The sequence below is a fragment of the Miscanthus floridulus genome, chromosome 1, assembly GCF_019320115.1.
Source record: "Miscanthus floridulus cultivar M001 chromosome 1, ASM1932011v1, whole genome shotgun sequence".
In the NCBI taxonomy this organism is placed as follows: domain Eukaryota; kingdom Viridiplantae; phylum Streptophyta; class Magnoliopsida; order Poales; family Poaceae; genus Miscanthus; species Miscanthus floridulus.
Genome location: NC_089580.1, coordinates 124,562,836 through 124,634,617, shown reverse-complemented (window position 1 = coordinate 124,634,617; position 71,782 = coordinate 124,562,836). Strand labels below are relative to the sequence as shown.

The 71,782-nt window shown below is 47.5% G+C and overlaps 4 protein-coding genes across 4 annotated transcripts in view; 3 read left to right on the top strand and 1 right to left on the bottom strand.

The window, feature by feature from the left end:
• Positions 1–10,448, top strand: part of LOC136492845 (protein ROLLING AND ERECT LEAF 2-like) — a 10,816-nt gene extending 368 nt beyond the window's left edge. The window contains exons 1-4 of the mRNA XM_066488900.1: positions 1–896; positions 1,033–1,220; positions 8,990–9,213; positions 9,304–10,448. The exon at positions 1–896 is cut by the window's left edge and continues 368 nt beyond it. Coding sequence (XP_066344997.1) covers positions 1–896; positions 1,033–1,220; positions 8,990–9,213; positions 9,304–10,102 — 2,107 coding nt within the window. The 3' untranslated portion in view covers positions 10,103–10,448. The remainder of the gene's footprint in view (positions 897–1,032; positions 1,221–8,989; positions 9,214–9,303) is intronic.
• A 29,500-nt stretch (positions 10,449–39,948) lies between these two features.
• LOC136540310 (protein BRANCHLESS TRICHOME-like) lies at positions 39,949–41,004 on the top strand. Its single transcript, XM_066532313.1, has one exon. It carries the CDS (start codon positions 40,098–40,100, stop codon positions 40,860–40,862), a length of 765 nt encoding a protein of 254 aa, XP_066388410.1. The 5' UTR covers positions 39,949–40,097; the 3' UTR covers positions 40,863–41,004.
• A 57-nt stretch (positions 41,005–41,061) lies between these two features.
• LOC136540290 (serine/threonine-protein kinase D6PK-like) lies at positions 41,062–44,544 on the bottom strand. Its single transcript, XM_066532293.1, has 2 exons — positions 43,291–44,544; positions 41,062–42,195 (listed from the first exon to the last, which is right to left on the bottom strand). The coding sequence occupies exons 1-2, from the start codon at positions 44,346–44,348 to the stop codon at positions 41,286–41,288; spliced, it is 1,968 nt and encodes a 655-aa protein (XP_066388390.1). The 5' UTR covers positions 44,349–44,544; the 3' UTR covers positions 41,062–41,285.
• Positions 44,545–45,819: 1,275 nt separating this feature from the next.
• Positions 45,820–47,361, top strand: LOC136540300 (uncharacterized). The gene is made up of 2 exons (XM_066532305.1): positions 45,820–46,833; positions 46,902–47,361. Exons 1-2 carry the CDS (start codon positions 45,873–45,875, stop codon positions 46,943–46,945), a joined length of 1,005 nt encoding a protein of 334 aa, XP_066388402.1. The 5' UTR covers positions 45,820–45,872; the 3' UTR covers positions 46,946–47,361.
• Positions 47,362–71,782: the final 24,421 nt, after the last annotated feature.

The following is a 71,782-nucleotide window of genomic DNA, read 5'->3' as shown; positions in this document are numbered from 1 at the left end:
CGCGCCGCCGCCGCCTGCTCCAAGCGCCGCCCACGCGCTCCCCACACCGGCGCCCTCCACCGCCACGTCGTCATCGCTCCCGCCTCCGACGCCGCTCGCCCAGCACCGGCACCCGCCCCCGCCGCCCCAGCCCCAGGTGCAGCCGGCGCCGGCGAGGGCACCACGCCCACGGCGGCTCAGGGTTCCCCACATCCTGTCGGATTCCAGCGTGGCCAGCCCCGCGCAGTCGTCATTCCGCAAGCAACCGCCGGTGGGCACGCCGTCCTCCTCGTCCGCGTGGGACTGGGAGAACTTCTACCCGCCGTCGCCGCCAGACTCCGAGTTCTTTGTCCGCCGCAAGGCCGAGGTCGAGCAGGCCAGCCGCCTCCGGGAGCTCGACGAGGAGGAGAAGGCCCGGGCCTACCTCCGCCACCACACTCACTACAACCTCAAGGAAGAAGACGAGGCCGCCGAAGACGACGACGGTGAGGTGGACCATGAACCAGAGGGGATGCATTGCGGCGGATGGGAGGACGACGAGCACTACGCGTCCACGACCACGTCGGAGACCAGATCGGAGGACGAGGGCGAGATGGGGGACAGATCGGAATGCGGGTTCGCGGCCAGATCGGAGTGCGGGTTCGTGGTCAGATCGGAGTACGGCGGGACGGCGCCGTCAGAGTACGCCGCCGTACCATTGCCCCTGAGGAGAGATGAGAGGTCGGAGGCTGGCGACTCCTCCTCCACGGTCACGGCGGCGACAGAGATGCGGATGGTGGTGCGCCATCGCACTCTCGCAGAAATCGTGGCGGCCATTGAGGAGTACTTTGTCAAGGCAGCCGACTCCGGCAACGATGTGTCGGAGCTCCTGGAGGCCAGCCGCGCACAGCTCGACCGCAACTTCCGGCAGCTCAAAAGTATGAGAACACAAACTATGGCTCAAAAATGAAAATGTGATTCAGATTGTTGTTCTGCTTTGTGTTTAACTGAATATGCAATGGCTTGTGATTTATGGTTTAGCTGTTTTACTTACTTTGATTTCTTCTTTTGCAGAGACGGTGTACCACTCCAACAGCGTGCTATCAGCATTGTCGTCGACTTGGACGTCAAAACCGCCATTGGCTGTACGATACAAGCTGGACACTAATGCACTGGAGATGGAGTCAACGGAAGGGAAGAGCCATGGATCCACTCTAGAGCGGCTTTTGGCTTGGGAGAAGAAGCTCTACGATGAGGTCAAGGTAATTTTGCTCCTCTGTTGATGGTTACTTGGATATTGATGATTCTCATATTCAGCATTCGAGTACTGGAACAGCACCCAAATTGAGATGTTGTTTGCTATGAAAATTGCCGGTTATCACCATCATTACTTTGTCAGTGAAACATCTTGGGACTATCAGCTTGGCTCCTCTTGATAATGATCCAACTTCATTACCTGGAGCAAGTGAGGTCAGCCGTCACATTCTGCATCCACGTTTATTGTGCATGGAAACAATGCGTATGCACATATAATGCTTGAATAATGGGCAAGGTCTGCATCTTTGCTCTTGAAAAGACCCATGACCCTGGCAGCCATTGGACTCTCAAATGGTATTGTAGGGCTATCAATCCATCAAAGACCATGGGCATGGCTGAAGCGTTTTAATCCTTTTGCTAAGAGATATCTCCATCGCTTTATTAGGGCTGTGCTAATGAACCTTGCGAAAAGGGTACTTAGAAATTGTAACTATTGGATTGAGCTAACCTGTTCCATATTTGATCCTTTTATTCAGAAAATGTGAAAGGAGAATCTGATTCTGTTGCATAAAGTGTCTTTGGAGAGGTGCATTTTCTGACTTTGGAACTGCCAGAGTCTTTGCACAATAGTTTTAACTACTTTTAGGAAAGGCAGCAAGCACGATACATTGCAATTGACTTCTTAACCACCACCTTCATATTCTCTTCCCTTTTTTGCTCTATTTGTTTCTACAATACTCTTGTCCTTCAAATTTTTTATCTACTCTTGTCCTTCAAATTTTTTATCTACTCTTGTCCTTCAAATTTTTTATCTATGAAGGTACAGATGCTCAAGAAATTGTCTTTTTCTAGACATAATATATCCCTGTAAGAGCATAGGATGATGGCCTCTCCCACCCCTCCCCTCCCCAGCGCCCTCTCGTCCACCAGCCCCACGCCGGAGCCTGTCCTGGGCCCGGCGGCCACCCTCTCAACTGAGCCTCCACGATCCTCCTCCCAGGCGAGGGATCCCTCCTCTTCCCTGTTTCCCCAGGTAGGTCGCTCCAAGGGAGAGAGGTGGCGCGACGCCAGTCCGTCTTCGTCCGCAGGCGGCTCCTCCCCTGTTCCTTCGTTCAAAGAAGTGCTTCTTTCTGGCGGCGCCTCGTCTTCGGTCTCGCCACAGCCGGCAGTGGCGGAGACTCGCCCGCCTCCGAGAGTCGTTCTCCGCTCGCGGCCCCGTCAGGCGTCTGTCGGAGAGGGCCCTGACACGGACGGATGGCAGCGGTATGAAGGCCGCCGTGCTCGCAAGCGGCGCCTGCAGGAGCTACGCGATCCTCATCGGCCGGTGCCGTTGGACCTTAGAGGCAGGTGCTTCAATTGTTTTTCTCCTTCCCACCGCGCCGCCTTTTGCCGGAAGGGACCTCGCTGCTTCAAGTGCCGGGAGATAGGCCACCGTGCGTCCGACTGCGTTGGCCGCCGCCGGGCCCTGCACGCGGCTGCTCCTCGAGCCCTGCTTGTGTGGCGCCCAAAGGCCACGCTGGGAGGGTCGACCTCTGAGAAGATGGTGGTCTCGGCAGCCGCGCCCGGAGAGGAGACCTCTGGGGCGGCGGTTGAGCAAGGCTCGCGGGCAAGGCGACGTCGCCGTGTCAGGAAGAGGCGGCGTTCGGATGCTGCTGGCCCAGGCGGACCACCTGGCCAAGATGATGAGGGGAACGACGAGCCTGCTGCCAGCATTCGTGCTCCGGCCGGCTCCGACTATGTTCCTCCCCGGCCCCGTCGTATCATCGATCGTTCAGCTAAGATGGCCAGGGCTGAAGATGGACTTTGCAAGGCGCTCTCGGTTTCGATTGTTGGAGACACTGCGACCCTTTCGGTTGACGTTCTGGTTGATGAGTTAGCTCGCCGCCATGAACTCCCGATTGAGTCGCTGGAGTTTCACAGTCTGAGCCGTCAAGACTGCCTGCTGATCCTACCCGACGAAGCTGCGGCCGTTCGGGTCTACAATGAGGGACGGCCTCTACATTTGCCTCCGTTCACCCTCTACTTCCGCCGTTGGTCTCGGTTCATGAGTGCTACTGCGGTGGTTTTGCCCTCACTCGTCGACATTGAGTTGAGCGGCATACCGGCGCACGCTTGGGAGTTGGAGACAGCAGAACACTTGCTGGACAAGTGGTGCTGGGTGCGCGAGCTCCATCCTGCTACGATCGATCGCAGGGATTATTCGTCCTTCCGTCTCAAGGCTTGGTGTTCCCAGCCGGAGAGTATCCCTGCGGTCATGGACTTGGACATTGTTGAGCCTCCGGTGCAAGTTGAGGAATCCCCCCCTGTGAAGCGTGCTTCTGTGTCGCCTACGGTTGGTGCGGATGATGATCGTCCTCCCTCGCCCCCGCCGCATCTGGACTCCGATCAGGGGAGGCGTCGACGCCGGCAGCCAGCGGCTGACGCGCCGGCTTCCGCCGCCCTTGGTTCTGGCGCCCGTGGTGATGCTCCACGGGGTTCTGTGCATCAGCGACTGGGCGCTGGTCCGGTAGCAGTCGATCACGGGACGGTTCGCGAGGAACTCATTGATGGGCTGCTCTCCTCAGAACCCGAGGCGCCGCAACCGTCATCAGGTCGTTCGCCTGCCTCGTCCACGCCTGGGGATATTGAAGACATGGCGGCTCAGGTTATTAATCTTGGACCAACATTTGAAGATCTGTTCCCACGGGAGCTGGATTTTCCGTTCTGGCGGTCGGAGGTGGGTCTTGTTTCGCCGGTTCGGCTGGACTGCTCCCACACTGATGTCTTCGTGAGCAAGGAGGGTGACTTTACGGCCCAATTGCCTGGGAAACGGCCTGTTAGCCCTTCACAAGCAGGCCCACTTGCTGTATCCATGGTGGGCCATTCGACTGGAGACAACTGCGGTGCGAGCTTCTCTGTTCCCCCACCTCTAGATGAAATCCCAATCCACTGTCCGGCTATGGTGACGATGGGCCCCACACAGGAGTTGGCCATCACCGGTCCTGTGAATGCCGCAATTCAGCACATCGTGATGGACAGTGGGGTGGCTACCCCGGTGAAGACTTACTTCAGAAGGCGCCGTCGTTTGGTTGTTAGTGATGGCATGGTCGCGGCTCCACTTCCAGATCTCTTGGCAAGCGTAGAAGCCTTGGCCGGGCCTGCGGGCGTCGCAGTTCAGGTCGGGACTCCACACCAGACCCCTACTCCTGGTCTTGGTTGTGTTGCAGTCTTGGCTGAAACTCCGCCTGTGGCCGCACGCCTGTCTCCCGTCGGTGAGGATATCCATTTGTCTCCGGCGGCTGATGCATTTGGACCTGGGTGTCAAGTGGCCGGAGACTCAGTAGCAGTGCCAACTCTCCCCGGCACACCCAACTCGAACCAACTCACGAGCCAGCGAAGACGCTTCCTGGCGAAGATGACAAAGAAGACAACGAAAATCCTCCCTACTCCAAGAGCCAACAGGCTGCGTTCCCGTGCTTGTGTTCAGCGTGCTCCTCCGAGGCGCAGCCGTCGCATTGCCGGAATGCAGCCAGACTCTAATGGAGGTGGGGCCCCATCAAGAACAATGAAGACAGTGATGAGGGCTCTGGACCTTATTGATCAACAAAGCCTGGAAGAGTATTGCAAGCTTTTCACCGGTTCGGCATCGCTCCCTGATATCCATGTTCAGGCTCTGGCAGCGCTCTTCGGTTGGGTTGCTCCTGTTGATGAGGAACAGGACCTCGCGGCTGAATGCTGATGTTCCTTCGCCCAAGGTCGTTTCTTTATTATGATAAATGAATCCATCCAAGATACTTTGTTGGAATGTGCGTGGATTAAATTCTAAAGCACGCCAGGATACTATAAGAACCCTGATTGCTTCTTGTCAGGTCGAGATTATATGCTTACAGGAAACGAAAATGTCTGAAATTTCTCGTGGTTGTATTCTTTCTTTGCTCGGTTCTGATTTTCCCTACTGGGTGGAGCTGCCTTCCATTGGTGCAAGTGGGGGAATTCTGGTTGCATGGCGTCACGGGCTAGGCCCTGCCAGTGCCACCCGAGTTGATAGTTTTAGCATCTCACTTCAGTTCTCTCTGGCCAGCTCACAAAACTGGTGGCTTACTTGTGTGTATGGCCCTCAAGGTGATGACAACAAACTTCTGTTTATGCAAGAACTTCGAGATGTGAGAGCTGCCTGTATCGGGCCGTGGTTAGTACTTGGTGATTTCAATTTAATAGCAAGAACTGAAGATAAGAACAACAGTCTTGTTAACAGAGCAATGATGGGAAGATTTCGTCGCCTGATCAACGACTTAGAATTAAAAGAGTTGCCTATGCTTGGTCGTAAATTTACATGGTCAAACCACCAGGACGTGCCTACACTCGTCAGACTTGATAGAGTTCTTTGCTCAACACAATGGGAACTGTTGTTTCCAAACTGTCTCTTGCAGAGTTGTGCAACTGACGGCTCAGATCACTGCCCCCTTCTTCTTGGGCTGAATGATGTTCAGCCAGGGAAGGCTAGATTCCATTTTGAGGCTTTTTGGACCAAGTTGGAGGGATTTCAGGAGGGTGTGGCAACTGCTTGGGCTTCTGAACCAGTCTCTCATTGTCCTTTTGACACCCTGGCAAGAAAATTCGGAGCAACAGTGAGAAGTTTGCAAAGTTGGAGTCAAAAAAAAGTTGGGCATGTTAACTCACAGTTAGCTCTTGCTAGGGAGGTTCTCCATCAGCTAGAAATAGCGCAAGATAATCGAGCCCTCTCCAGGCTAGAGCTTTGGTTAAAAAATAAACTCAAGCCTCACTGTTTAGCTCTCTCCTCCCTGCAGCGCACCATTGCAAGAAGTAGATCTCGCATCAGTTGGCTCAGTGAGGGTGATGCCAATACAGCTTTGTTTCATGCACATGCTCGCCACCGAAAGAGGAAAAACTTTATTAGTAAACTTATAAGTGATGATGGGGTAGTTCTCACCAAGCACGAAGACAAAGAGCATAATATTTTTGCTTTCTACAGCAACCTTTTGGGAAGGAGCATTGACAGGGATGTGACAGTTAACTTGACAGAACTAGACATGCCAAACCTTGATCTTAGTGAATTGGAAGCTCCTTTTTCTGTTGAGGAGGTCTGGAAAACAATCAATTCCCTACCGTCAGACAAGGCCCCTGGCCCTGACGGCTTCACAGGAAAGTTCTATAAGGTTTGCTGGCCGATCATCAAATTGGATATAATGGCTGCTATTTCAGCTGTTTGGAGCAGAAAGTTTGCTAATTTTGAGTTACTCAATTCAGCCTTCATCACCCTGCTGCCAAAGAAAGAGGACGCTATAAGCATCAAGGAGTACAGACCTATCAGCTTGGTGCACTCTTTTGCCAAGCTCATAACAAAAATCCTAGCTAACAGGCTTGCTGCTTCTCTGAATCAGTTGGTCTCCACTAATCAAAGTGCATTCATCAAGGGTCGTTTCATTCTAGACAACTTCATGTTGGTTCACCATACTACAAAATTCTTGCACCAACAGAAACAAGCTCGTATCCTCTTAAAATTGGATATCAATAAGGCGTTTGATTCGGTGTCATGGCCTTTTCTATTAGAAGTTATGAGACGTTTGGGTTTTGGATCAGTTTGGTGTGATATTATCAGCGGCTTGCTTGCCACTTCATCCACTCAAGTGCTATTGAATGGTTCTCTAGGGGAAAGGATACAACACCAGCGTGGTCTAAGGCAAGGGGATCCATTGTCACCGATGCTTTTCATTTTGGTCATGGATGTGCTATACTACTTGGTGAAGAAAGCTGCAGATGAGAATTTGTTGCAGCCACTTGCCAGAAGGGCATTGGAGCATAGGATTTCCTTGTATGCAGATGATGTGGTGTTCTTCTTGAGTCCAACAACCAGTGACATTGAAATAACCTTGGATATCTTGCAACTTTTTGGAAATGCATCCGGCCTTACAACAAACCTTCAGAAAAGTAGTGTTCTCCCTATAAGGTGTAATGTGGATGACAGAGCAGTCCTGCAGGAAACCCTACCTTGTCAGCTTTCCGACTTCCCTTGTAAATACCTAGGGGTCCCCCTTTCTCCTCATAAGCTATCCAAAGAACAGGTTCAGCCCATCATCGAGAAAATTGCAGATCGACTACCAAGCTGGAAAGCTGATTTGCTTACGAAAGCTGGAAGAGTGGTCTTGGTTCAGTTTGTTCTCACCTCAATGTTGATCTACATCATCATGGCACTTGATCTACCCTCATGGGCTTTGAAGGCAATTGATAAGATAAGAAGGGGTTTCCTATGGAAAGGAAGAAGAGATGTCAGGGGGGGGCACTGTTTGCTAGCCTGGCCAAAGGTCACTAGATCTCTGAATCTGGGAGGTCTTGGTATTTCTAATCTTCAAAACTTGGGATGGGCTTTAAAACTCCGATGGTTATGGCTGCAGAAAACAGAACCTGACAAAGCCTGGGTTTTTTTCCCCATCCAAGCTCATTCTCGAGTCCAAGCCTTCTTTGCTATGGCTGTTGAGACAGTAGTAGGCAATGGAAAAAATACTTGTTTTTGGACAGATAGATGGTTGCTTGGTCAGAGCTTAGAACAGGCCATGCCACATTTGTTTAGCGCTATAGCAACCAGAGCAAGGAAAAGATCAGTTTACGATGCTATCACGGGGGGGAAATGGGTTTCTGATATAAGAGGTGCTTTAAGTGTGCCTGTTCTGATTGAATACCTTCACCTTTGGGGGCTTTTGTCAAATGTGGTACTGCATCCTGAGGTGGAAGATACACATATCTGGAAACTTTCAGCTTCCGGTATGTATTCTAATAAATCGGCTTATGAGGCCTTGTTCATTGGAGCCACTCATTTCAGTCCTTGGGAGTTGATCTGGAAGAGCTGGGCCCCAGGGAAGTGCAAGTTCTTCATGTGGACAGTAGCTCACAATAGATGTTGGACAGCTGACAGACTAGCACGTCGAGGTCTTGATCACCCAACGCAGTGTCCACTCTGTGATCAGGCTGGTGAAACAATAGACCATCTTCTGATCTCTTGTGTCTTCGCCCGGCAAACATGGTACAACATTCTGCAATCTTTTGGACTGCAAGATGTGGCTCCACAAATGGTTGATTTGATTTTTGTGGACTGGTGGGAGGGTGCTTGCAGCAGGCTTTCTGGTCAAGTGAAGAAGGGGTTCAATTCCATTATTATTTTGGGAGCTTGGTTAATTTGGAAGCATCGAAATCATTGTGTTTTTGATGGTGGAACTCCTAACCTAGCTAGGGTCCTCTCAGCTTTTAAGGAAGAAGCTCAGCAGTGGTCAGCAGCAGGGGCTCGAGGAGTTTCTTATCTCCTTGCCCTGGCTCCTACCTCCTAGCTCTTTTTGGGTCCGGTGGTTTTTTTGGTCCTGCCTTATAGTTCTCTAGAGACACAACGTAGTTTGGGTTCTTAGGGTGGGTTGCAGACCCTTTTCTCTGTAACAGTTTTTTGTTTCTGTGTTTTTGTAACAGTTTTTTGGGGCTCTTTTCCCCCTCCTTTTTTCTTCTTAATATATTGATGCGCAGTTCTCCTGCGCGTTCGAGAAAAAATATATCCCTGTAATGCCAAAATTAGATTTAGCATATCTTTGTCTTTACTTTAACAAATTGATGGTATTACCTTCTGCAGCTTTAATTAAAGCTTCTTGCATTACATTCCACTATTTTGGATGGATGAATCCAAAGTGATGGAATTGATCTTCAGTGTCAAGACTGCTACAGTCTAAGTCCTTATATTCATTAAGCTGTTTCTTGAGCCAGTATCTGACATATAGATCAATTTTAATTACTGCAGGCAAGGGAGAGTGTGAAGATTGAGCATGAGAAAAAGCTTTCTACTCTGCAGAGCCTGGAGTACAGAGGGAGGGATAGTGCAAAGCTGGACAAGACCAAGGCCTCCATTAACAAGCTGCAATCACTGATTGTAGTTACCTCACAGGCTGCCACAACTACATCCTCAGCTATTGTTAGAGTCCGTGACAATGAGCTTGCACCACAGCTTGTTCAGCTCTGTTTTGCGTAAGTCTTATGTCCATTCCAACATCCCTAATTCCAGATCATGTGGTCCTGCTCTCAAGTACTTAACTGTTTCTGAACATTAACATGCAGGCTATTGTGTATGTGGAGGTCAATGAACCATTTCCATGAGATACAAAATGAGATTGTTCAGCAAGTCCGCGGTCTGGTGGACAACTCCATGGCTGAGTCAACATCTGACCTTCACAGGCTTGCAACTCGTGATCTTGAGGCTGCTGTTGCGGCATGGCACTCGAACTTCAACCGCCTTATCAAGTACCAGCGTGACTACATCCGCTCTCTATATGGCTGGCTGAAGCTCACACTCTGCCAAGTGGATAACAGTGTGCCACAGGAAGCCCATGCCTCAATGATCTCGCGTGAACTCACCAGCTTCTGTGACGAGTGGAAGCAAGCACTAGACCGTCTTCCAGATGCTGTTGCTTCAGAGGCGATCAAGAGCTTTGTGAATGTTGTTCATGTCATTTACACTAAGCAGGCAGAGGAGATGAAGATCAAGAAGCGGACAGAGACATTTTCAAAGGAGCTAGAAAAGAAGACCAACTCACTCAGGTCCATTGAGAAGAAGTACTACCAATCCTACTCGATGGTCGGCCTTGGCCTTCCTGGCAGTGGGCGCGATGGCATTGAAAGCCACGCGTACGATGCTCGTGATCCTCTTGCAGAGAAGAAAACTGAGATTGCCCAGTGCCGTCGGAAGGTGGAGGACGAGATGACAAGGCATGCTAAGGCCGTCGAGGTAACAAGGTCAATGACGCTGAACAACATACAGACAGGCCTGCCAGGAATATTCCAAGCCATAGCTGGTTTCTCAGGGACAGTGGTTGAAGCTCTTGATGTGGTGTGCCGCCGAGCTGGGTCAGTGCGGTAGAAGCTCTTGCTCCATCAGAATTACCAAGAGACCATTTGCTGCCTCTTTTTTTCTGGGTGATTCAGTAATTTATTTATATAGGGAAACTGCAATATATAATATATATAGCTCAAAGTAGAGTGATGAAATATAGAAGGCTCATTGGATGTTTTGCCCTGTCAGGATGGTTTCAGTTGTAGATAATGTGATTTTGCTCAGGATTTATTGGTCTCGTTTCACCCTTTTCTGTGAAGTGCGAGGGGAGATATATAATGTACAGACATTAAGGTCACCTTGCACTCTAGCGTTAATCAAGCCTGTGCTTCTGTCTAACAAAAGCTCTAGTGCCCTACTTTCTTTATATGTTATGTACCTGAGTGTTCTTTGAAGTGGATTCCTGTTTCCCGTGGGTTGAAATTCTAGGGTCCAGTACTCCTAACTGGACTGCCGGCTTGTGCATCTGTGCTGCTGTCTGCCTGCCTGGACTCAGGAGTGGTTGCATATGCATTGGTCTCTTCCTGTTCCCTGTTGGACCATACCATCTGTTCTCTGCCGTCGTCGTTGCCGTGCTGCATTAGTTGTTCATGATAATCCAGGTTTGCAACAGCGCCCATTTCTCTTGTTGGCTTTACACGCCGATCCCACGGTTTGTTCCGGGCCTTCCTGGAAATCTTGAAGTCCATGACCATGAAGCATCTTGGCGTGCCTTTTGGGTGTCTTTACTCTTTAGCGCTAATGCAGCCAAGTTATATGGCTTTGATAGGCGATCAAGGGGCAGGCCGCTAGTCGCCAGCTGTTGCGGCCATGTCCCACACTGTCCGCACTCCGCCGCAGCAGGCAGCACGGCCTTTCCTTCCTTCCGAATCGCAATCACTGCTTGCCCTCTTCAGCAACACGGGCACAGTGGAGAAGAAGAGCGGCAAAGCAAGGCTGGCATTTTGGACCTATCCGGCTGCTGGGCAAAGCCAGCCGTCCCTTTTGATGCATGACTCCGTGGCACGAAAAAGTAGTTGGCATTGAGTCACCTACGGGTCCAGGACATGATACCCATCCTTGGGATCGATAGCAGGACGGAGGTCGGGACTCGGGAGGAGAAAAAAGCCAGGGTGCAGGGCATGGACCCAACATGTGTGCTTGACACCTTCCGCTCCAAGTTTGGTGACTGGAATTTAAGAATGCTCTTGTTGACACTGATTCGGATCGCATATCAATAGGGGCTGGCCGCACATAGCCTAGCATGCAGCGGAGGGAGATTCCAACGGCGAGGCCGACCAACAGGTCGACGACGCCGATCATGCGCTTGTTCTTCGGCCGATAAACGCACAAATGTCTCTCGGGAAGATCCGTCGAGGTCTCGAGGAGACGCACGGTGAGGCTATTTTACGATCGGCCACCTAGAACGCCGACTATCTCGTCGAGAGATGCGCCGGACAGTCAGGGGCTGGAAGAGCTTATAAGATATAGAAGATAGAAGATAAAAAATAAAAGATATGTTTTTTTGTCGATTATGTGTTGAATCTCTCAATTGGCCATCACCTCTATATTTATATGAGGCGGCTGGTCTTTTCTATGGAAGCACAAGAATATATTTCAGAATTACAGTCATAATAACGTTTCCTTGTGCCGTTGCCGATAAGCCAAAGCAATAAACGTCTGGCCATAGCTTCCTCGTGAACGCTTCACAGTTGCCATATCTGATTTCAACCAAATAATTTGCTTTCCTTGCTTGAGGATACTGAACGTACCACGCTTGGACTCCTTGTCAGATTGGCCTGTACAGAACCGTAGGATGTACGGCTTGGCGTATATCAGGTGCATGAAACAGCAAGTAATCCTGCCTGTATGTTTTTGCTCCTCAACGCGAACAACCAGGCACGTGCTCACATTTTTCAGCACTTAGAAAATCTTTAAAGCAATTTATACAGATCATCAACTAGCTCAAATAATCGGTCAGCAGTCCGATTAAGGCCTTGTTTAGTTGGACCCCAAAGTCCAAAAAGTTGCTACAGTACCTGTCACATCGAATGTTCGCGGCCCGTGCATGGAGCATTAAATGTAGACGAAAAGAAAAACTAATTGCATAGTTTGGTGGGAAATTGCGAGACGAACGTTTTAAGCCTAATTAGTCAATGTTTGGATACTATTTGCCAAATAAAAACGAAGGTGCTACAGTAGCCCCAAATTCCAAATTTTGCGAACTAAACAAGGGCTAATCAAACTAGTGTGTTTATTATAACCAAATAATTTAATCTGGCAAATTTGAGTGTCAACATCTCTCTATCCTTATTACCCTGCCTAGCCTTAAGGGCTGGCCGAGCAAGGGTCCAGAATGCTGGGTGCTGAGTGCTTGTTTAGTGCTATGTGCATGGAGTATTAAATGTAGACGAAAAAAAACTAATTGCACAGTTTGGTTGGAAATTACGAGACGAACGTTTTGAGCCTAATTAGTCCATGATTGAACACTAATCGCCAAATAAAAACGAAAAATGCTACAGTAGTATCGCATTCCCAATTCGTGAACTAAACACGCACGGTAGGCGGCCCGTGTCCGCAACTATAGGTTGGTTCACCTTTCACAGGGCTGCCGTAGTACCAGCAGTGCACCTAAGGAGCTTCTATTGCTAGTGGTCTAGTGGAGTACAGTAAGGGTAAGCAAAGCTAGCAACTTGGCAAGCTCTCGTCAGTCATCAGGCCTCAGCTGCTGCTACTGCTTATTCTTCTGTAACTTACCACTGTCGTTAAGCGAGTAGCACTATGTATGATGGACATAGACTCCAGAGCCACCAATAAAGAAAGTTGTGGTCCTGATGGACTGGTATCAATCTACAATAATTGCTGAGCAGCAAGGCTTATGAAGTTGTAGAGATCTGCATCTTTTATGCAACAAAACAGTTGTATACAAGGACTTGCGTGCCTTTTCTTATAATGGAAGGCATTATATTTGTGTCCTGTACTCTTTTTTTTTAGGATTGTGTCCTGTACTCTTGTGTGATCTACCAACAGCAACGTGAATGGAGGCAGCGACTAAAGATTTGTTGTAGCAGGAGCGAATTTGGGTGAGGTACTGATTAGCCCAATTCACTGTCCCATTCCTTTTTAGTGGGCCGGTGCACGTGAACTATGGACAACATGCACACCCGTGTAGAGGCCCACTTAACGTCCAAAGCCTGGGAGTGCGACTCTGGGCGACCAAATTCTTTGAATTTGCTTCAAACAGGTAAGTGCAATCCGCAAGATAGAAGATGTTAGCTAGCAGCTGGCGATGCGTAGGCATTTTTGGCCCATCATCAAGTCAAGGGGGAATAAGAAGCCTAGAGCGGTCCATTTCCAGTTCTTCTGTACTTCCGCTTGTCTCACACTCTCGAATTTGATTGGCCCTACACTGCATATGCTAACCGCGAAGGCATTTTATTGTCTTTTTTTTTTTTTTGCTTCCCACAATACTCTCAGCCCCTCTATTGCATATGTAACATAGATGTATGATCTATGTATACTCATATGAGTTAAAATTATACGTGTCCAAACAGTGATACATAGTCCGATTTCAAGATGTAGTGGAACAGATACGGTCATTGAATAAATCTCTAAGCCGCAAATTATCCAGGTAACCACATAACAAGTTGTAGGTTGTGTTGCAACGTATGTGTATGTTTGCTAGTAATAAAAAAGAATTCTCGCTTTAACTTTTCAAAATAAAAATGGCAGCCCATACTAATTACATAATGAGAGTCTGTTTGACAGATCTTAAAGGGTGAATCTAGAAGGAGTTGTAAACATATTTTTACAGAAAATTGATTTTATGGGCATTCAGTGAAGCGATTATGTGAAATAAACTAGTAGACTAGAAGCTGAAATTTAGCTTTGTCTTATTCATCTTCTGTGTGAAAATCATTTTTTACATAGAGTTTATTTTAGAGAATAACTTTCTACTATAGAATCACCTCCTGCAGAGTAGGAAAAGAACTCTATCCAATAGACCCTAAAGCTTGGGTTACCTTACCTCACACTCAACTTCACGTGCAAAACACAAGGCCTCGTTCGGCTTGCTGAATCTTGGTTGAGATTGGCTGAAAAACACTGTTTTGGCTGAAATATTGTGAGAGAAAAATACTGTTCCGGCTGAAAAAAGAAGCCAAACAAGCCGGATATGGGATAAACGGAACAGGGGATAAGGTACTAGTAGCTATTAGTCTGCTTGAGTTTCTCTTTGTAAACTACATCCGATCCAGTTTATTTTTAAAACTATATCAACACAATAACTAAGATAGGAAGAGAGATGATATGTTGATGATAGGAGAGATAAGATATATGATTTGATAATTTTTTTTTAAAAGTATGTATTGGGAACGTAATTTTTCCTGTAATTTCTATAAGACTCGGTGTAGAAAAACCATCGCATAGTATTTTGGTAGAGACCGTCCTTATCTAGAGGTAGATTGCCTAGCCACTTACTCTCTCCGTCCAGAAAAGAACGTAATTCTAGCATTTCAAAAAACCAAATGTTTTTGAAGTTTGAATTAAAAAACTAACATTTATGATATAAAATAAATATTATTAGATTAATTATAAAAAATATTTTTATAATAAACCGATTTATAGATATAAACGTGAATATTATTTTACAGTAAATTTGGTCAACTTAAACTACTTTAACAGATATATGAATATCATAGTTACATTAACTACTTTAACGGGTATGAATATCATAGTTTGATTCTTTTAGGTTGAGAGGGAGTATTTTCTCGAAACATTGAATGCAGACAGAGTGTGTGATAGGAGTGCATCGTCATTGATTGATATCACGGTGTACGACGCAAGCGGTAGAGCCTCTCGTTTCTCTTATAATCTGTATTTTTAAGCTTATTTTTTAATTAAAATAATGTTTTTTTTTCACATCAAATCCATCGCAATAATATTTGGGCTTCTTTTTTCAACGACGAAGGGCCTACACGTCCAGTGGCCGTTACATCGTCACTCGTCAGTACTGCATGCTGCCGTGTATACGCGCACGCTATTACTGCGTTGCACGAGGCCGGCGGCCGCCGGCCGTTCGATCCGGACATGATTTATGGTACGGCAGGGCTAATAGGGTCGGAAACCGCACGACGCAGGTGTAGCGTTGGCAGCGGATATCGGCCGTTGTTTACTTCGCGAAAAGTTTTCCCAAAAAGTGTTACAGTACCCATCACATCGAATCTTGCGATACGTGTATGGAGCATTAAATATAGACGAAAAAAACTAATTGCACAGTTTGATTGAAAATTACGAGACGAACGTTTTAAACCTAATTAGTTCATGATTGAACACTAATTACCAAATAAAAACGAAAAACACGGTCTCAATTCCGAGCAGTCTTCATGCTGGCCGGTGCAGACGTGCAGTGCAGGACTGGCATGCAGTTCTTCTTGTGATGTACTTCACCCGGTGATGGTCCAAGAAAAGGCATTAGGCTGTCATCAAACAAAGACAATCAATGTTGCCACCACGACTGGAGGCAGCAATGACGCTGTCCAGCACTTATCACACCGGGCACAAAAGATTAGCAAGGCCTTGTTTAGATCATCTCTAAATTCCAAGTTTTTTCACTCTCTCTCCATTACATCAATTTTTGGACGTATGCATGGAGCATTAAATGTAGGTAAAAAAATAACTAATTACATAGTTTGGTTGTAAATCACGAGACGAATCTTTTGAGCCTAGTTAGTCCATGATCGGACAAAGTTTGTCAAATACAAACGAAACATGCTACAGTGTCTAGATTGCAAAAATTTGTAATCTAAACAAGGCCCAAGATACCCTGGCCTCTGGTCCCTGGAGCTTGTTCAATGTTCATCGAGAGCAAGCACTAGACGCTATAGTAGTCACCACTAGCTTCTGCAAAGGATGCGACGCGACGCGACGGGACTGCGTGGCATGCGCGCCTCAACTGAAAAAGCAATGGCGCGCACATGATTCCTACACCCACAATGCCAGCGTCACCGCATCGGCATAGCCGACCAAAGGTGCAGAGACGGAATGATAAACAGCCTGCGGGCGTATGAAAAGCAACGACCGACGAGGATCATGAACCACCATGATGGCGGCGTCGAGATCGGGATCCATGCATGTGAGACAGTGAGAGGGAGACGTGACCATCTCCTTCCTTTTACAGCTCACAAAGACGAAGCTTGGAGGAGCTGGTGATCAGACCTTGGGGCCATGCGACATGCGTCACTTTCCCACCCCTGCTCTCGTAGAGTAGGACGGCGGACGGATAAATTATGTTTCATAAAAGATCATATAACGTAAACAATGACGAGGTACTAAGGGTCTGTTTAGTTCCCCTCTAAAACATCAAATTTTTCAAGATTTCTCGTCACATCGAATCTTTGGACGTATGCATGAAACATTAAATATAAATAAAAAATAAAACTAATTACACAGTTTAGACGAAATCCACGAGACGAATTTTTTAAGTCTAATTAGACTATGATTGGACACTAATTGCCAAATAACAACAAAAACGCTACAGTAGCGTTTTGCCAAAAATTTTGACATCCAAACTGGCCCTAAAGAGAGGTGCGGATGTGAGACGTCACCGACCATCCGAGGGCTTAGCGGAGGAGCTATAGCCGTCCATGGCGATATCAGTGTTGCTGTGAGTCCGATGGTGCGGTCCAACAGTGGCGCGGTGTCCCGGTGGTGAAGTCTAGTGACGCGGTCCGGTGGCGACGAGGCAGAGGAGCTTCCCGTCACTGGCTGTGCACCCTCTAGATCGAATTAGGGTTCTGTCTGAGGGGCGACTATGGCTGCTCACGATGAACCTCGTGAAAAGAGTCGTCGGCCCCACCTTTCTTTATAGCGCAGTGTGACGGGAGCCCACCAACCATGTAGGGTTGGACGCCCCGATCAGGGCGCAAGATCAAAGCCCAACTCGGCCGTTGGGCCAAGCTGTAGAGATCACCACTAACAATCTCCCCCTTAATATCATCTTATTACTTAAACTTAACTTACTTACTTTATCTTGTTCATATTATATCACAGATCAGTGCATAGAGCGTGCCTCATCATCACGGTCAGTTGCCGTTAGATTAAACAGCTACAATGCGTTTCTTTGTTTTGAAATAGATTCTCAACTAGGCCCTTATTGTTCAGGATTCATAGGCTTTCCTTTAAACCCATACTGGCTAGGTGTTCTCTGAACACGCTGGGTGGTAAGCCTTTTGTAAGCGGATCCACGAGCATCTTTTCTATTCTTATATGCTCAAGACTAATTATATGATTTCGGACTTTGTCTTTCACAACATAATACTTTATGTCAATGTGTTTGGCAGCACCACTTAACTTATTGTTGTGAGCATAATATACTGTTGGATTATTATCGCAGTATAACTTGAGTGGTTTATGTATGTCGTCTACCACTTTCAACCCGGGCATGAATTTCTTCAGCCAATTCACCTGTCATGTGGTCTCATAACATGCTATAAACTCAACATACATTGTGGACGATGTAGTGACAGTTTGTTTTGAGCTTTTCCATGATATAGCTCCTCCTGCGAGAGTGAATATGTATCCTGACGTGGATTTTCTGTCATCTCCCACATAATCAGAATCTGTGTATCCCTCTATGTGCAGGGAATCAGATCTTCTGTACGTTAGCATGAGACCCTTCGTACCTTGCAGGTAACGTAAAACTTTCTTTGCTAATTTCCAATGTTCTATTCCTAGATTACTCTGATATCTGCCAAGTAACCCAGTAACAAATGCTAAGTCAGGACGAGTACATAATTGAGCATACTATAAACTTCCGACAACTGAACTATATGGAACCACTTTTATTTGATCGATCTCATATTGGTTCCTGGGACATTGAAATTCTCCATATCTATCGCCCTTGACTATGAGAGCAGGTGAAGACTTGCAATTTTGCATACTGTATTTCTTTAGAACTTTTTTAAGTATGTCTTTTGTGACAATCCTAAAACCCCATTTTCTCTATCTCGGTGAATCTCTATTCCTAAGACGAACGAAGCTTCACCGAGATCCTTCATATCAAATTTCGAGGACAAGAACTTCTTTGTTTCTAGTAGTAGATTAACATCACTGCTAGCAAGCAAGATGTCATCCACATACAAGACTAGGAAAATATATTTTTCATTCTTGAACTTTGCATAAACGCAATTGTCCTCTATATTTTTTTGAAACCCAAACTTTCTTATTGTACTATCAAACTTCAAATACCACTGTCTTGAAGCTTGTTTTAATCTGTAAATGGATTTCTTCAGGCGGCATCCCATACTTTCTTTTCCTTCTACAACAAACCTTTCGGTTGTGCCATGCAAACATTTTCCTCCAGATCCCCATTTAGGAACGCCGTCTTTACATCCATATGATGTAATTTCAAATCATAATGTGCTACAAGCGCCAATATGATTCTAAAAGAATTCTTACATGAGACTGGAGAAAATGTCTCATTATAATCTATACCTTCTCTTTGCGTAAAGCCTTTCACCACAAGCCACGCCTTGAATCTTTCTATATTTCAAATCATAATGTGCTACAACCTACTGTCTTGGCTACTTTAGGAATTGTTTCTAAGTCCGAAACTCCGTTGGATTTCATTGATTTCATTTCATCTTCCATGGCTTCAAGCCTCTTGGATGAGTGAGCGCTTCTCATGGCTTCTTCAAATAAGGTGTGATCACCCTCCATTTGAAATTTCTCACATTCATAAACTTTGTAATCATTAGGAATGACTGATCTCCTAACTCTTTGAGACCTTCTAGGGGCATCATTAGATGACGCTTGTACTATATGAGGTTATTGTTGCTCTCCCTCATGTGTGACAATGGGTTCTAGGGGATCCTGAAGGACAGGTTCATCATGTTCATTCTTTGTTGCCATAGGAGAACTAACAATAGGTGTTGTTGCTACAGTGTCTTGCACTATTGGTGTAACAGCAACAAGCAGCGTGAAGAATGGCTCCTGAACCATAGGAGTGGGCACGTATGCCCGCTTCTCTTCAAAACTAATTTCTCATGCTACCATGCTCCCCTTGATCATGTCATCCTCCAAGAAGACAACATGTCTTATTTCTACAAACTTCGTTTATCTGTTAGGACAATAAAAACAATAACCTTTTGTCTTTTCTGGATAGCCAATGAAATAGCAACTAACTGTCTTAGAGTCTAGCTTCCCTATGTTTAGGTTAAAAACTTTTGCCTTAGCTGGACAACCCCACACACATAAATAATTAAGTGAGGGTTTCTTTCCTGTCCACAACTCATGTGGCGTTTTGGGCACCAACTTGCTTGGCACTCGATTAAGAATATGAATGGTGATTTTTAACGCCTCCATCTATAAATGTATCGGTAGGGTAGAGTAACTTATCATGCTTCTCACCATATCCATTAAGGTATGGTTGCGTCTTTTAGCTACTCCATTCTGCTGAGGCTCATCTAGTGTAGAATATCGGGCAACTATGCTATTTTGTTGTAAGAACCTTGCAAAAGGTCTAGGAACTTAGCCATATGGGGTGTGACGATAGTAGTACTCTCCCCCATGGTCGGACCTTACTACCTTAATCTTTAAGTTGTGTTGATTTTCTACTTCACTCTTAAATATCTTAAATTTATCCTATGCTTCCAATCTTTCCTTAATTGGATAAATATAGCCAAAACGAGAATAGTCATATGTGAATGTTATAAATGAATCATAATCATCCACACTCTTCACAAAAAAGGACCACAGATGTTAGTGTGAACTATTTCTAAAATTCTTGCGCTTCGTTTGACATCTTTCTTTATTTTCTTAACGTACTTTCCTTTTATGCAATCTATGCATTGTTCTAAATCTAAAAATCCTAGAGGCTGAAGAATTGATTTCTTAATCAATCGCTCTATTCTCCTCCTTGAAATATGGTCTAAACGACAATGCTATAATTTCGATGATACATCATGAACTCTCTTCTGTTTATTACTTGTATTCATAGACGAAGCGGCATTCTCATTCTCAGTACTTACATCATTCACATTCTCAGAAAGTGATAATAAATAAAGCTTGTCTTATCGAAAGGCAAGACTAACATATTTATTATTATAAACAATCTGACATTTGCCATTACCAAAATGGAAATCATATCCATCGTCATCTAAACATGAAACACTTATTAAGTTTCTTCGCAAAGAGGGTACAAATAGAACATCTGAAAGCTTAAGTAGAAAACCAGCAACTAATTCTAGAGAGAGATCTCCAATGGCTTCAACTTTAGTTTCAACTCCATTTGCTACTTTAATTCTTCTTTCTCCTCTTTGTAGGGTCCTCCTCGTATGGAATCTCTGTAATGAATTTACAACATGAATAGTACACCTGAGTTAATCTACCAAGTAGATTTTGAATAACTTAAATACAAGGACTCATCTATGAATGTAATAATGTCCTCACCTTTCTTTAGAAGGTTCTTTAGGAACTCTAGACAGCCCTTCTGGTAATGTCCATGCTTCTTGCACCATTTACACCGATCCTTGTCAACTTGTACATTGTTGTTCTTCTGCTGGTGATCAATCTAAGGGGCTTTCCCATGAGGTTGGGCATTAAAATTCTTCCTTTTATTGTTCTTCACAAGGTTTGCAGAGTCACCCTGTGAGCTTTTAAGCCTCTCCTCCTCTTGTACACACATTGCAATGAGCTTCTCAATGTCCCACTTATCAAGCTGCATGTTGTAGTTAACAATAAAAGTTTCATACTCTTTCGTCAAGGAAGCAAAAACCAAATGAATCAGGAACTCATCTTTGAGCTCCAAATCCATTGGCTTGAGCTTGGATGTCGTGTTGCCCATCTTCAATATGTGTTCTCTTATACCTCCACCAGGGTATTTCTTATTGAATAATTTCTTTATCAAGGTGCTGGCATAAGCCTTTAAAGAGCCGATAAACTGACTCTCCACTTTCTTAAGATACTCGGTGGCGGTATCACAATCTAGGATTGATCCCCTTATAGCATCTGAGATAGTGGACTTGGCCACCATCATGCACTTGTGGTTCGAGATGTCCCATTTCTTCTGATCAAGATCGTATTTCATTCTAACTTCTGCATGATCTCGCTTTCGAGCATTGAAATCAGGTCTCATTTTCTGCCCTCACCGGGTCCTCTGGCTTAGTAGGACACAGAGAGGTAAGTGCTAAGTCATTCTCGAACAGCGTAAGTGCAAGCTCATACTTCTCTCGCCATACTCTATAGTTGCCCCTTTAAGAGACGGAATATGCGAGATAAAAGTCATTGGGTTGAGTCCTAAAAAACAGTATCAGAGAAAGTGAGAAAGCATAACATAATGATTGCATGCCTTAATTTAACGTTGGTCAAAATTAAAACATACAACTTCTACATTAATTCTACATCACCGTTGGGCAGAAATAGAATTAACGCATAAACTCATAAATAAATATTATAATATTGCTATTATCAACGATGGTCAGAAAATAACAATATCATAATTTACTGAAAATTATAACTACTCCTCAAAATTAAATCCTCCCGTTGGTTCGAATTTAATTAGAAGATCATAAACATCATCATTTGCAGCAGAAACACGAAAGATAATATTATCTACTTTTCAGAAGCATTTTACTTTACTCATCTACTCTCTGAAAAAATTATTTCGTTGGTTCAAATTTTGACAGAGATTTAATCGTCAAAACTTAACATAATTCATAAAAAATGCTTATGAAAATCATAAAACAAAAATAAAAAATAGTACTGTGCATTGAAGCCCCGCAGCGCGGGCGGCCCAGCATAGTGCCAGCGTAGCCCAGGCCTAACTCGCGCACACGCGCACTCCCCGCGCCCAGGTCACAACCTGGGCCTGGGCTAGGATTTCGACTTCCCGCCTGGACCGTTTTTGGTCCAATAATCGGTGACTGTCGGATCTCATCCGACGGCTGCGCGCGTGGATCGGAGATAAAAAAATGGCGTGTAACACCCTCGGTGTTACACTGTACAGTCTTTTGCTAAAACACTGCATGAGCATCATATTTGTGTGTAAATGTGTGTAATATAGGTTGTAAAGCAATGTACGTAACTTAAAACGATCATCGGAATCGCGAAACAAAAGTTATATTCAATGTCGCGTTATGCCACTTAGGGTTGTAAACGAATTTTTATTAAACAAAAACACTATAGAATGCATATATGGCACTTTAATAAAGTTTATAATATAAGCTTCGTAGGTGGCGATGAAATACTTGAGGTCGTGAAAGGAATTCACTAGCTAGCGCACCGAATAGCTTGGAAATCGAATTCGACGCGAATCTGATCGAGACTTAGTCGAATTTCCTAAGTCGAAAAGCGCTTGGACGAAGCTAAGTTTGGCAATTTTTGTAGGAGAATCAGGTTAGGTAGTGGTATGGTCTTAGGGTTTGTTTTAGTAGCCTAACATGCCATCTCGAGTGTAAAATAGGTGGTTTAGCAATTAGAGCATCGAGTTGAATTTTTAGGGCGCTTTAAAAATCGTGCATAGCACGTTACCGTCGGCTTCAGCCTCTGGACACGGTCACCATGCCTTGGTTCGGCTCGGCGCCATGGCACTAGCTTGCCCAAGCGTGTACACCTGCACCGCCATTGCCATGCCCGGGCATGCGACGCATGCACGCGCACGCCACACTCGGTGGGCCTGGCCGCTCTGCCACCACCGTCGTCATGTCCGCCTGGCCGCTCTGCCACCACCGCCGTCGTGTTCGCCTGGCCGCTCTGCCACTGCCATCGCATCCGCCTGGCCACTCTGCCACCACCGCTGTCATTGCGGGACTAGTGCCCTAGTCGGTCCACTACCGTTGTCGTCGGCATGCGCACATGCCTCTGCATCGCGTTGTCACCTCGCTTGCGCTTGCATCACTTGCATCATGACGTCGCTACTGCTGTTGCACGCACCTGCTACGCCATCATGTAGCCTGGCCACCGTCGTCTTGTGAGTCAAGGCGCTGTGGTCTCACATTGTAGTGCCGGTCTTGTACGCACACGTGGGGCCATCACCAGTCGCGCTGCCGTCCTCTCCCATTTAGTGACTATGCCGCGCCATGCTCCTATCGCAATCGCCTTTAATGGTGTCGCGTCGGCCGACCTAGCCATGCCAAGGCCAACCCGCATAGCCTGGCCCCATCCATGGAATTGCGCACGCCAAGAGCTTGAATTGGCATCTAGCTTTGCGTCAAACCTGCCACTGCTGCTGTCGTATGGTGTCTGTCTTCAATTTGAGTTTTCCCCATCGTCGACCGCCTTAAGTCCGAATGGCGACATTCGCCCAATTGGCGTCGCACCGTCCACCTCCATCAAATTAATCGGGCACCCAACTAGCCCTGGTGGTTAGCTCGTGATTGGAGTTGACCCGATGAGCTTTCATCCTTCGGTGAGGTACTATGGAGCTTTTCCCTCGTGATGGTCCACCATGGCTGTCGAGGGTAGGTGCTTGGCCAGGGCATTGTTCCGTGCCCCTTTGTCTCAATTGAGCGGTGCTTTTGCATCATGTTGACTTGGTTGCCCCACCCATGTAGCAGTTTCGCCGGCAGAGCAGCAGGTCGCTGGGGACACCGTCGCCGCACTTGCCGTGAACCAAAGTAACCCCACGCTCATGGCCAACCACCTTGCCGAGCCCCATGACTTCGTCCAGGCTGTCCTACACGTCTCTGGTGAGGCCCTCCTGCTCCTTGGGTAGATGGTTGAGTCGGTTAGGGCCGAGGCTTGCCGAAGCGCGTGGCTGCCTCCGGTGGACGTGGTGTCGATGCTATGTCCATGGCTGGCTCATTTGGGAGTAGAACGGGTTTGTTTAGGACCTCTTGAATGTTATCAGTACTCTAGGCATGGAGGCTAGATAGTGATGGTAGCGCTAGGCTCGACGTGCTCCCTGGCGTCAGTGTCACCATGGCCAAACCCCACCGTGGTGCGTGGCCACGCCTCTGTGCGGCACCAATCATGGTGTTTTATACCTCTATCGACTATGCTTGTGATGAGGAGTGTCACGGTGGTGATGTTTGCTGCCGTGGAGGCCCATGCTCGTCAGCGTTTGGCTGAAGATGTCGTGGCCTCTATTAAGTTCCGCACAGGGACTTTGAAATGGAAATTCAAAGCAAGTCGAGGGGGTTTAGTGAGAGCATCAGTGAGAGTGAAATAGTAGATAAGACTGTGAGCCTATTTGGTTGAAAAGTCGAGGGCTTTTTTGCATAAATGTCGACGCACGTGGGTCTCCCCTCCGTGGGCCGAGCTACGTGGGCCGCGTCGGTGTGCCGCGCGTGCACGCATGAGGTGCCGGAGTGGGCCAAGCCGCTCACGTTGTGGGCCATGCGGGTGGATTCAGTTTCCTTTTTCCAATGAATTAACAAATGTTTATTCAATCTAGTTTTGAGCTGATCTTGGTAAAATTATAGTAAATTCTGTAGGTGCCCTAAAATAGTGAAACAAAATTGGTTAGGTTCAAAAAATGCTATCTATCTGTTAGTATAGTTAGTTTACAGTTAGCTATGATAATGATAGATCCATAAATTTAATTTAGAAAGCTTAGTATTAGTTAGCTTAATATTTGTAGGAATTTTTGTGGCAAATTGGTGATAGCTTTAGCCATGAAATTTTTATAGTAGGCTCACTAGATTATTATGTGCTCACTGTAATTTTTATAGCCCTAGAGTAGGTTGTTAAATAGAATAGCTAGTACTCCCTGTTTTATCATATATAGAGTAAATCGATATTAAGAATAGGGATTTCTATTGTTGCTAAGTTAATACATGAAATGTTGCATACCTGTTTAGTGGGAATGATAGGTAACGTAGCGTCTTAGTTGGTAGAGCTAGTTTAGTAGCTTGATAGATGTATTTTTATTTTAAGAGTTGTCATTGCCGTATTACTAAGTATTGCATCATCATTTCATGCATGTAGATCACGAGTTGGTAGAGTTCATACCTGCAGACAAATAGGACTACAAGGAGATTATTAAGGAGTACGAGGAGGAGGTTCTCATACAGGAGGGAGCCCCAAAGCCGTTCGTTGCTGACTTTGTTGACACTCCGCCTACCCAAGGCAAGCCCCGGTGCATAACCCTTATTTTGAGAGATCACTGAATATATACATGATGTGCATTTATGTACATGCATTGTATAGAAACTACATGCATAGATATATCTACCTATGAGTCCTACTAGTATAAGTCGAGTAGTTGCTATGCTCAGGATTTCGGTAGCATGAGTAACCTGCCGTTACTCACAATAGGTGATAATTATAATCACTCATGATAAAATGGTGAAAAAGAAAATGGTGACTAGGCAGGCATATGGTTTGGGTATTGGTGGGTGTAAGAGGTTGTGTCCTGTGGCCAACAGGGCATAGCTTGGTTACACTTTTTCCCTATCTGTGTTGGTTAAGGACCGGCCATTGCATTGGACGCTAGGCAAGTCACAGACTTATTATCCCGAGCACATACTTGGGTATGGGCGCAAGGAAATCTTTGTTGCTCTCTTGTTGTGGGTTTCGGCTCTTTCTGGACCGACTGATTGGAGGCGGGGATGGTGAAGGTCTAAGCACCGCACTGAGTCTGGGACTTAGGAGCAGAGGCTTGGAGTCCAAGTTTGGACGGGACCCTGGACCCTGTGATAGGAGAGTGATGGGTTGGTCCTGCTTGTGCCTAGGGTACAAGCGGGGCGTATGTTTTTGGGGTACCTAGCTGGGCACATTGATTCGCAAATCACCGAGGCAATCCGGTACAGCTTGTCTAAACTCTAGCATCGTAGTAAGAACTGAAGGATGACAGGTGATGAAATGGAACTGTTTGCTCAACCCTTGCTTGAAAATAGAACAAGTGCTTACATAGAATGGTTAAATAATAAATTAGTCATGACTACTAATATTAACTTACATAAGGATTCGCTAGTAGTATTGCTTTCTGCAAAAAGAAACCCAGCAAACCATAAAGCTTATCATGTCCCTTGGAGTCGAGCAATTATTCCCACTAGTTGGATAAGTCTTATGAGTACATTGTGTACTTAGGGTTTATTTACCCCCGTTGCAGGTACTACTTGAGGAGTAGCCGTTGTGTGAATGATTCTTCTGGTGGGCACAGACGGATCCTTGCTTCTTATTGATAGATGTTATTTGAGTTTTATTTTTATTCCGCTGTTTAATATTCCGCACTCTGAATTTGGTACTATAATAATATATTTTCAAGAACTCTGGATGTATGAAATGGATTAAGTATTGTAACTCATTCTCATTATTGGATCCTTGGGGAAAAATGTGGATCTTTCGGGCTCTCCCTTGTGGTGTGCCTGACAGAACCTGTCTGATGTAGCTCGCTCTCGGGGTTCTTAGTGTCAGTGGAAGACAAGCACCTCCGTAAGTGCGTTATTTTAGGTAGTTCTGCTATAGTTGGTACCAGAGCCAATAATGAGTTTATGAGTTTCATCACTCTTTTCCAAAACTTAAAATTTGACCAACAAAAGTTTTGCGAAAAGTAGGATGCGATAATTTATGTAAATAAGTATAAGCCCTAGCAATATGGTCTATCTAAGATAGCAGCACTGGTTTTATCTAATTAGTTTTCTGTAGGTACACTGACTTACGTTGCATAAGAAATCACTTAGCATACGGAAAGTGAGTGTGTGTTGTGCCAAAATTTTGCGAATGCCACTATATTCTGGCTTGAGTGAGCGTACAGGGCGATGCATGCATCATGATAATAGAATCTTGCTTAAACTAAATGTCCCCCCTACACATATAAATTGGATTAGTAAATTGATAGGATAAACTAAAAGAATGCTTTAATAAATGTCTTGTCATTTCTCTAATCTCTTGTTTCTGATCTGGAGGGTTGTTCTAAATGGATGGTTCCTATCTGTTACAGATGAGCCTGAGGTCCGGTCATGGGAGCACCAGTGCCGGGGTGGGCCACGGTCTTGGCGAAGGCCAAGGTGAAAGTGGCCGGGGCAATGAGCACGACAATGGGGAGATCCATGAGGCTCCACGTCTGGCCCCTCCTCCTTCGCCACCACCACCTCCGATGACTCATGCGGAGATGATGGCGAAGATGTTGGCTGCTCGTCGTGAGTCAGCCCGTGCCATGGAGCTGTTGGCATAGCCTATTGGTGGCTTCGCCCGTGGAGGCCACGGGGGAAATGGTGGGAATGGGGGTGGTGCCCGTGGTCCTGAGGGACCCTGCTCTTATCAGGATTTCTTAAAGACGCACCCACCCACATTCACACCGATGGCTGAGCCCCTGAATGCAGAGCATTGGCTTCACATTCTAGAGCAAAAGTTTCTGCTGCTCACCGTCACTGATGAGCAGAAGGTGTGCTTTGCAGCGCAACAACTATTGGGGTCTATGAGTGCATGGTGGGATACATTCAATGCCATGCAGCAGGTGGATCATCAGGTGATCTAGCAGGAGTTCACTGTGGCCTTTAGAGAGTATTATATTTCTGCTGGTGTTCTCAACAGAAAGTTGACCGAGTTTCTGGACCTTCAACAAGGGAGTATGTCCGTGATGGACTATGTCAACAAGTTCAACCACTTGTCATAGTTTGCTGGGACTCATGTTGATACAGATGAGAAGAAGAGAGACCGCTTCTATCATGGTCTCTCTTGTAACCTATAGAAGGAGTTATATACTAGGAACTATCTGACCTTTGGGGCGGTGATGAATGCTGCTATTGCCATGGAGGGCTTGTAGCGTGACTCGCAGGCAGAATGGAAGCGCAAGCGAGTGGCTACTAGGTCATCTAGTCACCCCATGCCCAAAAAGTATAGGTTGTCAGGCAAGTGCCCTATCAATCTTCGTGCAGGCATTTGTTTCGATAGCCTCAGCAGAGTTTTCAGGCTCCTTCCACTCAGTATCATGCACCCACTCAGTAGGTGCAACATCAGCAGCCTTAGGGACAGCATGTCCCACCTTGTTAAGGACTAGGGAACAAGCCTAGTGCTTGTTTCAAATGTGGCAAGGAAGGCCACTATGCCCGAGAGTGTCCACAAAACCAGCCAACCTAGTCTGCTCAGCCATTAGCTTACTCTAGGCTAATCAAGCGGACAGTTATCAAGAAGAAGGTGCCAGTTAGCCGATCTAGATAGGTTAATTTCACGGAGGCTGAGGAAATATTGCAAAATGAACCGGTGATGGCTGGAATGTTCACCATTAATTCTCATCCAGCTTATGTGTTGTTTGATTTTGGTGCATCACATTCATTCATGAGCATGGGATTTGCACACTGGCACAATATACCTCTTATGGCTATACCTTTGCCTATAGAATCAGTACTCTGAGTGCATAGATGTGCGTTAATACTCAGACGGACACAGTGAGCTTGGATTTAGCCACTCACACTTACCATCTCTAGTTCATGGTGCTGCATGGGCAAGGCATTGATGCGATTCTAGGAATGAACTAGTTGCATGTATATGGGGTAGTCTTGGATCTGAAGCAGAGAGTTGTCGAGTTATGACTTCCTTCTTCTGAGGATAGGATGTCCCTTCTTGTGCCCTCAGATCTAGTCTTACCTGTTGCCGCTCATGCTGAAGCCTCTCCTGATCTTACCTCTATTCCTATGGTATGTGAGTTCCTAGATGTTTTTCCTGAAGATCTACCTGGGTTGCCACCAGAGAGAGATGTGGAATTCTCCATTGAGTTAGAGCCTAGCACTGGTCCTATCTCCCGACGTCCGTACCGCATGGCTCCGAAGGAATTGGCTGAAATGAAGAAATAGTTAGAAGAGTTATTGAAAAAGGGATTCATCCATCCTAGCTCTTCACCATGGGGTTGTCCAGCCATTTTTGTGAAGAAGAAGGATGGCACACTTTGGATGTTTGTGGATTATCGCCCTCTCAATGCCGTAACCATTAAGAACAGGTATCCTTTACCTCGTATAGATACTTTATTCGATCAACTAGCTGGTGCCAAAGTGTTCTCTAAGATTGATCTCTGTTTAGGCTATCATCAAATCAAGATTAGACCACAAGATATACCAAAGACAACTTTTTCTACTAGGTATGGGCTATATGAATACCTAGTCATGTCTTTTGGTCTCACCAACGCTCCTGCATTTTTCATGTACCTGATGAATTTAGTCTTTATGCCGAAGTTGGACAGATTTGTGGTGGTATTCATTGATGATATCTTGATATATTCCAAGAACAAGGAAGAGCTTGCCCAACACATTCGGATAGTACTAACTCGATTGAGGGAACACAAGTTGTATGCTAAATTCAACAAGTGTGAATTCTAGTTAGATCGAGTATAGTTTTTGGGGCATGTCTTGACACCTAATGGTATCTCTGTTGACCCCAGCAAGGTTCAAGATGTGCTAAATTAGAATTATCCTAAGTCAGTGCATCAGATTTGTCAGTTCCTTGGTCTTGCTGGGTATTATCGGCGCATCATTCTGGATTTCTCTAAGATAGCTCAACCAATGACCAAGCTGCTCTAGAAAGATGCCAAGTTTCATTGGAGCCCGGCTTGTGAAGAAGCCTTCAAAGCTTTGAAGAAACTTCTGACCATTGCTCCTATTTTGGCCTAGCCAGATATCGACAGACCTTTTGATGTATATTGTGATGCCTCGAAGATGGGGTTGGGATGTGCGCTTATGCAGGATGGACGCGTTATAGCTTATGCTTCTCGCCAACTGAAAAAGCATGAAGTGAATTACCTCACCCATGATTTAGAGCTGGCTGCTGTGGTCCATGCTCTAAAAATTTGGAGGCATTATTTGTTGGGCAACAAAGTACACAATTTTATAGATCATAAGAGCCTCAAAGATTTTTTTACTCAGTCTGAGTGAAATATGAGGCAAAGGAGATGGTTGGAATTGATTAAGAATTATAACTTGGAGGTACATTACCACCCAGGCAAGGCCAATGTGGTAGCTGATGCCTTGAGCCGAAAGTCTTATCAGGTCGAATAAACACCTCTGTCTCTCAACCATGCTGAGTTGCTAGCTCACATTGCCCTAGTCTCATAATTGTTTGAGCAGATTATTACGGGGCAAAGGCAAGACCCTTTAGAAATTCCCCACATCAAGAAGTTAATTGCCGAAGGGCATGGTCCTCAGTTTAGTATTGATGAGTAAGGTGTAGTGAGGTACAAGGACAGATGGGTGGTTCCATCAAATGAGGAGCTAAGAAGGAAGATTTTGAATGAAGCTCATTATTCAAAGTTGTCTATCCATTCTAGCAGCAACAAGATGTACCATGATTTGCGCCACTTGTATTGGTGGCCCAACATGAAGCAGGACATCACCCAGTACATCATGAAGTGTGACACTTGTGGGAGAGTTAAGGCAGACCACATGCGTACCCCTAGGATATTTGCAGCCCTTGCCCATTCCTATTTGGAAATGGAAAGATATTTCCATGGATTTTATTGTGGGTTTACACCGCACATCCAAGGGCTATGACTCTATTTGGGTCATTGTGGACTGTCTCACTAAGTCTGCTCATTTCCTTTTGGTGGACACTAAATATACAGCCAAGAAGTATGCCCAGATATATTTTGATTGGGTTGTGACCCTATACGGAGTTCCCCTTACTATCATCTCGGATAGAGGGTCAGTTTTTTCTCTTGTTTTTGGGAGCAACTTCAGCAATGTCTTGGTACTCATCTCCTCAGAAGCTCAGCATATCATTCACAAACTGATGGCCAAACAGAAAGGGTGAACCAGGTACTCGAGGACATGTTGAGAGCTTGTGCCATTTCTTTTCCTGGGAAGTGGGATGAATGCCTAAAGTTAGCCGATTTCTCTTACAATAATAGCTATCAAGAGAGCATTCGCATGGCACCATTTGAAGCTCTGTATGGAAAGAAATATATGACACCACTTAACTGGGTTGAAGTGGGGGACTGGGGATACTTTGGGCCTGACTTCATTAAAGAAGCTCATGAGCAAGTCAGCATTATTTAGAGTCATTTGAAGGCAACTCAAAGCCGATAGAAAGCTTATGCGGACAAGTGAAGAAGACCTTTGCAATTTGAAGTTGGGGATTATGTGTACCTCAAGGTGTCTCTTATGAGAGGGGTGCATCGGTTTGGTGTCCATGGCAAGCCAGCTCCTCGATACATGGGTCCTTACTAAATTTTGAAGCAGTGTAGCCTAGTTGCTTACTGTCTCTGACTTCCAGATATTTTATCGGTGGTACACGATGTGTTTCACGTATCTCAGTTGAAGAAATGTTTATGGGTCCTTGATGAAGCTGTGGAAATTGAAGGGCTTCCCCTCGAGCCGGACTGGACGTATATTGAGCACCCTGTCAAAATCCTAGACGAAAAGGAAAGAGTGACAAGAAACGATGTGGTAAAGTTCTACAAGGTACAGTGGCAAAACCACTCAGAGGATGAAGCCACGTGGCAACAAGAGAGCTATATATTGAAGCATTACCCCCACCTTCTCTCTAGTTTAGATAGGTAGTTGTTTACATTGAAATGTAATTCTTATCTCTTTTTCCACACTAGACACATGAAATCTCGGGTCGAGATTTTGTTTTAGGGGGTAGATTTGTAACACCCTTGGTGTTACACTGTATAGTCTTTTGCTAAAACACTACATGAGCATCATATTTGTGTGTAAATGTGTGTAATATAGGTTGTAAAGCAATGTACGTAACTTGAAACGATCATCGGAATCGCGAAACAAAAGTTATATTCAATGTCGCGTTATGCCACTTAGTGTTATAAACGAATTTTTATTGAACAAAAACACTATAGAATGCATATATGGCACTTTAATAAAGTTTATAATATAAGCTTCGTAGGTGGCGATGAAATACTTGGGGTCGTGAAAGGAATTCACTAGCTAGCACACCGAATAGCTTGGAAATCGAATTCGACGCGAATCCGATCGAGACTTAGTCAAATTTCCTAAGTCGAAAAACACTTGGACGAAGCTAAGTTTGGCAATTTTTGTAGGAGAATTAGGTTAGGTAGTGGTATGGTCTTAGGGTTTGTTTTAGTAGCCTAACATGCCATCTCGAGGGTAAAATAGGTGGTTTAGCAATTAGAGCATCGAGTTGAATTTTTAGGGCGCTTTAAAAATCATGCATGGCACGTTACCGTCGGCTTCAGCATCTGGACACGGTCACCATGCCTTGGTTCGACTCAGTGCCATGGCACTAGCTTGCCTAAGCGCGTAGACCTGCACCACCGTTGCCATGCCCGGGCACGCGACGCATGCACACGCACGCCACACTCGGTGGGCCTGGCCGCTCTGCTACCACCATCGTCACGTCCGCCTGGCCGCTCTGCCACCACCGCCGTCATGTCCGCCTGGCCGCTCCGCCACCGCCATCGCGTCCGCCTAGCCACTCTGCCACCACCGCTGTCGTCATGGGCCCAGTGCCCTGGTCGGTCCACTGCCGTCGTCGCCGGCACACGCACATGCCTCTACATCACGTTGTCACCTCGCTTGCGCTCGCATCACTTGCATCACGATGTCGCTACCGTTGTTGCGCGTGCCCGCTGCGCCATCATGTAGCCTGGCCACCATCGTCTTGCGAGTCAAGGCGCTGTGGTCGCATATTGTAGTGTCGGTCTCGTACGCGCACGTGGGGCCATCACCAGTCGCGCTGCCGTCCTCTCCCATTTAGTGACTACGCCACACCATGCTCCTATCGCAATCGCCTTGAATGGCATCGCACCGGCCGGCCTAGCCGTGCCAAGGCCAACCCGCATAGCTTGGCCCCATCCATGGAATTGCGCACGCCTGGAGCTCGAATTAGCGTCTAGCTTTGCGTCAAACCTGCCACTGCTGCTGCCATATGGTGTCTATCTTCAATTTGAGTTTTCCCCATCGTCGACCACCTTAAGTCTGAACGGCAACGTTCGCCCAATTGGCGTCGCACCGTCCACCTCCATCAAATTAATCGGGCACCCAACTAGCCCTGGTGGTTAGCTCACGATTGGAGTTGACCCGATGAGCTTTCATCCTCCAGTGAGGTACTATGGAGCTTTTCCCTCGCGACAGTCCACCATGGCCGTTGGGGGTAGGTGCTTGGCCAGGGCGTTGTTTCGTGCCCCTTTGTCTCAATTGAGCGGTGTTTTTGCGTCATGTTGACTTGGTTGTCCCACCCATGTAGCAGTTTCGCCGGCGGAGCAGCAGGTCACCGGGGACACTGTTGCCGCGTTTGCCGTGAACCAGAGTAACCCCACGCTCATGGGCAACCACCTTGTCGAGCCCTATGACTTTGTCCAGGCCATCCTGCATGTCTCTAGTGAGGCCCTCCTGCTCCTTGGGTAGATGGTTGAGTCGATTAGGGCCGAGTCTTGCCAAAGCGCGTGGCCGCCTCCGGCGGATGTGGTGTCGATGCTATGTCCATGGCCGGCTCGTTTGGGAGTAGAATGGGTTTGTTTAGGACCTCTTGAATGTTATCAGTACTCTAGGCATGGAGGCTAGATAGTGATGGTAGCGCTAGGCTCGACGTGCTCGCTGGCGTCAGTGTCACCATGGCCAAATCCCACCGTGGTGCGTGGCCACGCCTCTGTGCGGCACTAATCATGGTGTTTTATACCTCTATCAACTGCGCTTGTGATGAGGAGTGTCACGGTGGTGATGTTTGCTACCGTGGAGGCCCATGCTCGTCAGCGTTTAGCCAGAGATGCCGTGGCCTCTATTAAGTTCCACACAGGGACTTTGAAATGGAAATTCAAAGCAAGTCGGGGGGGTTAGTGAGAGCGTCAGTGAGAGAGTGAAATAGTAGATAGGACTATGAGTCTATTTGGTTGAAAGTCGAGGGCTTTTTTGCATAAATGTCGGCACGCGTGGGTCTCCCCTCCATGGGCCGAGCTACGTGGGCCGCGCCGATGTGCCGCGCGTGCATGCGTGAGGCACCGGAGTGGGCCAAGCCGCTCGTGTTGTGGGCCGCGTGGGTGGATTCGGTTTCCTTTTTCCAATGAATTAACAAATGTTTATTCAATCTAGTTTTGAGCTGATCTTGGTAAAATTATAGTAAATTATGTAGGTGCCCTAAAATAGTGAAACAAAATTGGTTAGGTTGAAGTGGGGGATCGGGGATACTTTGGGCCTAACTTCATTAAAGAGCTCATGAGCAAGTCAGCATTATTTAGAGTCATTTGAAGGCAACTCAAAGCCGACAGAAAGCTTATGCGGACAAGCGAAGAAGACCTTTCCAATTTGTAGTTGGGGATTATGTGTACCGCAAGGTGTCTCTTATGAGAGAGGTGCATCGGTTTGGTGTCCATGGCAAGCTAGCTCCTCGATACATGGGTCCTTACTAAATTTTGAAGCAGTGTAGCCCAGTTGCTTACTGTCTCTGACTTCCAGATATTTTATCGGTGGTACACGATGTGTTCCACATATCTCAGTTGAAGAAATGTTTATGGGTCCTTGATGAAGCTGTGGAAATTGAAGGGCTTCCCCTCTAGCCGGACTAGACGTATATTGAGCACCCTATCAAAATCCTAGACGAAAAGGAAAGAGTGACAAGGAACGATGTGGTGAAATTCTACAAGGTGCAGTGGCAAAACCACTCAGAGGAGGAAGCCACGTGGCAACAAGAGAGCTATATATTGAAGCATTACCCCCACCTTCTCTCTGGTTTAGATAGGTAGTTGTTTACATTGAAATGTAATTCTTATATCTTTTTCCACGCTAGACACATGAAATCTCGGGTCAAGATTTTGTTTTAGGGGGTAGATTTGTAACACCCTCAGTGTTACACTGTACAGTCTTTTGCTAAAACACTGCATGAGCATCATATTTGTGTGTAAATGTGTGTAATATAGGTTGTAAAGCAATTTACGTAACTTGAAATGATCATCGGAATCGTGCAATGAAAGTTATATTCAATGTCGCGTTATGCCACCTAGGGTTATAAATGAATTTTTATTGAACGAAAATACTATAGAATGCATATATGGCACTTTAATAAAGTTTGTAGTATAAGCTTCATAGGTGGCGATGAAATACTTGGGGTCACGAAAGGAATTCACTAGCTAGCGCACAGAATAGCTTGGAAATCGAATTCAACGCGAATCCGATCAAGAGTCGAATTTCCTAAGTCAAAAAATGCTTGGATGAAGCTAAGTTTGGCAATTTTTGTAGGAGAATCGGGTTAGGTAGTGGTATGGTCTTAGGGCTTGTTTTAGTAGCCTAACATGCCATCTCAAGTGTAAAATAGGTTGTTTAGCAATTGGAGCATCGAGTTGAATTTTTGGGGCGCTTTAAAAATTGTGCATGGCACGTTACCGTTGGCTTCAGCGTTTGCATGTGGTCACCATGCCTCGGTTCGGCTTGGCGCCGCGACAATGGCTTGCCCAAGCTCTCACACGCGCACCGCCGTTGCCGCACCTAAGCACGCGACGCACGCATGCGCACGCCACGCCCGGCGAGCCTGGCCGCTCTGCCACCATCGCCGTCACATCTGCCTGGTCGCTCTACCACCATCGCCGTCACGTCTGCCTAGCCACTCTACCACCGCCGTCGTGTCTGCCTAGCCACTCTGCCACCACCGCTGTCATCGTAGGCCCGGTGCCCTAGTCGGTCCACTGCCGTTGGCGCCAGCACACGCGCGTGCCTCTGCATCGCTTTGCCACCTCGCTTGCACTCACATCACTTGCGTCGCGACATCGCTGCCGCTGCTATGCGCGCCCGCTGCGCCGTCACATGGCCTGGCCACCGTCGTCTTATGAGTCAAGGCGCTGTGGTCGCTTGTTGTAGTGCTGGTCTCGTACACACACGTGGAGCCATCACCAGTCGTGTTGTAGTCCTCTCCCATTTAGTGATTGCGCCATGCCATGCTCCTATTGTAGTCACCTTGAATGGTGTCACGCCGGTCGGCCGAGCCGCGCCAAGGCCAACCCACAGGGCCTAGCCCCATCTATGGAATTGCGCACGCTGGGAGCTTGAATTGGCGTCCAGCTTCGCATCAAGCCTGCCACTGCTGCTGCCGTACGGTGTCTGTCTTCAATTTGAGTTTTTTCCCTGCCGTCGACCGCCTTAAGTCCAAATGGTGTCGTCCACCCAATTGGCCTCGCACCGTCCACCTCCGTCCAATTAACCGTGCACCCAACTAGCCCTGGTGGTTAGTTCACGATTGAAGTCGACCCGATGAGCTTTCATTCTCCAATGAGGTACTACGGAGCTTTTCCCTTATGGCGGTCCACCATGGCCATCGGGGTGGGTGCTTGGCCAGGGCGTTGTTATGTGCCCCTTTGTCTCAATTGAGCAGTGCTTTTGCATCGTGTTGACTTGGTTGCCTCGCCTATGTAGCAGTCTCACTGGCAGAGCAGCAGGTCATCGGGGACGTTGTCGCCTCGCTTGCCATGAACCAGAGTAACTCCACGCTCGTGGCCAACCACCTTACCAACCCTGCGACTTCGTCTAGGCCATCCAACACATCTCTGGTGAGGCCTCCTGCTCCTTGGGTAGATGGTTGAGTCGGTTAGGGCCGATGCTCACTAGAGCGTGTGGCCGCCTCCGACGAATGTGGTGTTGATGCTGTGTCCATGGCCGGCTCGTTTGGGAGTAGAATTGGTATGTTTAGGACCTCTCGAATGTTATCAGTACTCTAGGCATGGAGGCTAGGTAGTGATGGTAGTGCTAGGCTCGACGTGCTCGCCGGCGTTAGTGTCACCATGGCCAAACCCCGCCGTGGCGTGTGGCCACACCTCTGTGCGGCACCAATCGTGGTGTTTCATACCTCTATCGACTGTGCTTGTGATGAGGAGTGTCACGGTAGTGATGTTTGCTGCCATGGAGGCCCGTGCTTGTCGGCGTTTGGCCGGAGATGCCATGGCCTCTATTAAGTTCTGGCCAGGGACTTTGAAATGGAAATTCGAAGCAAGTCGGGGGGGTTAGTGAGAGCATCAGTGAGAGAGTGAAATAGTAGATATGACTGTGGGTCCATTTTGTTGAAAGCCAATGGCTCTTTTGCATAAACGTCAGCGCGCGGGTCAATTTCTAGTTTTGAGCTGATCTTGGTAAAATTATAGTAAATTTCTATAGGTGCCCTAAAATAGTGAAACAAAATTGGTTAGGTTCAAAAAAATGCTATCTATCTGTTGGTGTAGTTAGTTTACAGTTAGCTATGATAATGATAGATTCATAAATTCAATTTAGAAAGCTTAGTATTAGTTAGCTTAATATTTGTTGGAATTTTTGTGGTAAATCGTTGATAGCTTTAGCCATAAAATTTTTACAGTAGGCTCATTAGATTATTATGTGCTCACTGTAATTTTTATAGCCCTAGAGTAGGTTGATAAATAAAATAGCTAGTACTCCATGTTTTATCATATATAGAGTAAATCGATTTTAAGAAAAGAGATTTCTATAGTTGCTAAGTTAATACATGAAATGTTGCATACCTGTTTAGTGGGAATGATAGGTAACGTAGCGTCTTAGTCGGTAGAGCTAGTTCAGTAGCTTGATAGATGTATTTTTATTTTAAGAGTTGCTATTGTCGTATTACTAAGTATTGCATCATCATTTCATGCATGTAGATCACGAGTTGTTAGAATTCGTACCTATAGACAAACATGACAATGAGGAGATTATTGAGGAATACGAGGAGGAGGTTCTCGTACAGGAGGGAGCCCTAGAACCGTTCGTTGCTGACTTTGTTGACACTCCATCTGCCTAAGGCAAGCCCCAGTGCATAACCCTTATTTTGAGAGATCACTGAATATATACATGATGTGCATTTACGTACAGGCATTGTATGGAAACTACATGCATAGATATATCTACCTATGAGTCCTACTAGTATAGGTCGATTTGTTGCTATGCTTAGAATTTTGGTAGCGTGAGTAACCTATCGTTACTCACAATAGGTGATAATTATGACCACTCATGATAAAATGGTGGAAAGAAAAATGGTGACAGGGTACGAATATGGTTTGGATATTGGTGAGTGTAAGAGGTTGTGTCCTACGACCAACAGGGCATAGCTTGGTTATACTTTTTCCCTGTCTGTGTTGGTTGAGGATCGGTCGTTGCATTGGACGCTAGGCAAGTCACATACTTATTATCCCGAGCACATACTTGGATATGGGCGTAGGGAAGGCTTTGTTGCTCTCTTGTTGTGGGTTTCGGCTCTTTTTAGACCGACTAATTGGAGGCTGGGATGGTGGAGGTCTAAGCACCGCACTGAGTCCGGGACTTAGGAGCGGGGGCTTAGAGTCTAAGTTTGGACATGGGCTTGGACCCCGTGATAGGAGAGTGATGGGTTGGTCCTGCTTGTGCCTGGGGTACAAGCGAGACGTGTGTTTTAGGGGTACCCAGCTGGGTATATTGATTCGCGAATCACCAAGCAATCCAGTATGGCTTGTCTAAACTCTAGCATCGTTGTAAGAATTGAAGGATGATAGGTGATGAAATGAAACTGTTTACTCAACCCTTGCTTGAAAATAGAACAGGTGCTTACATAAAATGGTTAGATAATAAATTAGTCATGACTACTAATACTAACTTACATAAGGATTCACTAGTAGTATTGCTTTCTGCAAAAAGAAACCCAACAAACCATAAAGCTTATCATGTCCCTTGGAGTCGGACAATTATTCCCACTAGTTGGATAAGTCTTGCGAGTACATTGTGTACTCAGGGTTTATTTACCCCCGTTGTAGGTACTACTTGAGGAGTAGCCGTTGTGTGAAGGATTCTTCTGGTGGGCATAGACGGATCCTTGCTTCTTATCGATAGATGTTATTCGAGATTTTATTTTTATTCCGTTGTTCAATATTTCGCACTCTGAATTTGGTACTGTAATAATATATTTTCAAGAACTCTGGATGTATGAAATGGATTAAGTATTGTAACTCGTTCTCATTATTGGATCCTTTGGGAAAAATATGGATCTTTTGGACTCTCCCTTGGGGTGTGCCCGACGGAACCTGCCTGATGTAGCTCGCTCTCGAGGTGCTTAGTGTCAGTGGAAGACAATCACCTCCGTAAGTACGTTATTTCAGGTGGTTCTGCCACACGGCGCCGTGGCCACCCTCGAAACCCTAGCCATTCTTCTCCTTCTCTCCTCTTTCCTTTCTCTTCCGCAACGCCGCATCTAGAGAAACGACGACGCGACGGCGGCCCATGGCAGCCAAAGAGGAGAAGGTGGCGGTGCAGCTGCGAGTCCCCTCACCGGCGCGCACGCTTGACCTAGGCTAAGCGCGCTGCCATCGGGCGGCCTTGTGGCTGTGCCCTGGATCTCGAAACCCGCACGTCGGCGGCGAGCGGCGGTTTGGCTTCCCGCGTAGCATGGATGCTAGCCGGCGGTTGTGCTTTGCGACGAGTAAACCAGGTAGTTTCCTCCCCATCCATCTGTTCTCCATTAGGGTTAGGGTTAGGGTTTGAAGCTCAATCAGGATTTGCTTTTCTTCCGAATAAAAATTCGTGTCATCTCCTTCTAATTGCTAACCCGGTCTAGATCTACGCCTAGACTGGCATCGATGATACCATTGATAGAAAAACAGGACCTTAGCCGTAGATCTAGCGGGTACTATGTTTTTTATTCGGGATAAAATATCCTAGAACGTAAACAATGACGAGGAACGAGAGAGAGAGAGAGGGGTGTGCGGATGTGAGACGTCACCGACCGTCGGATGGCTTGGCGGAGGAGCTGGAGCCGTCCATGGCGATGTCGGTGTTGCTGTGGAGTCTGATGGTGCGGTCTAGCAGTGGCGCGGTGTCCCGACGGTGAAGTCTAGTGACATAGTCCGGTGGCGGCGAGGCAATGGAGCTTCCCGTCACTGGCCGCGTACCCTCTAGATCAGATTAGGGTTCTGTCGGTGGGACGACTATGGCTACTCATGGTGAACCTCGTGAAGATAGGATCCACCAACCATGTAGGTTTAGACGTCCCTAATTAAGACGCGAGGTAAGGTCCAACTCACCCGTTGAGCCGACCCGAAGAGATCACCACTAACAGGTTGCGAGTGGAGGCCAATCATGGCGCCGGCTCTCCACCTTGGAAGCTTTATCACAACCCCCACTACGCCCCGTACTACACCCCCCATCTCTCATCCTGCTGCTCGCCCTCTTCTTGTCAAGCCCGCCGTAGGGATCCCGAGCCCCCTATGATCGTTGCGCCCGGCGACGACGACGAGGAGGTGGAAGAGCTCGACGACCAAGGGTACGGCTACGGCGCCATGTCGTCGGAGCTGGAGCTCTGCGTGGCGCGCATCAGGGACCTGAGGGCCGAGCTGGAGTTCGAGCGGCGCATGCGGCGCAAGGCGGAGGCGCTGAGCGAGGCGCTGGCGGCGGAGCTGGCCGACGAGCGGCGGCGGGGCGAGGCCGCGGAGGCCGAGTGCCGGGCGCTGCGGGAGGAGGCCGGCGCCGCGCGCGCGGACGCGGAGCGCGCGCTGGTGGGCCTCGAGGAGGAGCGGCGGATGCTGCGCGTCGCGGAGCTCTGGCGCGAGGAGCGGGTGCAGATGAAGCTCGCCGACGCCAGGGCGGCCGTGGAGGAGAAGCTGCGGGAGATCGACGACGCCGTGGCCCAGCTCCACGCTACTACCACCGCCGCCGCCAGCGACATCAACAAGAGCAGCAGCCCCAACGGCAGCAAGTCGACGAGTCAGCACGGGCAACAGAGCCCGAGCCGGAGTCAACCGCACCGGCGAGAGCCCGGCGGCGGCGGCGAGAACCCGCACATCCGGAGGGGGATCAAGGGGTTCGTGGAGTTCCCCAAGGCCGTGCGCCTGCGCGGCCCGCGCGAGGAGAGGGTGGATCTCGTGTCCAACCTCGAGTGCCAGCGGGCGCAGCTGCGCGTGCTCATGCGGCACCGGAGCCCCGCCGCCGCCGGCATGGGCCTCATCGGCGCACCAGAGAACCTGGTCGTGTAGTGCAGCACGTATACTAACGTATGTTTACGAGGTGGTAGTGGGGCATGGGGCTCTGTATTTTCCTCTGTTCAACACTTCATATTATGGGGCATTCACATTTTGATACAGTACAGGATACCTGGTGTATTTCGCTGCTGATCATGTAGTAATCTGCTAGTAATACAACTTTTAATGGCAACAGGCATGATGAAAATAGTTTTTTTTGGACTGCTCAAACTTCATGGCTTACTCTTTGACTAACTACTAGTGTCTAGTGACATGGTATTAGTCTCAACTCTCAACAAGCAACAGAGTGAGACACTGCAACACACTTAGAACTGGAGCCAGTCAGACATGTCACTGGCCAAACGCTAACACTCCAGTATGGAACTACACCTACAACTGGAATCGCAACGAGTATCGTCAATCAACTAATCAGACTAGCTAAAAGAACTCGAAGTCTAGGAACTTCCCTCCGGACTCCGCACCGGCGGCAGCTCCTGCCATCCTCTTGCTGCTGCTGTTGATCTCCACCCTCTCCACCGGCGCCGGTGCCGGCGCTGGCTTTGCCGGTGCAGGCAGTGCTACCGCGGCGGGCTCGACGGCCCTGGGCACGCCGGGGGGAGTGGTGCACCGGATAAGCGCCCAGTTGACGCCCTCGAAGAAGGGGTGCTGCTTTATCTCCGCTGCGCCCCTCTTCACGCCCAGCCGGCTCTGGGGCTCCTTGGCCAGCAGGCCCTTGATCAGGTCCCTGCTCGCGTTGCTCGTGCCGGGGCAGTCCGGGAACTTGAGCTGCTGCCCGACGACGTTGAACAGCGTGGCGCGGTTCGTCTGCCCCTTGAACGGCGTCTTGCCGTACATGAGCTCGTGCAGGAAGATGCCGAAGGTCCACCAGTCCACCGCGCTGCCATGGCCCTCGCCCTTGATGATCTCCGGGGCCAGGTACTCGTGCGTCCCCACGAACGACATGGACCGCGCCCCGGTCGGCTCCACGACGAGCTCGGGCAGGCCGGTGGGAGCCTGCTGCTGCCTGGGCTCGGCGCCCTTGGATTTCTTGGCGGTGCTGTTGCTGCTGCCGCTGCTCTTCTTGCTCCTCTGGCCGAAGAGCTTGGGCATGAAGCATGTGGGCTGGATGCAGGTAGGCTGGGCGCAGGCCTGCGCGTTCCTGGGGTCGGAGTTCAGGGAAGATCTCACCAGCGTCGGCGAGACCGCGCAACGAAGGGAGAGGTCGAAGTCGGAGAGCATGATGTGGCCATCTTCTCTCACGAGGACGTTCTCCGGCTTCAGGTCTCTGTAGACCACGCCAAGCATGTGCAGGTACTCCAGCGCAAGGAGCACTTCTGCGGCGTAAAACCTGGCAAAAATTGGAAAGGAGCATACGCATCAAAACAGTGCGATACTACATATTTCGTGCGATCAAACTTTATCTGGCAGAACATTAGGTTCCCTGAATCTGAATGACTACATTTGTAATCTGTTTATTCAGAGTTTCAGACTCTTGTCAATGAATGGTTGTCTGAAACTTGCATGTTGTTGTATGCATTCACGAATAGTGCAAGAAGCAATGATGGAAATGCGCAAATGTGACATTAAACATTGTTCTTATGCTAATATAGGAATCATGTTCTACAGCATGAGACATGCATTAAACATTGCGTCTATGCTAATTTAGGCATCAATTTGTTAAGCGTGATAGAAACAGTGAGGAAAGCAAAGAAGATAGCATCACTTTAACTAGCACTCCTTTTAAAAGTAGTAAATAAAAAAACAACTTTAACTAGCAGTCTATGAGTAGCATGATTTTTTATTTTTGAAAAAATCACTAGCACGACCTAGGCCTCGTTTAGTTGCATGAATCGGCGCCGCCAAATTTACTGCAGCGGTACTGTTGTGTTTTATTTGTATTTGGTAATAATTATTCAATCGTTGACTAATTAGACTCAAAACGTTCGTCTCGCAAAGTACAACCAAACTGTGCAATTAGTTTTTGATTTCGTCAACATTTAGTACTCCATGCATGTACCACAAGTTTAATGTGACAGAAAATCTTCTTTTTGCATAGTGCCAAAGTTTAGATTTTGGGTGAACTAAACACCCCCTAGGAATGAAACCACCAGACACATCAGTAGCTTAGTGTTCTATACGTACTCCTGTAGTCATTTCAGAGTATATGGGTATGGGATTTGGGAGAGATGCTAAAAAATGGGAAGACCGTTTTTTTTATAGAAACAAAATTGTTTCAAAATCCAGAGAACAATTAAGCAAAAAAATTAACCCACAGCCACAAGACCGCAAGCCTGCAACTACAACTGAAAGCAAAAAATCGCAGTGCAACAATGGATGCCTGTGTCTCTGACGATTGACTCACGTCAACACACATAATTGTTTGCAATTCCAAAACAACATTACCGGTGTGAAGCAAAGAATCAAACAGGGCTTGGATGAGTACCTTGCCGCGTGCTCTGGGAAGTGCTTGCCGGGCTGTCGCTGCCGGAGCGCGTGGAGGTCGCCGCCGGGGCAGAACTCCATGACAAGGCAGGCGAAGCGGTCGGTCTCAAAGTGCGCGTACAGAGTGGGCAGGAACGGGTGGTCCAGCAGCTGGAGGATCTCCCGCTCCGTCTGCGCGCGACTCAGCTTCCGCCGGCTCTCCAGCGACGCCTTGTCCATGACCTTCATCGCGAACCAGCAGGGCCTCGCCACGCCGCCGTTGCCGGCGCCCCCGCCGCTGAGCTCGGACAGGTACACCGTCCCGATGTCGCCGCACCCGAGCCTCCGCAGCAGGCGGAAGCTGCCCATCGCGAGGGGCCCGTCGCGCGCGCGCGCCGCGAGGATGGCCTTCCACCTGGGGTCGCCGCCCTTGTGCGGCTTCCCCGCGCTGCCGCCGGCGCCGGCGACGGAGCTGGTGCCGTTGCTCCAGCCGCTCCCGTCGCTGGCGGCGCTGCTGCTGACGCTGGTCTTGGCGCTCCGGCTGCTTGTGACGGTGCAGCTGGGCGCGAGGCTGGTCACCGTGGCCGCGCCGCCGGAGCTGTCGATGCTGCTGTGCGGGCTCGCCGCGCCGCTCGGCGGCGGGGACGCGTCCCACGAGATGACTGGCTTCGGGACCGGCTTCTCCCGGCCGTCGACAGCGACGAGTACGGTGTCCATCTCGTCCACCGGCTCCGGCGGGTGGCTCGCCCCGGAGAAGGAGCTCCTCGGCGGCGCGTCTCCGTCCGCCTCGTCGTCGCTGGACGCAATGCTGATCCTGACCTTGTCGAACTCGAAAGCAAGAACCTTCTCCGCCGTCACCTTGCCGTCTCCGTTCCTTGCCCCGCCGCCGCCGCCGACGGCGACGCCGCCCATCTGGAGCTCGAACACCTCGGGGATGAACCGGAACTGGAAGTCCTGGTACTCAGGATCGGATCCCGGATCCAGGGGCGCCTCCAGCACCTGGGTGCGGAAGCGCGTGTGCGTTCCCGTCCCTCCTAGTCCTAGGCGATGTTTAGCGTGCTGTGAGCGCGACGGCTGCATTGCTGCGTGGACGGCTTCTTGAGGGTGTGATGTAACGGACAAAAGAGGTTGGGGAAGTGACAGGAGGTGCAGTGGTGGAGAGGGAAAGGACAGGGCAGTCAGTTCGTAGCAGGGGAGAGAGAGAACGCGTGTTCTCCGGGATGGTGGCCGTCGGGGTCTGGGCCGAGGAGGAAGACACTGCGGCAGCCGGCAGCCGGCAGCAACGGCAGAGTGGCAGAGCAGAGAAGTACTAGCGCTGTCCCTCGCTAGGCTGCGCCGCGGCGTCTTCCGCTGCTAAGATTTCGCCTGTTTGATTTGCGTAACGTTATATTACCGTTAGACTAGTAGCGGGCTTGGTTTCGTTTGGTGGACCGCGCTTTTCGCAATCAATCTGTAGGCCCGCGTGCTGGTTTCAAAGAAAATTTCGTGTCCGCTGCGACACATCGAAGGTCCTTGTTTGTTCACAGCTATACGCATCAAATTTAGATTAAAAAAAATTCGGATCTCAATTATCGTATTCAAGGGCCCTACGCAAAAGAGCACGGCTATACGTAGGACATACTTCGGGAACAACCCATTGCTGCTACTGTTTCGAAAGCATTCGTACCCACTAGGTGGTTTAGTGGTTGTTCATTTAGGTCTATGAACTTTGTCTACGATCTTAGCAAAGGTCACATAGGACTCTGCTGCCTACGTGGCCACTGATGTGGTGCTACATACTCTTTTTTATTTTATAAACTGGCTGAAAACTTTGAAAAATGGTATAAAATCATAGAAAAATAAAAAAAGGGAAAATCTAGTTTTGTTAAACTCCACACATGAGTAGAGCAATGCAATAGATATATAATATGGCATGCTTTAGCTTAAAGTTTTTGGTGTTGCTGTAGATCTATGTGTTCCTGTGTTTAATTCATAACTTCAGCTCCTGTACTTCAATTTTGGTGAAAATTTTATGGTAGACTACTCACTGTATGCTTGAGCTATGGTATAAAATTTCAACTTCAATGAAGCATTATGGCTTAGTTACTGATTTACCTAGGTTGATGCCTGTTTAATAATAGTTATCTATATTCCTCGCGTCGTATGCAAACAGCACATTGCACATTTGCACATATGGTCATTATAATTTGAACGTGTATTCGGATTTTTCGACGGCGTCCTAGGCTCTGGCAAGATTAATTATTCATGACTATTATATCCTGGTTTGTGGTCTCTAGGAGCAAAGCTCAACGGCAAAGCCACGGTTTATCCAAAAATTGTGAGTTGTGACTGTTTTTTTAGAGTTTGAGTTGTGACTGTTTTGTTCGTCCACGTCACAAGACAAGATGAAGCCGCGTGGGAAAATTAATAAAATCAAAAGAAAGGTAAAGGCAGAACGTCGGTAAAGAAAAGCAAATGATGCTTCCCAGCTCTTCTTCTTCCGAAGGAAGCAACGAATCGATCTGTTAAGTGTTGCTTACCACCCCAAGGCTAGCCGGCGTGTGTTGCTCAATTCTTGCCACTCTCACTTTCCAGCTTGCATCGTGCTCGCGCAGGGGCAAGGCAATGGCACCGCCGCGTCGCTACCTGGCTGCGTTGCTCGCCCTGCTATGCGCGTGCACCACCACGGCGCCGCCGGCCTCCGTGGCGGCCGCGAACGTGCCGATCACTACGTGCCGGTCGTTCTGCGGCAACATCACGGTGGACTACCCGTTCGCGCTGCACCCCGGGTGCGGCCACGCGGGGCTGCGCGACCTCCTCTTCTGCATCAACGGCGCGCTGATGCTCCACCTCCCCTCGGGCTCCTACCGCGTCCTCGACGTGGACTACGCCTACCGGGGCCTCACCCTGCACGACCCGGCCATGTCCGACTGCCGCGCGCTCGACCTCACCCCGGCGGGGCGGGGCAACGGCTTCGTCCTCGAGCCGTGGCGGGAGCCGTACCTGTCGCCGGACCCGGACAACGTGTTCCTCCTCCTCGGCTGCCGCGCCACCTCGCCGCTCTTCCAGGGCTTCCCCGACCGCCACCTCCCCTGCCGGAACGTGTCCGGGATGGGGTGCGGCGACTACCTCGGCTGCGCCGCCTGGGACGACTACTACGCCGGCGGCGGGCGGCGCCCGTCGGGCGACGCCGCGTATGGCACTGGCACGGCCGCGGGGCAGCCGCCCGAGTGCTGCGCGGTGCCCTGGGCCGCCATCCGGGCGGTGAACGTGAGCCGGCTCGAGTGCGAGGGGTACAGCAGCGCGTACAGCCTCGCGCCCGTGCGCGCCGAGGGCGGCGCCGCGGGGTGGGCGTACGGGATCCGGGTGTCGTGGACGCTGCCCGAGTCCAACCGCGGCTTCTGCGGCGCGTGCCGCGCCACGGGCGGGGCGTGCGGCCATGACATGGAGAGCCATGCCGACCTGTGCCTCTGCGGGGACTGGAACTCCACCTCCAACTGCGACTCCTCGGCCGACGCAGCACGGTCGGACGCCGCCGACACGCCGCGCGCTGTCGCCGCGCTTCGCTGGGCCATCCTCGCCTCAGGTAACACAAAACGTTAGTCAGATTTTGACGCTCCTCGTCATTCGTCTGACTGTTCACTTGTGGTGCAGGATTGACGTCACTATGGTACTACGCGTCGAGATCAAATCTGTGATGGACGGTGGATTCATGCTTTGATCGACAACCGACAGCTACCAGCCCTTCAAGCAACCGTGCACACCACCTGGAGAAAGACCATGTGTTTCAGGAGCTTGAAACAACTGAATTTCAGAACCCACGATCATTATCACCACATGGTTGAAATTAATAACGCGTAATTGCTGCATACTGGTCTATGTTTAGAATCACTCGTAATGGACAAAAGTGCAGATAGGATCATGTTTGTTGTATAGCACGGACATTTTCCCCCCTGTGGCTGTGTCCTGTTATGTACACCGGACTCGCTCCTCAAGTCTCATGTGATGTGAGTTCTGTCGCACATTAGCAGCGGCCCGGTGATGTCCGATGGTTGTACGGGCCAGCTGGTCGTATACTGTTCGGCTAAACAACATGAAGCCCAGATGATTAGGATGGCTTTATGGTTGATGGATATGTGGTTAAACATAACGTCCGAACTGTTTATTAAAACTTGTGTTTTCATTAATAACAAATAAAGCTAATTCATTTATCGAAAATTTGGACAAGTTGCATACACGATGTCAACGTGTGTGTTGGTTTATGTACAAAATATACAACTAAACAAAAAGAAACATGTCTAATGAAAACATGTTTGACAAAAAAAAACAAATTAAGTAACACAAAGGCAATTACGAGCAGGGGCGGATCCAGCAGTGGGGCCGGGGGGGGGGGGCTCAAGCCCCCCCTACCCCAAACCGAAGCAGTACAAATTACTGTAGAGCCCCTATAAATTTTTAGGCAAAGTTCTATAGTGTAGGAGGGACTGAGACTTAAGATCGAGCAGCAGTGTTGTTCAGTCCTCCCTAAAATATTTTCTGGATCCGCCGCTGATTACGAGCTAATCAAAACTCTATGTTACGACTCCTAACAAGAACGGAAATGCTCGAGAATGCGCGTGCTCTATTCATTTGCATGCCTGAAAGGTTCTAACGGCTAGAGGGAGGTGAATTAGTCTATTTAAAATTTCTATAACAACAGTTAAGCCAAGTGGTTAGACAATTATAAAGCGAAACGAGTGTTGCGCTAGCCTACTAAAAAATCCAAGCCTCCTATTCACAATTCTAGTTGTTATGATCTTTAATTCACACAAGAGGCTAAGTCACTACTGTCTAAGCTAGTGAGCTCTCAAAGACTAACTAAAGAGCCTCACTAACTACTAGACAAGACACAAGCTAGCTCTCAAAATTAGTCAAACTAAAGAGCTTAGCTACACTAGTAAAGTAAATACAAGAGAGGTAGTGATATTTATACTGCCATGGCAAGAGATGATCACAATCACAATGAATACCAATGAAATTCTCGGAGACAAGATGACACAATGATTTTTCACCGAGGTTCACTTGCTTGCTGGCAAGCTAGTCCCCGTTGTGGTGATTCACTCACTTGGAGGTTCACGTGCTAATAGGCATCACACGCCTAATCCGCAATTAGGTGCCACACAACCAACACAAGATGAGGATCCATAAGCCACGAGCAATCCACTAGAGTACCTTTTGGCTCTCCGCCGGAGAAAGATCAAGAAACCCTCACAATCACCACGATCGGAGCCGGAGACAAGCACCACCCTCCGCTCGACGATCCTCGCTGCACCAAGCTGTCTAGGTGGCAGCAACCACCAAGAGAAATAAGCGAAATCCGCAGCGAAACACAATCACCAAGTGCCTCTAAATGCAATCACTCAAGCAATGCACTTGGATTCACTCACAATCTCACAAAGACGATGAATCAATGATGGAGATGAGTGTGAGGGCTTTGGCTTAGCTCACTAGGTTGCTATTTCAATAAAAATGACCAAGACAGTGAGCTAGAGTCGGCCATGGGGCTTAAATAGGAGCCCCCCCATGAAATAGAGCTGTTGGGCACCACGGGCAACTCACTGCGGGGCGACTGGACATGCTGGTCAGAGGTGACTGGACGCACGACCCCAGCGTCCGGTCGCCCAATGAGCGCCACATGGCCCCTACTTCAATTGTGCACCGCGGATCTCCAACGGTCAAACACGTCGCGCCAAACACTTAAGTCATGAACGGACGTAGTCGAGCAGGACCGGACGTGCCAGTGCCAACCCTGCCCGCCCGCGCGCCCGCACCACTAAGCGCTCATCGGATGCACCGTTCACTTCACCTGACGCCTCACCAACCAGAGTCAGGTCGAATCTAGAGAGGGTCCAGAGCGCCACTTTCATGATCGGACGCGTTCGCTAGACCCTGATCGGATGTAGGCCAGCGTCTGGTCCTCACAAGCCACGCGCACAGCCTTGCGTCAGCGTACGTCAGCCGTGACCTGACATAGGCCCTGCGTGTCTGGTCACGCTGTTGCTCAGAGGCCGGTCGCGAAGACCGAGGCCGCGCGCCTCTATGGCACTGACCGGACGCACCCAACGCAGAGTCCGGTCAGTGAAAAGCAGCACCTCCTCTTCACCAACTTCGCCACCCTTGATCAAATGTGGTAACCACCAAGTGTATCACCTTGTACACGTGTGTCAGTATATTTTCACAAACATTTTCAAGGATGTGTGCACTCACTAGAATCTAAATGCATATGCAATGAGTTAGAACATCTAGTGGCACTTTGATAACCGCATTTCGATACGAGTTTCACCCCTCTTAATAGTACGTCTATCTATCCTAAATGTTATCACACCCACTAGGTGTCTTGATCACCAAAAACAAAGAGCTCCTATGGATATCACATTTGCCTTGAGCTTTTTATTTTTCTCTTGCTTCTTTTCCAGGCCTGAGCATTTGATTACCATGGCCATCACTACCTTCATGATGATCATCATTTGCTCCACCACTTGGAATGTGCTACCCTATCTCATGATCACTTAGAGCAAAGGGTTAGCACTTAGGGTTTCATCAATTCACCAAAATCAAACTAGGGCTTTCAATCTTCCAATTTTTGGTAATTGATGACAACCTCCACAAAAATATGAAATAAATTCAAATTTGAATCCATATTGCTTGCCCAAGCATTTTTACCATGTGTAAAGGATTTGGACAAGTTTCATGAACCTGAATTGGTAGCATTTGCTTCCCCTACATATGTGCTAAGAGTTTGGATTTAAAGCTTGCACATATGCTAAGGTGTAAGAGATGGACCTTTGAAGCGTGATACCAATCGAAGTGCACCAAATATACCATCCTTAGCACCATGGTTAGTTAGATACCACTTGGAATTACTTGCAAAACACAAACACTAGATACCTTATGAGATCAACATTATATGTAAGGCTCTAGTACCACTTGAAAACCAAACAAGTAAGCAAGGTATATCTAACTATCATCCTATGCATGCTAGTTTTTCATTTCATCAATCAAACCTACAACTAACATACACCATACAAGCATATATATCAAATTTAAACTTGACAAATGCAAGCAAGCATATGTAAATGCACATTCAAATGCATCAATTAAGTCCATGAGCTTGCACCCCCTACTTGTGTGCTCAAATTTTAATTGACCCCCTTACTTTCAAATTTCTCCCCCTATGTCAAAGTTCTTTCATATTTCTCCCCCTATGTCAAAGTTCTCCCTCTTTGTCATATTTTATTTATCTTTGTGCATTACTTATCCCCCTTTGTCATCAATAACCACAAAGGTTTAATTTTAGATAGGTTAAGATTATCAATATCAATCAATGGGGTGAAGATCATTTTACCAAATTTGGTTCAATCTAGAATACTTGCCAAAGATATTTAACTCGGTTTGATCAAAGGACAAACTTCTTCATACCTCATTACAAGGGTTACCTTGATCATATTGAGTTAAACACTTATAGCTCATTTTCTAGATCAAACACTAGGTTCACAAGCCCACAAACATGTCATATGCTACCACTAGATCAAGTCAAGCATAGAAGCAATAGTGGTAGCATACAAGTATCAAATTCATTTGTTTTTCATGAATGAGCCTTTTGAATGTGAGGAATGACTAGATGCACTAAACATGTTCTTAGCAAAATATGTATGTATGCCAATCAACTTTTACCTTGGTTGCTCAAAGAAGAGGCATGTTATATAAGTGGGGGGTGCATCAACACATATTTGAGAAATCCAATATGTTCAAGTCATTCCTTAGCTTGCAAAACCTCTTCTCATCTAGTGGCTTGGTGAATATGTCAGCAAGTTGATCTTCGGTGCCCATACTCTCAATGCAAATGTCCTCTTTTGTTGATGATCTCTAATGAAATAGTGGCGGACATCAATGTGTTTTGTTCTTGCATGTTGAACCAGATTGTTGGTTAGCTTGATTGCACTCTCATTGTCACATAGCAATGGCACTTTCTTGAACTTGATTCTAAAGTCATTCAAGGTGGCCTTCATCCAAAGAATTTGAACACAACAACTACCGGTGGATATGTTTTCTGCTTCGGTGATTAATAATGCAATACTATTTTGCTTCTTTGATGGCCATGAAACAAGTGATCTTTCCAATAATTAACAAGTGCCCGATGTGCTCTTTCTTTCAACCTTGTATCCCGCATAATCAGAATCCAAATATCCAACTAACTCAAACTTTGCTCCTTTAGGATACCACAAACCAACATTTTGTGTATGCTTCAAGTACCTCAATATTCTCTTTGTATCCTTCAAATGACTTTCTCTTGGTGAGGCTTGAAATCTTACCCACATGCACACACTAAACATGACATCTGGTCTTGATGCGGTCACATAGAGTAGGCTTCTAATCATAGACCGATACAACTTTTGATCCACCATGTTGGCACTTGCATCACCATCCAAATTGCCATTTGTTCCCATTGGTGTGCTAATAGCTTTGCTCTCATTCATACCAAACTTCTTGAGTATATCTTTGATGTACTTGCCTTGACTCACAAATATATAATTCTTCAATTGCTTGATTTGAATACCAAGGAAGTAACTCAACTCTCCAATCATGGACATTTTAAACTCATTAGCCATCATTTTTCCAAACTCTTCATAAAAGTTTTGATTGGTTGATCCAAATATGATGTCATCCACATAGATTGGCAACAAAAACAAGTCATTTCTAATCTTCTTGGTAAAAAGTGTGGTGTCAACCTTTCTCATGATGAACCCTTTAGAGAGTAGGAAGTCCCTCAACCTCTCATACCATGCTCTAGATGCTTGCTTCAGACCATACAATGCCTTATTTAGCTTGTATATATGGTTGGGTTTTTTTTGTCATCTTCAAAACTAGGAGGTTGCTCAACATATACTTCTTTATTGATGTAGGCATTGAGAAATGCACTCTTGATATCCATTTGATAGAGCTTGATGTTGTGGGCATAAGCATAGGCTAACAAGATCCTAATTGCTTCCAATCTTGCAACCGAAACATTTCCAAAGTCAAGACCCTTCACTTGAGTGTAACCTTGTGCTACCAATATTGCTTTGTTCCTTACAACTATCCTATCTTGATCTTGCTTGTTTCTAAAGACCCATTTGGTTCCAATCACATTGTGGTTCTTTGGTCTCTCCACTAATTCCCATACTTGATTTCTTATAAAGTTGTTCAATTCTCTATGCATTGCATTCACCCAATCCACATCCATCAATGCTTCTTCTATCTTCTTTGGTTCAATGGACGACACAAATAAAAAGTGCTCACAAAATAATGCCAATCTTGATCTTGTTTGCACACCTCTAGAAATATCTCCAATTATAGTGTCCAATGGATGATCTCTTGCAATATGAGTTGGTTGAAGTATTGGAACTTGATTGCTTGCACTTGCTTGCTCATTTGATTGATTTGCATGAGATGATGAACTAGCCACTTGATCTTCCACATTATCATGAGAGCCACTAGTACTTGTTTGATTAGTGTCAACTTGCACATTTGAGTTAGAGAGCACTTGCACTTGATCATCTTTGTCATCTATCACTTGTTTAGACCTCAATTCACCAACATCCATGTTCTTCATGGCATTTAAAAGTTGGATGCCTATAACACCTTCCATGTTCTCATTCTCATCTTGAGAACCCTTGATTTCATTAAATTCGACATCATGAACTTCTTCGAGAGTGCCACTTGCCAAATTCCAAACTCTATATGCTTTGCTAGTGGTTGAGTATCCAAGCAAGAAACCTTCATCACATTTCTTGTCAAACTTGCTCAATCTAGTGTCTTTCTTCAATATATAGTATTTGCAACAAAAAACCTAAAAATATGCAATGTTGGGCGTTCTACCATTCAAGAGCTCATAAGGTGTCTTTTCCTTCAATGGATGACAATACAAGCGGTTGCTATAGTACAAGCCATATTGATAGCTTTGGCCCAAAAGGATTGACTCACATTGTACTCACTAAGCATAGACCTTGCCATATCAATAAGTATTCTATTCTTCCTTTCAACAAGGTCATTTGATTGTGGAGTATACTTGGCCGAGAATTGGTGTCTAGTTCCAAAATCATCACATAACTCATCAATTCTAGTGTTCTAAACTCACCACCATTGTAAATTCTAACTCTCTTGATGGTTGTTTCAAACTCATTGTGAATGCCCTTGCAAATGATTTGAAAGTTGCAAACACGTCACTCTTGTCCACTAGAAAGAATGCCCAAGTGTATCTAGTGTAGTCATCCACTACCACAAAGCCATATTTGTTTCCACCGATGCTAGTGTATTGTGTTGGCCCAAACAAATTCATGTGCAATAACTCAAATGCCTTGTTAGTGCTCATTATGCTCTTCTTAGGATGGGTGTTTCCAACTTGTTTGCTGGCTTGACAAGAGCTACAAAGTTTGTCCTTCTCAAATACCATATCTTTCAAGCCTCTAACTAAATCATGCTTAACCAATCTATTCAATTGTTTCATTCCAACATGACCAAGTCTTCTATGCCATAACCAACCCATACTAGACTTAGTGAACAAGCATTTTGACAATTGAGCTTCACTAGCATTGAAATCAACCAAGTATAGATTCTCATATCTAAAGCCTTTGAAGATCAAATTAGAGCCATCTAAACTTATGATCTCTACGTCATCTACTCGAAATATGCACTTAAATCCAAGATGACATAATTGAGCCATGGATAGCAAATTAAAGTTCAAGCTCTCTACTAGCAACACATTGGAAATGCTCATGTCATTAGATATCACAATCTTACCAAGCCCTTTCACCATGCATTTGCCATTGTCACCAAATGTGATACTATCATAACCATTGCTATCATTGGTGTTGATTGAGTTGAACATTCTTGCATCACCGGTCATGTATTGTGTGCACCCACTATCAAGAACCCAATGCCTTCCTCCGGCTTTATAATTGACCTACAAAAGAAGATCAATTCTTTTTAGGTATCCAAACTTGCTTGAGTTCTTAAAGGTTAGTTACTAAGCTTTTTGGCACCCAAATGGCTTTCTTCTTTGAGCCCACAATTGATGTACCAACAAACTTAGCCTTCACACCATTGGCACCCTTAGTAAGCAAATAACAAGAATCGAACTTAATTGAGGATACATTAGAATCCTTATTCTTGTTCTTGCAATAGTGCTCTATATGCCCAACTAGCTTGTATCTATTGTAAAACCGACCATTGTTCTTCACAAAACTAGTTTTATGAGGAGTAAAGGCCGTCTTGCCTTTCTTAGTGGTGTAGCCCAATCCCTCTTTGTTGAGAGAAAATCTTTGGTTACCCAAGCACTTTAGCAAGCGGGACTCGTCACCATAGGCATTGCCTAAGGCATGAGTGAGCTCATTGACCTCCTTCTTTAAGGTTGTTAACACCAAAATTTGGTAAGTTTACCCTAGACAGGAAGGAATCAGCCGTTGGTATCAAAAGCAAGAAATTGCGAACCGGCAGGGAAATGTTCTTTAATATATTTGGAGATGTATTTGGAAATGCTTGACGTCCAGAAACTCTTCGTCGGCCAGGAAATATTATTTAATACATTTTTTAAGAAGCCTCACGTACAAGACCTCTTCACTTAAAGCAACAAAGGAAATATCATTGGCAGGAAGTTGGATTTGGTAAATAACATTGCTCCAGGTGCATCACGTATTGGATGGTGGGAGGTGCTCATATACACAAAGAAAAGGAAGCTAGCCGGAATATATATTATTTAATTATTAGTCAAGCCGATCAAATCATGTGCACGATATACATGGCATGGGAAGGCATCTCCAAGCACATGGTTATCATCAGTTAGCAAAGAAGCTAAGAAGTAGAGTCCAGTTGCCATACGAGCCAAGAGCCAAATCAGTGGATTAGAAGAAAAGGCTAGAAGATTAAAAGCATGCATGCACACGTAACATTAGACTTGCATTTGCACGTACGACCAATTAGCATATTTGGCCACGTCTATTCCTATTTCGACTCAGTTGATATATATATATATATATATATATATATATATATATATATATATATATATAATCTAGAGATATTACTCCCATATGTATATCTCTAGATTTAGGGCATATATGGCCCAACAAAGTGTATGTAGATGGAGTATATCATCATACTAGACCATCTAGGGTACTATGTATGACAAGTATGTATGTATACTTAGAGTATTGGTTATATTTATTTTATATGCTACTATCATAGTATTATATAATATATTAAAAAATATGTGCTCTTTTGAATTTTTTTCACATAGTAAAGATCTGACGTATCTTAATATTAGTATGTCAACATATTCAAACTGATAAATGAGTATGTACACATACTGTTGGGTTCATAAACCCAGGTTCCCTCGTAGACCGACTTCTCAACAGAGGCTTGGCCTAGCAGGCAATGTTGCAAACAACGTGCAACTCATGGGCTGGCCCAAGTACCTAAACGACAGGCCAGAAGGACGATCCAATCACCGACCAGAAGGCCTGGCCGAGGAGGAACGATGCCCATTTCTGACTCCGGCCCACCTCTTCGACCGGAGCGCTCGCTTCGGTCTCTAGCCCGCCTTCGGACGGTCTTTCCGACCGGAAGACCTGGCCAAAGCACTACTTCTGACTCTGACCCACGTCCCTAACTAGGGATGCACCAAACCCCTGCTCACTGATCTTCTCCAACTGACGCATTCAGAGCCGACTGGGACTAACCGACCGGGGACGCTCGCTCGGTAAGGACCAGGGAACAGATGGAGAAAGTAAGGCATGGCGCACAAGTCAAACCACAATATCAGGGATCATACCCTATACACCTACAGAAACAGTACTCTACAATCTCCCTGGCATGACAGAACCCAAGCAGTGTTGTAGGCGCCGACATTTTCTCCTATATTATTGTGGGCGCCATTAACTCTCATACGGTAAGGCTCCCCCACATGCCTCTGGGCATCGATAGTATTGTGGGCGCCGGCATTTACCATACCAGGCGAACATGGTCAAACCCCTTGCATGCCTCTAGGAATCAACAGTGTGGCAAGCGCCGACGTCTGCCATACCCGAAGAAGACAACACAACCTCCCACGTGCATCTGACATCCAACAGTGTTATGGGCGCCTACCATCATCTTGTATCCGCCGGCATGGGAAGCAAGACTTAGCAACAAACATACTCCTTCCTTCTCACTTGTAAGGCCACCCCCTTCATCTATAAAAGGGGATGCACTCTCTTCCAACAGACAGATTCATTCAGATCGATCAAGTTCACTAGTACACAATAGCAGAACCACTAGGTTCAAACCACGAGCACATGCTCATACACTTAGCTCATAGCGGAGCTCCCATCGTTCTTGGCCCTTCTGACTAGAGTCCGATCGGACCTCTTGTACCCCCATCTTTCTCCTTCTCGTTTGTAACCCCACTGCAAACTTCAAGCACCAAGGCTTAGGAATAAAGTCACCGACCGACTCAAACTGGACGTAGGGCACGTTACCTGAACCAGTATAAACCCTATGTCATTGAGTGCTAGGCCACCTCCGATCACAACGTATGGCAAAACTACAAATATTTGTGTGTTGGTCACTTTCTGCACTGACAGTTGGCGCCGTCCGTGGGGAAGACGCTATACATTCAACACTTTTTGGTCATCGAATGGCCCACTTTTCCATCCACCTTCGCCATGGCGGGCTCAGGCGATACGACTCATTTTGGCTCACTAGAGCTTCCTGCACTCCCACCTATTAGGATGTGGGTTCCACCCGTCTCCAAGCCGTCCTAGGCCTTCCTCTTTGGAAGCCTGGACTTCATTGCCAACTGGCTCGGCATACTACACCTCCGCGAGGAGGCACTCATTCCAGCGCCCATCGGAGAGGCGCCCTCCATTAGCTTCGGGACGCACGACGACTTCAACGATGAGGTATCTGCGCTTTATTCTGAGCAAACTCTCTGCTCAAACCCCACTATGAGTAATATGCATACTATTATTTACTCTCTATTTACTATCTCCAGCCGATTATCCGGAGGGACTGTATTGACCGCACCACGAACACCGTACAATCGGTTCCCCTATGGCCTCGCGTCCCCCGCAGACGCGTGTGCTGGGGGCTTCAAAGGACGCTGGCGCCATCCCCTCTCACATCTGAATTCATGGGAATGACAAGATATGCTCCTACCACTTTCTATGAACTCCCTGATGATGAGGGTGAGAACGACGGCTCTACCATCGACGACGTGACACCTAGCCACCGTCTGTCCCAAGAGTACGCTATGGCAGACACTCCGGGACAACCGCCAGTGGTTGCGGAGTCTATGCAGACTCACACCCCTTTAGACCCACGTGCGGGGGCCCTCACGTTTGCGTAAGAGCACGTAGAGGAACTGCTACAACGGCGGCAGAACCAGCCGTCGCCTGCGCCGGCGCGCTCGGTGCAGCACATTGCGCCCAATGCGCATGACCCAGCGGGCGGCGCCCAAGGTCACACCCGCTAGGTCTAACATGACATCATGAATGAGGGGAACGATCCCCCACAGTTCACTCGGGCTAGCCAGAACATCGCTACTACGACAATGCTTCTGCACGGCGTTCCCGAGCCCGGCGACCCCCAGGAGCAGTTGGTCTACCAGAACCTCCGGGTGCAGGTAGAAGCCACCGCCATTCAATAGGTGGAAAGCTCCACATCACAACTCTGACACGCGCCCTCTCTCCCCACTGGGGGAGTGGGGACACGTTAGACGGATCGCTCCATCCGCTCGCCGCTACAGCCGCCAAGTGCAGCTCAGGAGGCAACGGCCGCACTGCGATCCAACCTGACGCCTACTCTACACTGACCACCAGTACATGGATGGCCCGGTCCGCACCAAGATGCTCGTAGCATCATCATCAACCGGCATGATGATGACATCCACCGGGCGGCAATGAGGGCAGGCAATGCGGGTCCTGACCAAACCATTGAGGGGAGCGGCGAAACGTGCCCTAGGCATGGTCGCTGACTAGACGACCAGAGTCCCAGCCCTGAGGGCCTAGGACCACAGGCCTTTGACTGACGTATCCGGAGAGCGCCATTCCCACAGTGCTTCCGACTGCCCACCAATATCACTAAGTACACCAGAGAGATAAACCCTGGTATTTGGCTCAAAGATTTCCGACTCGCCTGTCGAGCCGGAGGGGTGGATGATGACTATTTCATCATTCAGTATTTCCCTATCTATGTGGGGGAACATGTTTAGGCATGGCTTGAATTCCTTCCACACGACAGCATCCACGACTGGGCGGACCTCAAGAGGGTCTTCGTTAGAAATTTCCAGGGGAAGTATGTCCGCCCTAGAAACTCCTGGGACCTCAAGAGCTGCCAGCAGGAGCCCATCGAGTCCCTATGGGATTACATCTATAGGTTCTCCCAATGATGCAATTCCCTTGCTGATGTCGTCGACGCGAACATCATCGGCGCATTCCTCTCTAGGACGACCTATGAGTCCCTGATCCATAAGCTTGGCTACCTAAAGCCCTGTACCACCTGCAACCTGCTCAACATCACCAAGCGGTCTTCAATGGAGGTTGGGACAAAGGCAAGGCTAAGCGCATGGACCAAAACGAGGGCCCCTCCACACAGAGGGGAAAGAAGAACAAAAAGGATTGGCGCTGATCGAACAACACCGCATTGGTCGCCACGTCTGATTGCACGAGCAAGCAGCCCCAGCAGGGACTGCCTAACCACTTCAACAAGCTCATGGACAGCCCGTGCACTAACTATGACTACTCCATCAAACACCTCTATAAGGACTGCGAGCTCCTCAAACGTTTCCTATGACAAGCCGAAAGGAGGAGATGGCAAAGAGGCAGCAGCCAGGAAAGGAGGCGCGGCGGACAAGGACAGAGACGGCTTCCCCGACCCTGAGGAATGCATCATGATCTTCGATGGATCTGACACCATCTGGTCTAAGCGCTAGCACAAGGCGCGCTATAGGGAAGCATGCGCTGCTGAGACTGCCGTCCCCTCCTTCCTTAGCTAGTCAGAATCTCTGATCACCTTCGATCAGATGGACCATCCCTCCCACACCATGAGACCAGGATGTTACCCGCTTGTCGTCGACCCCATCATCTACAAGAAGCACCTCACTATGGTACTGATGGACGGAGGCAGCGGCCTCAACATCCTCTACGTCGACACCCTCGACACCATGCGCATCCCTCGGTCGAAACTCCGCCTGGCGGGCTCTCCCTTCCATGGGGTGATCCCGGGAGCGCAGGCATACCCGCTTGGGTAGATCGACCTACTCGGAGGTCCTCACCTTCGAAGTAGTGGACTTTCTAGGGTCCTACCGCACCATCTTGGGGTGGCCATGCTACACCAAATTCATGGCAATCCCCAACTACACCTACCTCAAGATGAAGATGCCAGGACTGAATGGCGTCATCACCGTGAGCAGCGCCTTTTCGCATGCCTTCATGTGCAACCGTGAGCATTTTGAGATCACCACCATGATCATCAACTCGTCTGAGCTTCCGTGGCTTGAGGAGTCGTCGACCCCAGTAGTCCCAGACTGCAACAAACCAAACTCCTCAATGGCCTTTTACCCACTTGAGGAAACAAGGCAGTGAGAATCAACCCCACCGAACCAATCAAAATGGTGCAGATCAGGACCCAACTCCTAGCCAAATAGGAATGCGAGCTCATCGATTTCCTGCACGCCAATCATGATGTCTTCGCATGGAAGCCATCCGACATGCCGGGCATACCACGGGACATCGTCGAGCACATGCTACGCCTTATCCTGGGATCAAAGCCTGCTAAGCAACGCTTCTGCCATTTTGATGATGAAAGGCATAGGGCCATAGGCGAAGAAATCGCCAAACTCCTAGCAACCTGATTTATTAGAGAGGTATTCCACTCCGACTGGCTTGCCAATCCCGTTCTTGTTAAAAAGAAGATCGAGAAATGGAGAATGTGCGTTGATTATACTGGTCTCAACAAAGCGTGTCCAAAGGATCACTTTCCTTTGTCATGCATAAACTAGATAGTTGACTCAACCTTGGGTTGCGAGATCCTCTCCTTTCAGGATGCCTACTTGGGCTATCACCAGATCATGATGAAAGAGTCTGATCAGCTCACAACCTCATTCATCACCTTGTATGGTTCGTACTGCTATGTAACCATGCCTTTCGGCCTAAAAAACACAGGCGCCACCTACCAAAGGTGCATGCAGCAATGCTTCACCGACCAAATCGACCCGCTCAATCAGCCTGATCAAGCCAAACGGCCAAGACCAACGATGGCCATCTATGTTGATGACATAGTGGTCAAAATGGCTCAAGCTTGCGACCTGATCACAAACTTGGCCGCAGCGTTCATGAACCTCTGAAGGTTCAACATCAGATTGAATCCCGAGAAATATGTTTTTAGAGTTCCAAAGGGGAAGATGCTATGATACATTGTGTCTGAACACGGCATTGAGGCCAACCTTGAAAAAATCATGGCCATATCCAACATGGGCCCCATCCGCAACGTAAAGGGCATGCAAAGGCTCACCAGCTGTCTAGCCGCTCTGAGCCGGTTCATCTCTTGGCTTGGTGAACAAGGGATGCCACTCTACAAGCTCCTCAAAAAGATGGACGCCTTCATCTGGACTGAGAAAGCTCAGCATGCTCTAGAGAGCCTCAAAGCAACCCTGACGTCGGCCCCAATCCTCATTGCTCCTAAACGAGGAGAAAGCCTCCTCCTCTATGTTGCAACCAGCAACCATGTGGTAAGTGTCGCCCTGGTCGTCGAAAGGGAGGAACCGGGACACCACCTTAAGGTCCAACGACCCGTATACTTCATTGGGGAGGTACTCATTGACCCCAAGGTCCGATACCCCTAGGTGCAGAAGCTCCTATACGTCGTGCTGATGGCAACTCAGAAGCTCCTGCACTACTTCACCGACCATGAAGTCGCGATCATCACTTCATACCCGCTCAGAGACATTGTCCGCAACCGCGATGCATCGGGATGGATCTCTAAGTGGGCACTCAAACTCATGGGCCACGACATTAGGTATATCCCCTGTACCACCATTAAGTCTCAAGCACTCGTGAATTTTATTACCGAATGGATGGAGGTCTAGCTACCGACCCTAGACGTCACCCATGAGTACTGGGCAATGTACTTCGATGGGTCTGTCATGGCACCTAGATCAGGGGCTAGAGTGGTTCTGATCTCCCTAGACAGGAGTAGGCTCCGCTACACCATCCGCCTCCACTTTTCAGCCTCAAACAATGCCATGGAATACGAGGCCCTCATCAACGGACTATGCATCGCCATCAAACTTGGTGCTACAAGACTCTACGTTTATGGTGACTTAGAGCTAGTCGTCGATCAGGTCATGAAGGAGTCCTCTTGCAAAAGCCCCCTCATGGCGGCATACTACCAAGAGGTGCGCAAGCTCAAGGACAAATACCAGGGAATCAAGCTATGTCACGTCCCCCGAAAGGACAACGATGCCACCGATTTTCTCGCAAAAATTGGCCGCCAGGCGGGATCCGTCCCCGAGCGGGGTCTTCATCAATGATCTCCACGAGCCGTCCGCCCATGACCTGGAAGGTCCGATGCAGACATACCCCGATGCCAAACCGGCGCCCAGGGGCTCCGACCCCGACACCAAGCCAGCGCTCGAGGGCTCCGACCCTAGTGCCTCTATGACGATGTCACCCGCTGATGTCGCCGTATTGGCACTCGATCAGATCGACTGGCGAGCATCGCTACTCGCCTACCTCCTTGAGGAGGTTCTTCTACCCGAAAGGACTGAAGCCCGATAGATCGCTCGATGCGCCAAGACCTTTGTCGCGCTCGGTGATGAACTCTACAAATGGAGTCTATTGGGGGTGCTCATGAAGTGCATCCCCACCAACTAGGGGAAGCTACTCCTCCTTGAGGTCCATGCTAGGATCTACGGACATCACGCGGCCCCAAGGTCACTAGTCAGAAAAGCCTTTCGCCAAGGTTTTTACTGGCCCATCGCACTATGAGATGCAGAGGAGGTCGTCTGTAGGTGTGAGGGATGCCAATTCTATGCTCGGCAAACTCATTTGCCGGCGCAGGAACTTCAAACCATCCCCATTACCTGGCCATTCATGGTCTGAGGCCTTGATATGGTAGGACCCCACAAAAAGGGCCTAGGTGGCTTCACTCACCTACTTGTAGCAGTCGATAAGTTCATCAAGTGGATAGAGGCCAAGCCCATCATCAACATCCGCTCGGATGAGGCGGTCAAATTCTTCCTCGACATCATCTACCGGTTCGGAGTTCCTAACTATATCATCACTTACCATAGGACTAACTTCACCAGAAAGAAGTTCCTAGACTTCAGTAATGGATACGGCATCAGGATCGACTGGGCCTTGGTTGGACACCCACGTACTAACGGTCAGGTCGAGCATGCCAATGGCATGGTCTTCCAAGGACTTAAGCCACGCATCTTCGACTAACTCAATAAGTACGCCGGGCGATGGGTTGTAGAGGTCCTAGTGATCCTTTGGAGCTTGAGAACGACCTCGAACTAAACCATAGGGTTCACACCCTTCTTCCTGGCCTATGGAGCTAAAGCAGTGCTGCCCTCCGATCTCGACCACGGCGCCCTAAGAGTGAAGGCTTTCGACCACGACCGAGACATGGAGGCTCAGCAAGACGTAGTCAACCTACTCGAAGAGGCCCATAAGACGACCATCATCCGCTCCGCTCGCTACCAGCAAACTCTCTACAGGTACCATGAAAGGAAGATCAGGGGAGGATCCTCGAAGTCGGTGATCTCATATTCCGAAGGACCCAATCAATGAAGGAAAAACACAAACTCTCTCCACCATGGGAAGGACCCTATACGGTGACCGAAGTGATCCAACCGGGCACCTACTGATTGGAGGACGACAACAGCAACGTTCTCACCAACACTTGGAACATTGAACAGCTATGTTGTTTTCCCCTAAATTTGGTCTTACCGCTTTTTAGTCAACACTTGCTCCTGTAAAGCACCCCAGCCCAAACACTTTCAGCCCGGGTCGCTTAGGGGCTCCATGAGGGTACAATACTAAATACTACCTCTCTTTTTTACTATCACATGGTAACAACTTTGTCCCTAAACAGAAGCCCATTCCATTCCTTTGATTGCCCTATGTGACTTTGTTCTTACTCCTAACCAAACGCGCCCCGCCACAACCTATGGTTATGAGCAACCGAGCCCCACGGACCATGCCTAGGTTCTTAAAAGCTATAGCCTACGAAACTAACGGGCAGGTGCAAAAAAGAAAGGATAAAAATAAAAGTTATGCTAGGATAAAAAACAAGGAACAAATAGTGGTTCTATCACAAAAACAGAACTGATGTATTCATTGATACAAAACTATTCACACGAGGGCTCACCCACGAACTCAACTGTTACATTTTCTAAGTACTTCTACTCCAAATACTACTGCGGCTGCTCGACGACATCGCCTGACACCAAAGGAGAGGCCACGACATGCGCTGCTAGACATAACCACCGCCACAGGGCCCCGCCCAGTTCCGCTCCCTCGACTTCAGCGAGCGCAACGGGTACCTCAAGGGACCCACCCAGTTCCACTCCCTCGACTTCGGTGAGCGCAACGGGTACCTCAAGGGACCTACTCGGTTCCATTCCCTCGACTTCGGTGAGCGCAACGGGTACCTCAGGGGCGTCGCACCCATAGATGCTCAGTAGAAGAGCATGGAGCTCCTGACCTTCTCATGCAGTCGAGGCAGCTCCTAGGCAAGGACACTGCTACCGAGGTATGGCCACCATGGATGGAAGAGATCTCATCAAACTTTATGAATTGGCCAACTTGAGCAGTTGTAGGCACGGAACCCTCCACCAGCATGATGTTGGGCAACTTCCCCTTCGACAAGGCTCGCCTGGTGAAGATCCACCGGAAAAAATCCACACATGGATCCATCCCAAAAAGGCATCACAGATGAATTCAGCACGCCACCTCCTTCGGCGAAAGCCGCTCCTTCTCAGGCAAAGACAGCCAGCACCACCTTGGGTAGCCTCCAGCTCGACATCACGCTCTAGATTCATGAAAGGATTGGTAAGTCCTCCCTCTCACTTACCCTTTCTCTCACTTAGGAACCACCATGGCATACAGGCACTCTTAGTGAGGAGGAAGAAGGAGGAGAGGCAATAGTTGGAGAACAGGCAGAGGACTGTGATGAAAAGCCCTCTACCTCCCCCTATTTAAAGAGGAAATGTGACATCCAAAGAAGGGCAAAGGATCAAAGCGAAAAACTCTCTCCCTTCCCCCATTCAATGTGGATGGAAAATGATGGGACACACCCTAACCGATGGGATGCACACTAACCGACGAAACAACACTTGGTCAGAGGAAATGACACCTAGTGAGATAGGACGTGGCCTGGGTATGGCCCACCACTACCGCACGTTGGATGTAAAAACCAAAGCGTCACCACACGTAGGTAGCTCTCCGCCTCCCCACGCGGGACTTGGAAAAACCCAAACAAACAGGATCTTCGCTAGGAGAGACCATCGGGCTTCCTAAGTTGATCGAATGGCTTAGAAAAACACACCGAGAGACAAGAAGGAGCAGAGGGATGCCCCATATAGGCCATGCTGACTCTATCATGAACGACGAGCATGGGTCCCGGTTGGACATTTCTGATTAGAGCTCTTCAAACCCCGTCACTCGACTCATCAAGGTAACACTACTGACCCCAACTATTTCTTTATATAATCATTCATACATTCATACACGCATTCATTCCATACGCCCGTGCCCCCCGGACGATTTGGGCCCTGAATCGTCCAGGGGCTCGGGAACTAAAGCATCGCATATGCAGCGAAATACATCACAACGCTCTGTGTTGCGTCATGAAGCGGTAGTTGCCTCATTAAACATGAGCAACGACCGACCGAGGTTCAAAGGCTGGCCCACAAAGGGCTTGAGGCCGCCTCACATCAAACAGAGCTAGGGGAGAAAAACATAGATGAGCCCCGTGCGGCCCTCGCCCGGTCTACCCCAAAGCAGACAGGGTCATCTCAACCTTCTCATTCGATCCTAAACCTCTCGCCAAGCCCACAGAATCTCCATCGAGGGGAGGCCATCAGGCCACCCAGGTCGGTCTCCAGAACGACCCAGGCATCTACCGGGTTGTAGGTAAAGGACCAGTGGAATGTCACAAGAGGGCTATGCTGACCCCATCATGAACGACGGACTCGGATTCCACTCGATCATACCTATTAGCGAACTCACCAACCGCGTCACTCGAGCCCAAGCGATCGAGACAAGCGACAAAGCTCAGCCCCTTTGATTGTGAGAATCCAAGGATGGGGTAACACACACAACTCAAACCGACCCCTACCAAAGCCCAACGGGGCTCAGGGGCCCAAGACACCAAAAAAACCTAGGTCTACGACCCCAAACTCACCCCATCCCTCGGATGTGCTTTGATTGCACACCAAATGCCTGGGTCTATGACCTCGAACTCGCCCCATCCATCAGCTATGCTTTGACTGCACACCAAATGCCTGGGTCTGCGACCCCAAACTCGCCCCATCCCTTGGCTATGCTTTGGCTGCACACCAAACGCCTGGGTCTACGACCCTAAACTCGTGCCATCCCTCGGCTACGCTTCGACTGCACACCAAACGCCTAGGTCTGCGACCCCGAACTCACCCCATCCCACGGTGCGCACCAACACCAGGACCCGTAAGCTCCGTCTCATCCAATCCCTAAAACTAACTGCCTCGCCCGATCCCACGGCGCGCACCGACACCAAGATCGATGAGCTCCATCTCTCCTGATCCCAAAACTAACCACCTCGGCTGTGCAATGATGCCTTGGTTGATGACTCTATCTTGACTAAAAAAACACACACACGCCCGCTGAAAAAACCCCAGATGATTCTGACCGAATCATCCGAGGGCTTGGGGCTACACCCACGGGTGCCCTCACGCGCACCCACTGACGAAACAAAACTTACCCCGTTGGCAACACGAAAAACCCCCAGACAATTCTACCCGAATCGCCCGGGGGCTCGGAGGCTACACCCGTGGGTGCGCTCGCGCGCACCTGCCGTCAAGACAAAAATCCCCCAGACGATTCTACCCAAATCGCCCAGGGGCTCGGGGGCTCCTATCGGGTTCATAAACCCGGGGTCCCTCATGGACCAGCTTCCCAACAGAGGCTTGGCCTAGCAGGCAATATTGCAAACAACGCGCAACTCATGGGCTGGCCTAAGTACCTAAACGATAGGATAGAAGGGCGATTCAATCACTGACCAGAAGGCCTGGTCCAGGAGGAACAACGCCCATTTCTGACTTTGACCCACCTCTCCGACCGGAGCGCTCGCTTTGGTTTCTAGCCCACCTCCGGACGGCCTCTTCGACCGAAAAGCCTGGCCAAAGCACTACTTCCAACTCTGACCCGCGTCTCTGTGCCACGTGCCAGGTGACTAGACGCACACCCCTAGTGTCCGATCGCACGATGCACCACATGGCCCCTACTTCAAACATGCACCGCAGATCTCCAACGGTCAAACGCGCCATGCTAAACACTTAAGTCACGAACGAACACAATCGAGTAGGACCGGACGTGCCAGTGCTAGCTCTACCCACGCCACCAAGTGCTGACCAGACGCACCGCTCACTTCACCTGATGCCTCCCCAACCAGAGTCAGGTCAAATCCAGAGAGGGTCTAGAGCGCCACTTTCATGATCGGACGCGTCCGCTAGACCCTGATCGGACGTAGGCCAGCGTTCGATCCTCAAAAGCCACATGCACAACCTTGCGTCAGCGTACGTCAGCCATGACCTGACGTAGGCCCTGCATGTCTGGTCACGCCGCTGCTCAGAGGCCAATCACGAAGACCGAGGCCATGCATCTCTGTGCCACTGACCGGACACACCCAACGCAGAGTCTGGTCACTACGTGACCAGAGTCCGGTCAGTGAAAAACAACACCTTCTTTTAACCAACTTCGCCACCCTTGATCAAATGTGCTAATCACCAAGTGTATCACCTTGTGCATGTGTGTTAGCATATTTTCACAAACATTTTCAAGGGTGTTAGCACTCACTAGAATCTAAATGCATATGCAATAAGTTAGAACATCTAGCGGCACTTTGATAACCGCATTTTAATACGAATTTCATCCCTCTTAATAGTATGTCTATCTATCCTAAATGTTATCACACCCACTAGGTGTCTTGATCACCAAAAACAAAGAGCTTCTATTGATACCACCTTTGCCTTGAGCTTTTTGTTTTTCTCTTTCTTCTTTTCTAAGACTGTGCACTTGATTATCATGGCCATCACTACCTTCATTATCATCATCATTTGCTCCACCACTTGAAATGTGCTACCCTATCTTATGATCACTTAGAGCAAAGGGTTAGCACTTAGGGTTTCATCAATTCACGAAAACCAAACTAGGGCTTTCAGTGTCGCCACCGCTACCTCCACCTACGCAATGGTCGTTGCTGGCACCTCGCCTCGTGCCCACCCCACCCTTTGTGCCACTGTTGTCGTCCTCACCACCCTCTACGTTGCCGCCACGCCCACACCCACCCTCTACGCCACCGCTGCTATTGCCACCCGCCCTCTGCGCCACCGCCGCCCATGCCACCCCCACTCCGACCTCTGTGCGCCGTTGCCTAGCTCTACACCAGTGACCTCCAAGTGGCGACGAGGCTCCAATTGCTGAAACAAGGAGATGCTACGCTGAAAGCGCATGTTGCAAACGTATGTTTTAAGTGTTTTAGATGTTTCAGAGGTATGTTGTAAGTGTTTTATATCGATGTTGCAAAAGTAGATTGGGATGTTGCAAAAGTAGATCGGGATGTTGCACATGTTGCAATGGATGTACACGTATGTTTTAAGTGTATGTTCCAAACGTTTTATCTGTTTTAGACGTATGTTGCAAGTGTTTCATCTGGATGTTGCAAAATTAGATTTGGATGTTGCATATACACGCATACTGCAAGCGTATGTTCTAAATGTTTGATCTGGATGTTGCATATATTTGTAATGGCTATACACGTGTTTTCAAGTTTTTTTTTGTTTTTGTAATTGTTTTGACTGTTTTGGACTTACTCTATCCGTTCCAAATTAAGTCGCTTTGACTTCTTTGGATTATCCATTTTGCTATGTATGTAGACATATTATTATATATAGGTACATAGTAAAATAGATGTACCAAAAAATCAAAGCGACTTATAATTTGGAATAGAGAGAGTATGTTGCAATTGTTTCATCTATATGTTGCAAAAATAGATCTAATATTACACATATTGTAATGGGACTTACCTACCTAAGCCAGAGCCGGCCTGAGGGGGTGCGTTGGGTGCTACTGCCGAAGGCCCAGCCCAAAGAGAAGTCCAAACCTAGGTATGTAAACCCTTGTGGACTAGTCCATCTATCAATAGTAATAGCCTCGCAAAGAAATTGATGATCGTGATTCTCTAGTCTCTGCCTTTTGGCTCTCAAGACCTCGACGCAGTGCCGCCTGGTGATAGGATCAGCGATTAGCCGTCACGCTGAGTTGCACCGCTGTAGTTGGAGCCGGCCAGTCTGCAGGCTACAGCCCCGCAACAGGACTGCAGGGTCTGGACGTCTCGTCTCGTGACTGCAGTCTACAGATTAAAACATTCAACCTAGCCAAGCCATCTAGGTACGATGTGTCAACATTTGATTTTAGAAAATTTACTCTTCTAATTAGTGTTTGATAAATATTAGTTGATAATAGTCTCATGTGGTGAAATATTTTCCTTCTAATTTAGGATCTTAGGTGTTGAAATATTACTATGTTACCTAAGAAATATTTGTCCAGGGCTCAGAAAACAAAACAAAGGATAATTATTAAACATGTTAAATTGAGACAATGTTGTTTGATTTGTTTTGCGTTTTGCAAATATAATTAGACATTAATATATAGCCTTATGGGCCCATGATTATTAGTTCGCCATATAAAGCCCTTCAAATATAGGGTCGTCAGCCTCGCCGTAGCCGTGCTGCTGCAGCTGCTGGGGCACCATCGGGCGGGCATAGACCATCCCGCGTGCATGCGCGTGGCAGCATGGGAAGCAGAGGGGCGCGAGCGGTACCCGCGTGCGATCGGACGGCGCGGGTGACGTACGAGCGGTGTGGCCCCGAATGGGCGTGACCATGGTACCGTCCACCGGATTGGTAACCGAGCGGATGTCTAGGCACTGGCAGGCCCCTAACAAGAAACACTTAAAATCGATATTAATGACTACCCATATTACGACACCATAAAAAAATAATAAGCTATAAACTAGGACAGATCAAATTGACAACCTCATGTATCAAACCTAAAACCCAACAAGCTGTGGGGTGTGGGTGGTAGTGTGTGGGGAGAGGGGAAGGTGGGACTATAACCCACATGCGTTGTTCAATGAACATGATAAGCTACAAACTTGGTGTGTGTGGGAAGGGTTGTCAAACTATAAACAAAATCTGTAAACGATAGTCCTAACTATTATGCTCGCTGCAGACCTATTAGTATGCAGTATACATGCTTATACATGATCCATGTTTAAGAATTCTATAACGAAGTAACGTAAGCAAATGGTAAGGCACACCTTAATACCTTATAACCCTAATTGGTATGGACATTGCAACTCTAATTAGTATGACTTCTATGACCCCCTAATCGCCACTTATGCTACAACCAATGTTTTAAATAGTGGGTTAAGACATTTAGTGGCGACCTCCTCCAAAATCTATAAAAAATACTAAAGTGAGATAGAGCAAAAGCTATTTCATTTAGGGATTTTATAGAAAACATGAAATACTTAATTGATTATGCATGGAAACAATTAACTAAACAAAACTTTATGAACACAAATACCCCAATACATATAGAGGCTTTAGGAGAATATTTCTCCACGTCTAGTACTTAACATTCAAAATATCAATAAACCTACTCACCGATGTGGTCAACCTTCATATTCATTCTATACTCAAATATTCAACTACAAAATAATTATTCAATGGTTTATTACATCATTTTATTAATTAAGGAACTTAACGAAGAGCCAAAGATCATAGTCCTCTAGGCTAAGAAATTAATATCTTCTTTGATCAGAATTAGCAATGTTAAAAATATTTTGCAGCTAAATGAGATATCGGTGGCGGAGCTAAAGCATTATTAGCGGAACAATGGGAAATATATTAGTGGTAGACCCTATGAAAAAGCTACAATGAGCTATTTAAAACCATGACTGCAACCCTAACTATTGTGGCTGTCACGACTCCTAATCGGTATGGATGCTGCAACACTAAACGGTATGTCTGCTATGACCCTAATCACTATGGATGCTAAAAACCTAACCAATGTGCACGATTATACAGGTCTATCTTTGAGAACTATAAAAAGTATCAACTGGAGTAGGCAGTAGGACAAACCCTATAACTCTAATCCACCCCTAATCGCTTATTATGTCCTTAATCAGGAAGTAAAAAAAGAGATAAACCCCTATACTACAATCATATAACATAACAACGTGCTAACTGGGGAGCAAACTATAAACAAACCCTTAAACAACACCAATAAAACAAACAGCCTGCAAAGTGCGCGCGCGAGGGGTGGGAGGCGAGGGGACCATAACCAAAACTATCGCAGAACTACACCAATCAATATGCCTATTGCATCCCTAATAATATGAAAACAACAAAAACAGAAACTCGTATAACATAACACCCTGCCAACTGCACGCTGGAGCAAACTATAAACAAAACCCCTAAACAATAATAATAAAATAAAACAACTTGTTAGCGGGGAGCAAACCCTAACCAAAACACAACATAATGATACTAATTAGTATGCCTCCTATGTCTGTAATATGAAGACAACAAAAAACAAACCCCCACACTGTGGTAAACCATGAGTACAAGAACTTCGATGAACCCTAAACACAAAACTATTGTATGTGACCATATTACTTGGATATGAATAGTAAAAACTTGAAGGATATATGCCATCTAACTCCCCAACCCTTTAATTCCATATTTGAGTCATTATTTTTTTACGATGGTATTATTCTAGGTTCTTAAACTTATCATGGATGTGTTGATGTGGCACTCGAATAACACCAACCTATAAAGGTTTAAAACTAAAAATTCAAGAGCTAACCCTATCTATATCTATATCTATATCTGTATCCATATCTATATATCTTATAATCCTGAACCCTATTAGACTTCCGTCTCAATATACAAGCCATCCACATCAACAAACTACTAGCATATGCAATTAAGACACATATTTATTCATGCAAGCTATTCACGTCAAGCTATAACATCCATTATTTTTAAACTTACATTTATTTGTCTATGACAAGACAGCGGGTGCTTGGGGCTGCTTTAGGAACTCTGCTCCATAAACTCCACCGTGGAGCAGCTCCACAGAAACTAGAGCTTACGGAGCACCCCTTTAGAGCATCTCCAAGAGTTCCCAACATTTTTTTCCTCAAACCAT

What these genes read in the sequence shown, in the direction of transcription:
- LOC136540310 (XM_066532313.1), top strand. Translation starts at nt 40,098, where the DNA reads ATGATCGTTGCGCCCGGCGACGACGACGAGGAGGTGGAAGAGCTCGAC.
- LOC136540290 (XM_066532293.1), bottom strand. Translation starts at nt 44,348, where the DNA reads ATGCAGCCGTCGCGCTCACAGCACGCTAAACATCGCCTAGGACTAGGA. An exon ending in TTCCCAGAGCACGCGGCAAG is followed by an intron (nt 42,196 to 43,290) that starts GTACTCATCCAA and finishes AATTTTTGCCAG; the next exon opens with GTTTTACGCCGCAGAAGTGC.
- LOC136540300 (XM_066532305.1), top strand. Translation starts at nt 45,873, where the DNA reads ATGGCACCGCCGCGTCGCTACCTGGCTGCGTTGCTCGCCCTGCTATGC. An exon ending in CTGGGCCATCCTCGCCTCAG is followed by an intron (nt 46,834 to 46,901) that starts GTAACACAAAAC and finishes CTTGTGGTGCAG; the next exon opens with GATTGACGTCACTATGGTAC.